Raw genomic sequence first — 71,642 nt, forward strand, 5'->3', positions numbered from 1 at the left:
CCATGTCATAGTATTCTTTAATAGACAAGTGAAAACCTTATATGTCATCATTTATTTTGGCCAATTTTTTTGTGATTGCTCGGACTTTGAAAAAAAAAGTTTAAGCTTTTAACTTTTTTCATGTATTCTTTTGATTTTCTTTAGCCTCTATTTTCTAAAATTAAAATTGAACTATAGTGCTTGGTGTTGTTACTGTATTTATATGGTTATTATGAAGTGTAGTTGATAATTGATTACTGTAGAAATGATTCGATGCAAGCGAATGCAACTCTTTCAGAGTGAAGTTTTTTATTATTGAAACTGAATTGGATTTACAATGATTACAAGATTTCAGAACATAATATATTTGTATCTGTATGTATTCATTTTTTGTGGATCTTGATCCTTATGGTTCACCTTCTGTGTTCTTGGACTCTGCAATGCAATCTGTTGCCGATGGAGGTATATTGATGTCCACAACCACTAATTTGTTGCTTACACTATGATTGCCTTGGAATAAACTAAATTGTTTGATTGCTTTAAAACCATACTTAGATACAAAGAAGTGCTTGTTAACTTGTTGCGAGTATTCCGTATAATATGATTGCTTATTGTGCTCATTGTTTTCTATCTTTTAGCCATACCGTTTAAATAAAATTGTTTTTTCCCTTATCTTATTTTTCTTATTGGAACTTGCTAATTTAGTTGGAGGAGATATATACGTTATCTAGTGCTGAATTAGAAAGTTTTAGACCAAAGGTCGGGATGATCCTTGCAAATACCACATCCATTGGTTTCTTCAAGTCATTGATTTGATTCCCAAGCAAGGGAACGAGGGAAGTCAAGGGATATAGATCATTTTATGGAAGAGTTGAAGCATAAGCAAAAGCTGAGGGAGAGACGCAATCATGAGCATGACCAATGGCGTGAGGGTAACCATGTTGAAAATTTTGTAGTAAGTATCTAATTTTAATCTAGTCTTACTAGGACAACTAGTTAACTTGGACAAATTTAACATTCTTATTGCTAGGCTTCAAGGATCCTCTACTATTTATATTTGCACTGTTATTATTGTTTCTTTATAATTTGAGAAACATTATATAATTCTATAATGTTTATCTATACAAATGCAAGGTTTGAGAAACTTCTACCCATAGATTGTGAAGAAGGCCTGTTTTCTTTGGTCAAGTTCTTTCTAATTTGAAAAAAATATATGGTTGCAGTTCTCTTTCATAGTCCATCTATGATACTTCTTATTGTGTAAGCAAGATATGTACATAGTATTGTAGCGTCTAATATATATTTCCATTACTTTAGTTGTCAGATATGCCGCCTCATTGTGATTTGTTAGGTTATGTGAATGAATATTTTCCCGAGCAAGTATTTTAGGAGAAAAAAATGTTTATGTTTCTGGTATTATTAGTAGTTGATCCATGACTATGTAGTTGATTAGACAGGAACAATCTTGTATTTCACTACATACAATTTTCTCAATACTTCATGTATAGTGTAGTGGATGCTCTAATAATAGAATTTTTATTAATTTTTTCTCAGGGGTTGTTGTTTATGAGTATGAGTTGAAGATAGGATGGGGTAGTAAGTCAGTCTCCCTTCCTGGGCAAGCTCTACCTGCTCCCCCACCTGGACAAATTGTCATCAGAAGTAAAGAGGTCTGTCTCAACATCTTTTCTCAAACCTTTCTTCTTTTATTGGTAGGTGTGAATATCCTTTGCTTGTCTAGATTGTGTTCTATATTATGAGGAATATTCTTATAGTAATATTCTAGTTAAGTATTGTGGCCTCCTTTTGTACTCTTTTCGTGAATAAGTTTAGATAGTTTTGCCTAAAGGAATTGGATGTTATGAATGACAGGGTGCGACTGTTATCTTGTCTGGTCCTATGTTGGTCCTCCAGTAACTTCTGTGACGAATCAGGGTTTTGATTGAACTGGTTGGTATTCTTAAATCTTATGTTTGTTGTTAGTGTCATATGGGTATGAACTATGAAGTAAAGTCTAGGGACTATGAATTGAAATGGATCTTGTCTTTGTTTATGGTTCAGTGTAAAATTCAGAAAGTTTCGAACAAGCTAACTTTTCATGACACTGCTAACTAAGGTTCGCACCCCTCGTCCCCTCACAATTCTTTGAAGTCATTAGTTAAACACTCAGGCTAGATGTTTGTTCTAACTTTTAGTGATGTTTAACATTACCATATATATATGTACGTCAAGTGTAAATAACTTATACATGGTTAAGGGATTTGTATGTCTTGGGTGTGTGACACTAGTTTAAGTATCCTCTATGTGCCTGAATTGTTCCATATCATGTTAGTCAAATAAACCTACAATGTTTCATTTCAGATCTAAGCAATACTCATGTGCTTTAGTACTTTGAGCAAGTAATAATACTTTCTTATCTCTTTTACTTTATGAGTTGTATTTTTTAACAAATTTCTATTATTTGCTTTGCTAAGTAGCTAGTTTTACCATCTTAGCATCATTATTTCGGATAAGTTTATTTATGCTCTCTTTAATTTGGTGTACTAGATTGATCGATTGTTGAATTGTTGGTAGATTAATGAAGAATACTTGAGTGGATGTTTTTCATATCGCAAACTGTGGACCTTTGTGACTTTTTCCAAATTTTTATTTTGAAGAACTTGTCTACAATTTAGTAGATTTTTCTTTGTCAAGGTTATGTCGATGTAGTGGAAAAAAGAGTTGTATGGATGCTTGAAATATTTTTTGTAATAGTAATATTGATTAATGAAATTTGTTTTTTCATGATTCATTGTCAATTTATTCTTATATGTATCGTTACCAATTGATATTGAATTGGGCAGAACTTTGTAAATTAAAAAGAATCAAAATAATTAACCAAATACAGATGCCATACCCTCAAACTCCATTATGTGTGATGCAAAAGGCGCTGCAAATAAGGGCAGTGGCTTGGAATGCAATCCAAGTTGTTAGTCAGCTAGAGGTGTAGCTAAAGATCAACCTTTTGCAATGCATTCAATGTTGGTAAAAGTGCTGCATTTGCAACGCCAATCGCTGCAAAAAATTTAAAATTCTTATTTTCCCTTTATTTGTTCAAAAAAAGAATAGCGACACTGAAAAAACAATAGCAACACAGATTGGAAATAGAACATATTGGCACTGCAGATTGGCAGATTTGCGACGCCCTGTTTGGTGATGCATTTGACCAGTTGTCATGCACTTTTTAGCACGCCTTTGCAACACCATAACGTGCGTCGCAAATGACCTTTTGCAACTTAACACACTTTGATATGTTTAGCGACGCCTTATGGCGTTGCCGCTGAACCCTTCTGTTGTAGTGGATTTATTTTCATGTTAATGTGATGTAATCTTTTTATTTAAACGAACTCATAATGAGTTGATCAATAAAACAAGAATTATGAAACATATTTTACTTCCTCTTGATCTTGTTCTTCTTCTTGATCATCATAACTAAATAGTCTATTCCATGTATCTCTATTTTCTAGTGTTACATACAAAAGGCCTTTTGTAACATTTCAAAAGTGTTACAATAGTTCATTTACGTTGTAGTAACATCAAACTTCCAAAATTATGTACATCAACTAAAATGAAAAATGGCTAGTCTATTAAGGACTCAAGGAGTTATTACATCTTAATATGTAGGGGTGGAATTTGAGCCAAATAGCTCAGGCTCAGTTCGGGCTTTTTGAATTGGCTCGTTTAAACTCAGCTCAAGCTCATTCATTTAACTAAATGAGCCAAGCTTGAGCCTATATTATAGCTCACTTAATAAACGAGCAGGATGAAGCTCAGCTCCATAGCTCAAATACCATTATCACAGTGTAAAAGAGCCAAGTTATTCGGGCTAGTTCATATAATATATAAGCCAAGCTTGAGCCCATATTAAAACTTGTTTAAATAAACGAGTTGAGCTGAGCTCGGTTTAATTAGCTCGAATTCCACCCCTATTAATATGCGCAATATGTTCAATGAAATTGATGACCTACCCTTACATCTCCCATTGCTCTTGATCAGTTGTTCCAGCTCTTACAAGTTATAACACCAAACTTTTCATGGCAGGATGCAAAGTAAGGAAGTCTTAAGCTACCTAATATAATTTGAAATTTGCATAAGGGGATTTTGGCATCTTATTAAACAAGTATGCAAACCGTGCTACGCATCGAGATTTTTTTTTTTTTCTTAAGTCTTGAAACCCGTCATTCAATAATTAGCATGGTTTTTTTGGATTTTAATTGTAATTACATAGGAAAGGCACATCTAATTTAATATAAGGGATAATTATGCTATTTAAATGATATTAGGGAGTTTTTTTCTAAATTATTAATAAAAGAGGGCTTGTTCTAAATTCAGAGAGAAAAATAGAGAATAATTATATAATTTAAGTTATATTAGGGGGATTCTTCTAAATTATTAATAAAAAAAAAAGGTCTAATTTTTGAGAAAAAAATATTTATAAATTGAGCAAATAGAGAGATTTCAATTTGCCAACTGGATAATGGAGAGTGGGTTCCTCAAAACCCGGCCTATTCTAGTGTAGAGATTGTTTAGAAGACTTTGATCTTCTGGCTCTATATCAATTTAATATTAGTGTTATGTATACAGTGTGATGCTCCGTATGACATAGAATATAGTTCCCAAAACTGTGAACTGATCTTTCTTAAAGCCTTAAAAGGTCACTAACGAGAAATCCCAATGATCAATGAACTTGTCAAAGATGAAATGATTGAATGAAGACAAAATTTTAATCACATGTATAAAGAAGTGGGGAACCACTTAGCAATGGATTACTTAAGTATTACTTAAGTAACGCAAGTCAAAAATCCCAGCTCGTTCGTTCTACTTTTCAATCCATCCATCAAGCTCGTAAAAGTGATAAATAGTACTAGGCCAAAAATCACAGTACACATTCATGATTATGAATTTGTCTTCCATCATCTCATAGTACACTTCGATGCAAACTAGAAAACTCCGTGAAATATTATATAAACTCAACTCGGTAGTTATAGACTTATAGCTCATTGATTCAACTTGTAAAATACTAAAATGTACACATGATTCAGTTCAACTGCTGATTTCACTTACAAACCATTATTTAGAAATTCAGTCACATACAGTAGTAGTCTCAATTTTATTTACAAGAGCATGTCTTGGACAAATATATATATGTATGTTTGAAAATGATGGATAACTTTGAATTTTCAAACCTTTCATCACATAGTTCAGTTCAAATTAACCGTGATTCTTGACTCCGTTGAGTCTATTTTCGCTGCAAAACTGCTACATCTGGTTCATTCCATTGTGAGATATTTTTAATGTTTTTGGTGTGTCTCCTGATAAATTCGAAGATACTGATTTGGAGATTCTTTCTTATTTTGTTAGGCTTAAATAGCCAAGAATACAATAATATGTTCCCTGATTTTAGGAGATTTTCTTTCTAACTTTGTTACATCCCATAATTACAAGAGTCCTAACATATCACCACTAACCGTATGACTCAAGCTATATTGCAACACTCCTCCTAAGTTGAGCATATATGTTACTCATGCCAACTTGTCAACACATTTATGGAATGTCTGACTAGAAACAGCTTTGGTAAGCACATATGCCAATTGATTTTGAGACCGAACATAAGAAAGTTCTATTACCTTAGCCTCGAGTTTCTCTTTGATAAAGTGTCTATCAATCTCAACGTGTTTTGTCCGATCATGTTGCACCGGATTGTGAGCAATGTCGCAAGCTGCCTTATTATCACAATATAACTTCATTGGATGCATATGTTTCACACGCAACTCATGCAATAATCTTCTAAGCCACAATACCTCACATATTCCATTTGCCATTCCCCGAAACTCAGCCTCGGCACTTGATCTTGCAACTACAGCTTGTTTCTTACTCCGCCATGTCACCAAGTTACCGGTTAAGTATCCTGATGTAGATTTTCGATCATCAACCGATCTCGCCCAATCTGCGACGATATATCCTTCAATATTAATTCCATTGCTCTGTCCAACTAGAATTCCCTTTTCGGGAGAGGACTTTAAGTAACGTAAGATACGAATAACAGCATCCATGTGTTCTTGACTTGGGGAATGCATGAATTGGCTTATAACACTCAGAGCAAATGCCAAATCTAACCGTGTATCGAGCAAGATACATTAACCGGCCCACTAACCTTTGGTACTGTTCTTTGTTCGTAGGGACTTGATTTGGATAGTTTCCCAACTTCACATTTTCAGCCATAGGAGCAGATACTGGACGACACGTTGACATACCCGTTTCTTTTAACAAATCCAAAGTGTATTTTCATTGAGTCAAGAGCATACCTTTCTTTGATCGCAACACCTCTATCCCTAAGAAATATTTTAATGGACCAAGGCTTTTCATATCGAACTCTCGAGCAAGATAGTTTTGTAGTTCCTTTTGTTCATCCATATCATCTCCAGTGACTACCACATCATCAACATAGATGATAAGTACAGTAATCTTTCCTTTCTTGTGCTTTAGGAAAAGCATATGGTCGGAGTTACATTGCCAATACCCGAATGCCTTCATTGAGCTTGTAAATCTGCCAAACCACGCCCTGGGCGACTGCTTTAGGCCATACAAGGATTTCCGCAATCTACAGACTTGTTTGCTTCCTGTAAGTGATATATTACATCTTGGGGGCAATGCCATGTATACCTCTTCTTTGAGAGTTCCGTGTAGGAATGCGTTTTTTACATCAAATTGATGTAACGGCCAATCAAAGGTCACAACCAAAGATAGCAATACCCGTACCGTATTCATCTTGGCGACAGGAGAAAAAGTTTATGTATAGTCAACACTGTAGGATTGACTGTGTCCTTTAGCAACAAGTCTCGCTTTGTACCATTCGATAGCTCCATCTGCCTTGTATTTAACTGTGAATACCCACTTGCATCCAACTGGTTTCTTTTCATAAGGTAAGTCAACCACATCCCATGTTTCATTCTTTTGGAGGGATCTCATCTCTTCATTCATTGCCTCCTTCCATTGTGTATCCCGTAAAGCGTCCTGCACACTATTAGGAATAAACACAACAGATAATTGATTCACAAATACCTCACATTCTTTTGACAAATTATGGTAAGATAGAAAGTTATTCATTGGGTATTTGGGTTTGGATTTAAGAATAGGTTCATAAGTCTGTTTAGGTATACCTCTAGTTACCCGATTGGGTAGAAGTTTTCTATTGTGGTCAGATATTACCTGAGGTTCTATGCTGGATGCAGACTCTTGAAACAATTGGTTATCTGATACTTTAGCCATGGGAGGTGTGGTTGGATTATCTTGAGTTCCAAGAGTTTCATCATTCATTTCAGGAGAGCCACCACTTGCATCTGTTTTGATTTCATCCCCTCGAGTTTCGTTCGACCCCTCCAGTGTCACAATTCCATGATTTTCCTCAACCACTGCATTATCTCTTGATTCCACCACTAATCCGTGTATCATTGAGCTCCGTAACATTTTCATGAGACAGCTAAATATTTTTCATAATCTCCTCATAAGGCCCTGTATCACCTAATTTCTCCTCCTGAAATGTAGACTCAAATCTAGAGTAATACATTTCCTCTTCATGAAATCGAACATCATGAGTAATATAGATTTTCTGAGATGGTGGATGGTAACAACGGTACCCCTTCTAATGTAAAGCATAACCAACAAATAGACATCAAGAGCACGGGGTTCCAATTTATATCTTAAATGTGTAGGTAGATGAACATAGGCTATGCATCCAAATATTTTAGGAGGTAAATTTGAAACAGTAGGTGAGTTTATGGCTTGTTGAAGGACCTGAAGTGGTGTCTAAAATTTAAGTGAGCTTGAGGGAACCCTATTAATAAGATAGGCTACTGATGTCAGTGCCTCACCCCAAAACCGGGTGGGCATATTTGCACCAAATAATGATGCACCAACCACCTCAAGGAGATGACGGTTCTTACGCTCGGTGACCCCATTTTGTTGAGGAGAATATCGACACGTTGTCTGATGAACAATTCCATGGGTACTCAAATAAGTAGCCACATCGTTGTTCACAAATTCCCACCATTGTCACTCCGAAGAACTTGTATATGAGAATGATATTGTGTCATGACCATCCTGTGGAATTGCTTGAATAAAGAACTTACTTCATGTTTATGTGTCATTAAACACACCCAAGTCATGCAGGTATGATCATCAATAAAAGATATGAACCATCGAGCATTACTGAGATAGGGGTGCTTCGGGACCCCACACATCGGAGTGAATGACCATAAAAGGTACTTGATTTTTATTCATACTTATTGGGAAAGGAATATGGTGGCTCTTAGCCAATTCACAAACATCACATTTAAAATCTGAGACAGATAACTGAGAAAACAAATGTAGAAACAATTTCTTCAAGTACCCAAAAGACGCATGACCTAAGCGTTTGTGCCACAACCAAATTTCTTATTTCGGGTGATTAGTAGAGCTTTCACTTGAAAATACTTGAGCCAACTTTGTTGAACTTGTCGGTGCCAACTCAAGATATATAATACAGCTTCCCTTGTCTAGTACCATAACCAATTGTCATCCGAGTCTTGATATCCTTAAAAACACAATGGTTAGGCCAAAAATCACAAGACATTGTAAGGTACGAGTAATTTGAGAAATGGATAATAAATTATGGTTAAGAAATGGGACGACAAGAACTGAATCCAAGTTTAAAGTCTTTGAAAGAGTTAGTGAACATTCTCCTACTACATGAGAGGAAGTACCAATAGCTGTAAACACAGTAGGACATGTAGATGGTATCATAGATCGAGTGAGGCAAGGTGTTGTCAAAAATCATGTGATCGGTACATCCTGAATCAATTATCCATGCGTCATTACTAATAGGTGAAGAAGCAATTAGTGCCTTACCTTCATTACCTGACTTGGCGATTAAAGGCGAGGCACAAGCTTCATCAACGGGTTATGTTCTGAGTTTGCCATGGCAATGAGAACCAAGATTATGTTTGCCATTCGCTTCACGTGGTGCTTTGTTCGGATCCCACCGGTCACGGGAACCCAATCGATTCAGAACATCGCGTCTCTTTGTATGTCCGGTTCCACCACGGTGAGTACAAGACCTCTCGGATCGATTACCTCCCGTTCATAGCTCAGATATTTTTTTTCGGCGGAAGGATTGGATGATTAAATTACACGGTCTATGGTTGAAATTAAACAAACTTCCCGTTACGTGGTTTAAATTGTCGAGCAACCATATAGCGAAAGGTTGATAAGATTAGAATCATCATTTTGAGTAGTGCGTTGATTTGCATCACGTCGTACATATGCATAAGTAGCCTCCAAGTCTAACAAATGATCTTTTTTCAAGAATTTCTCCACACAAATGTTCAAACTTCGGGATCAAGGCCACGTAAAATATATGTACACGCATAACCTTTCCAGCGATTTACGATCTTTGGATCACATCTTCGGGATCCTTCATGGTGATTTTGTCACGGTGATTGAGTTCTTGAAATATTTCGATAAGTTCACCATAATAAATTGAAAGTGAACGGCCCGAAATGTTTTGGTAGAGAACGCCGTTGGTTTAATGCAAATACACGTGATTCGGCAAACCCATCATAAAATGCTTTGGCAAGTCGTTCCAAATTTGACGTGCGGTCTGCGCAACCGTGAGGTAGCGTTTCATGATTCGAGAGACGTTGAAGTTAACCTTCGATTCTCGAACCATTTTGTGTAAGAGGGTTCGATTTACCGGGTGAGGTGTTTGGCCTAGAATATAATCAAGTTTTTCATGTCCAGCGATATGCATCTCCATAAGCTGAGACCACACATCATAATTTGTTTCATTCAGACTCACACCTGCATTGAAAACCGAATTTTCTGATTGTATATGTATGACTGGGGTTTGAGTGGTTTGAATAGAGATTTCAGGATTGGAAGCAGTGCCGGCTTGTCCTTTATGTAAAAAAAGCAACCGCCTAAGGCCTCACTTTGAAAAAGGCCTCGTAAATTGCCTGATTTGTTGGGAAATCCCAAAGTTTACCTTAAAAATAGGTTTTAATTTCGATTATATCATAAAACCCAAAATCTATATCTTAATATTAAAGCTCCCGCAAGGGGTATTTTTCGAGCTCTATTAAAATTCCACGTCATCTCCTATTAAAACGAGAATTTCTCTCCTATTTGAAAAACGGGAATTTCTCTTCTATTATAACGAGAATTCTTCTCATATTAAAACAAATTCTAACACTTTTAATTAAAGCGGGAATCCTTCTCTTATTAAAATGAGAATTCCTCCCCTATTGAAAATTAAGCGAAAATCTAGCGTATCTAATTAAAACGGGAATCATTCTCCTATTAAAACATAATCTCTCTCCCAATTGAAAAAACGGGTTTTTAAAACTTAATTTAAAACAATTTGTTATAAAATTAAAAATAGTTAGCACTAAAACAAGTCCCAATTTTTTAAAAAATATAAATGTTTTCAAAAAGATTCCACAAGCTCTATTAAAATTCCACGCCATCTCCTATTAAAACGAGAATTTCTCCTATTTGAAAACGAGAATCTTTTTTTTATAAACGGGAATTATTCTCCTATTATAACGAGAATTTCTTTCCTATTAAAACAAATTCTAGCACTTCTAATTAAACCTAATCATTCTCCTATTAAAATGGGAATTCCTCCACCATTGAAAAGGGAAAATCTAGCATATCTAATTAAAATTTGAATTATTTTTTTATTAAAACAAAGATCTCTCTCCCAATTGAAAAAAACGGTTTTTTAAAATTTAATTAAAACAATTTGTTGGAAAATTAAAACGAGTTAGCGACTAAAACCGTAGTCCCAATTTTCTAAAAAAAATCTAAATGTTTTCAAAAGAGCCCGTGCGTATGCACGGGCATACAAGCTAGTAAATTTCTAAAACTAAGACTCTAAACATGTAAATCCCTTCCTTAAAAATAGGCCTCCACACAGAATACGTGGGAAAGCAAACTTTCGAAAATAGGCCTCAATTCTTAGTTTCTTACTGCTTATATACTAATTTTTTTTATTAAATTTTTTAGAAGAAAGGCCTCCATATATGAAATCCGCCTTAGGCCACACTTTGGGTTGAGCCGGCCCTGATTGGAAGTCTTTTTTTTCTTTTCTTTTTTTAATTTTTTTTTTTTTTTTTTTTTTAATGACTTAGCTCCGATACCATGATAAATTCGAAGATACAAATTTGGAGATTCTTTCTTACTTTCTCATTTACAAACGTTATACTTAAATAACCAAGAATATAATAATATGTTCCCTGATTCCAGGAGATTTTCTTTCTAACTTTGTTACATCCCATAATTACAGGAATCCTAACATATCACCACTAACCGGAGGACTCAAGCTATATCGCAACATCCCGTGTCGAATGTGGTAATAGACCAGCATAGCAAGTGCGCAGCAAAACTGGACTCCCTTTGTTCAGAAATGCCAACACTATTGTCATCGTTGTGTATACAATTCAAAAGTTTGCAAATCCTCCGTCCTCCTCTACTCTCTGAGTTATAAGATCACATAAAGCTCGCATTCTGATGGGAAATCATTGATCAGATGGTCCCTCTGTACATTGTGACACAAGGAGCCCACTTCACGTGTGTCACTGATGTTTGACTTTGGACACTGTATCAGAAAAATGTACAATAATCGACTGTGTTTTTACGTTCAAGACAATAAATCACTTCTCGTAGTTTTTGGAAACATTCACTGCATGGCAAATTTTGCAGCAATTTAAATTTTAAACGCAGTCATTTTGGTCCCACCCTAACAGCACTCTCAACTTTTTCTATGATTTTCTGAATGTGTTGTCGTAATATATGTTGTTATTATTGAATATAAATTTCTTTGATTCAAACTCCAAAATGTCGGTGGCGACAAACTATGGCACTAAGGCCTAGCTTACATATACTCTTCAACATGCAAAAATTTATAACTAAATTGACACCAAGCTTATATATTTATTTGCTCTAAATTAGTACTAGTGAGGCATAAGACAAAATAATTAATATTGATACTCTTGTGGTGATGCTTGTACCATATTCTTGTCACCTTCATTCACATGCACGATTGGATCACTAAAACCTGCATCTTGTGGACATGCTCCGACACCTGTTTCCGGTGTTACAGTGCGGATTTCTGCCGAATGGGCTTGGTTTTCCGGTCCTTCTGATGGCATAGAGAGTCTTCCTTGATTGTACAATGTGTTTAGTTGATGAAAGTAAGGACATGTTTTGGAGTCTAATGATCTCTTCTTGTTTGCATCTTTGGTTTTCCTGAAGTACTTGTTTATGTTCTCCCATTTTTCTTTACACTTCTTAGCACTTCTCTTGTAGCCTAACTCCAGCATACCTTGTGAGATTCTTTCCCATAAGGGAGCCTTTGTACTTTCTTTGTCATCGACACTGGTTTGAAGGTTGCACCTTAGGTTTATCAATGAATTCACTTCATCTCTTGGCCATCTCTTACCATAATCTTCTCTGTCATTGGATGTAGAATTAGGGTTTTGAGGAGCTAGAAGTTGAGTAGAAGAAGTGGTGATGCTAGTGTTGTTTAGGGTGGTAAGAGCATTAGGGTTGTGAGGGGGATGTTCAAGAATACGTGAATTGGGCAATTTAGGATTGTGTTGGGATGGAGTAGGATTTTGGTTTTGTGATGCTTTAGCTAGGATTATAGCATTTGAAGTAGGTGCATTTGGGTTGATTGCTCTAGAGACAGAACAAGTCCTTTCAGCTAAAACATTGGATGGTGAAGTCGGTGAACTTACACTCTTTGGTGTCTTGAGAATTTCATCTTTCAATAGTAGACCTTGGGTTGGAGATGTACCTGTTGTAAATTGGTTCAAGAATTCAATGATTTTAGACTCTCTATCACATGCAAGAGCTTGCTCTTGTGCTCTAAACTCCATCTCTTTGTAAAAAATTTCCATTTCTTTCTTCTTCCATCCTTCTTCTCTGGCAACCCTTTCTTCCTCTCTTTTCTCCATATCTTCTAAAAGCTTCTTATGCAACTCTTCTTGTTGAACCATGATCTTGTTCACAAATTCAGAGAAACCCTTCAATAACTCAAGTTGATGATATATTTTCTTCTTCTTCTTCTTTGGCTTTTTCACCACATATTGGTTCTCCTCAACTGGATTCTCTAATGTCTCATTTGCGGAATTCTCTTCCATATTTACATCCATCTTTTCTTCTTCATTGCTTTTCAACATCTTATCATCTACAGACTTGTGAGTTTGATCTTCAAAGAGTGCTTCAAGCTCATTAAAAGACCTGTAATAATTACCATAATTATTGTTGTTGCAATATTTGCTTACCTCTTCGAATTTCTCCTTGCATTTCTCTGCACTCCTCTTGAATCCTAGTTCTGCAAGTTTCCTGATTTCACAATAAACACACATAAAAATCAGGACCACCATGTGTAAGAATAGCTGAATTCCCTACTATATAACATACAATAATTCAAGGTAGGTTTTGCTTCATTCTTTTTCACTTTTTCTAACTTTGTCATTTTTTGCTTTTTTAAGTACCAAACAGATTTTTTTCAGCAAAAGAAGAAACAGAAAGTAGAAAGGCTCTATAGAGTGTAAGCCTAGCTAAGTTCATCAAAACAACCACCTTATTCAGATGATGCAATTTTCAAACCAAAGACTTGACCATACTTACCAACTAAACAAAAACATATATGATCTTCTATATTTGAATGAATTGAAATAGCTTCAATTTTAGAGAGAAAATAAAGAAATAATGGTTTTGGCTTTTAAGTTTTAACAGTACCCTTTTGCAATCCAACAAAAAAAAAAGTATAAAAAAGATAAATTTGAACTTATGAATGTAGTACTACTATGTTTTTTTATTGTACTTGCCTTGAGACATGACCCCATATGAAGTCTGAGAACTCAATTCCCAAGCTAGATCTGATTGTTAATAGTGCTAGTACTTCTTCTTTCAGCCAAGGTTCCATTGGTTCAGATGCAGATCTCATCATTCCTTCAATATCTAAACTTCCAGCAACAGCTCTATCTTCTTCTTTCTCTTCATCTTCATGCGTCGAATGCTGTCGGTGCAAGGGGTGAAGAAGATGAGATTGAAAGACTTGGTTAGAAGGTTGGAGTTCATGGACAGAGAAAGTAGGAGGGAGAGTTAGAGGTAGAGGTAAAGGGAGTGCACTTCTTGAAGCTATGAATTGGTGAAATTGCTCTGGAACTCCATTAAACATGTTGAAGAGACTTTGTTTACTTAAGTCTACAACCAAGTGAAAATAAAAAAAACTGTTGTCGGTTTTGCAAAAAAACCAACAAGTAAGCTCGCTCTATTCATCAAAGGGTATTTGTCTGCTATCATGGAAAAATGATATAACTCGTTTCTTCATTCTTTTGCTCAATAGAAATTAGAATCCTATGCAACTAGATGATGCTGCTGATGATGTAATGTGGGTTTCTGATATCAAGACACGTGAAAACATGCAACTGGAATGGGGTCCACCCAAGACAGTGAGTTCTATTGGATGATAGCAACCATCCAATTTTGAATTTTTATTTCTACGGACCATTTTGTTAAAAGATAGGTAATGCAATTGTCCTACGAATGGGTTGGGATCTTATGTAAAGCTTATTCATGGGGACCCCTAGATAACCACCTCCTACCACGGCATGAAATGGGTTTGAATCTAATTCCATCACCAATCATGTTCAAATATATATATCATTTTTTTTTTGGTAACTATATATAATTGATCTGGAATTCTGGATCCTAAGAATATATATCTAGGGCTAGTTTTAAAAATTTTAAATTGAAATGCAAAATTCATTTTAATATCACCTTTTAGATGTAGATCCTCAAAGATTTCATTTCATCCCCCTCTTTACAAATTTTCTTTTTATTTTATTTGAATGTTTTCTGTTTGCAGAGAGCCAAATCCTATTTTGCTTTCTAAGAAAGTGGGGGAGTGAACTAGGTTTGGGTCGTTAATGGTATTTAACTTTTAATTCCCCTTGGACCGAAATAGGGGCTAAATAGGTTGTGACCACCAACTAGGGATGTGAAAATATACCGATAAGAACCGGGCTCCACAGAGATCAACCCAACCCTAACAGGATAGGTCTGGGGTGCTAAATGGGTTTGGGGATCCACTACTCTACGGAGTTATGTATTAGAAAATTGTGACATAACTAATTGAGTTCAAACCCGGCTAGTATAAGAAATACAGCTTAATTGATGTTGAATGTCACATCGGGTCAGTTAGACATAGGTGTGACAGTGAAAAACAAATTTCCAATTGTCTAATTGTGAATATAAGTGAGGTGGAGGGACTTAGATTTAAATAATGGTAAGGAATGACTTTTTTGATAATTTCATGGGCCTTATTGTGAATATAGATTTGTTAATGAACATTTTCCATATTAAAGAGATATATATTAAAAGTTGGGGGCGGGTATGTAAAATTCCCAAGTCGTCCCAAGCAAGTATGGGGTGGGGAAGGGCATGGGGTCTCATACCCGACCCGCCCCATTTACATTCCTACCACCAATCATGTCTCTCAGACATTAACCATCATGAGTCATGACTTGACCGGGCCATCATCAATTCCTCGAAGCGGTGAGTATGAGGAAATGACAATTTAGGGGTGTCAAGTAGGTTGCCAAGCCACAACCCAACTAAGAAAGCCCTCAAAATAATGCCTAACCAAGAATTGAAACTTTTTATCACTTACAAAGATTTTTTTTTATAGTTCATTTTTACAATTAAAAAGTTTAAAAATTGCAATGGGTCCTCCAGCCCAATCCTAAGTCCGCTCTAGAAGGTTGAGGGACAATAAGAGCTTGGCAAATTGAGCTTTTACCCGACCCTCATGGCATGGGTGGCATGAGGATTTGTTTGTTCAAGGAACCTAGCCCGCCCAGCCCATTTGATACCCCCAGTTGACATTATTGGTTCATCTAACATTTAGCGTTTAGGTGATATCATCATAATCAACTACAGCAGTCACAGTTTCCCAAAATGACATGGTCTGATCCGGTAGCATGGAACAAAGTTAAGAACAGGCTAAGTGGCTAACTGGATCAGACCAATGTCACACATAAATATATGAATGGAAGAATCAAACTTAATACAATTTTTTGTGCTAAGAAATGTGTGGTATGTCAAAAGATATAAATAATCATGAAGTGGCAAAACATACTTGTTTTATGAGCATAGAAAACCCAAATATAGCTTACTATATTTACTCATTGTAGGTGTTCAGGACTTCAGGATAGTCCTTCCAGGTTACCCTAAATCCCCTTTAATTTGTTAATTTATACACTTAACTTTAGCAAAAACAAATAAAAAATAATTAATGGCCAAGTTAAGGTTGTTGTCCCGAGTTTATTCTTTGGGGTTAGACCTATATATATCCCGAACATACATGTACTAAGTTGTGCTAATAGGATATTATGCTTAAGGAAAGGAAAAGAAAACTCATGAGTAGTCCACTCTGGAGTAGAAAATAAAAGATTGTAATGGAATGTGTCCATTTGGTAACTTTAGAAAAGGAAAAGAACCCCTAGGAATGGAATCAATCATATATGCATGTTTGTGAGGCCAAAACTTAAGAAATGAAACGAATAGAAAACTACATATTTTTTATTGAACTTTATTTCCCTACTTACAGTTTGTTATGCAAAATGCTGGGGGAAAGAAAGGAACCTTTCAAATCCGAGGAGCCACGAAATCAAAAAACCTTTCCTTTATGTAGTTTTGTTTCCATAGGGAATAGACCATTTTCCTTTCCATAGCAAACAAACACACCAAACTAATAGAAAAATTGGGCCACACTAGACTTTTCTTTTCCTTTACATCATAAAATGAGTAAACAAATGTGAGTCATAGGCTAAGACCGAGAATAATGGAATTGGTCAATATGTAAACAAGGATAAGTGCAAACTTTTCCTCGGCCTGATGACAAATGACAGAAGGAACTCTATTCAGAACTTACTGGGAATCAAAGCTGGCACTCTCCCTAAAATTTATTTAGGGGTGCCATTGGTCACAGGAAGAGTTACTAGAGCTACACTAGCACCGCTGGTGGACAAGATCATAACGAAGGCTTCTGGCTAGGCAGGCAACCTTCTCTCATTTCAAGGACGAGTTCTTCTTGCACAACATGTTCTTAACAGTATGCTAATATATAACATGGCCAATGTTAGTAATAAAATACTGTGAAAGAATCATAAGGAATTTTGTTTGGTCTGGAAACCCTTCGAGTAGAAAGATGGTAACTTCTTCATGGGAAAATACTTGCAGACCAAAGGAGGAACGGGGTATGGGCATCAGAAGAATCAAAGACATAAATTTCTCGATGTTGATGAAGATGGGCTGGGCTATGCTCAAGAAAAAAGATGACTGGTCTACTTTTATGCAAGGGAAATACAGGAAAAGATTAGGAGCATGGAATAAGAATAAGCACTCGGCCATTTGGAACGGTATAAGATGGGCACTAGAAGAAATGCAGCCACACACCATCTGGGTGATTGGTAATGGAAAACAAATTAATGTTTGGAAGGACAAGTGGCTTGGCAACAAATCAATTAAGGATATGTTATCCATTGATCATAGTTTCTGGGCAGGCTATAATGCCAAATTGAGTGACTGTATAGTCAACAATTAGTGGAACTCCCCCCTCCTCCCCTCTCTCAATGCTATTCTTGCAATGCTAGGGGTGGATGTAGCCTTACTGTCGCAGCCAAATGAAGATATAGAAGATGAAATGCTCTGTGAACACACCCTAATGGAGAACTCATTGTCGCATCAGCTAATGAAGTAATAAGAGCCAAAGGAACCATGAAATACTACATCCTAGAACTGCTGCAATTGGATGGAAAATCTTCAAAGGAACCATGAACACTGATGATAAATTGCAGTCCATGAAATTCAAGCTGGCCTCAAGATGCATCACTTATAAACAACAGTGCAAGACCCAACAACACTTGTTATATGAATGTGAGTTCGCTATGAAGTATTGGAACTATGTCACTACTACTTTTCAGCTGCAGCAATCCTCAGCTACTCATCTTGAAGTCGTCGAAGCCTGCAAGAATCATAGCCCATTAGCAAAAGAGTTATGGACAGCAACTTCCATCTCTTGTATGGTTGTCATATGGAAAAATCGAAATAAGATGTTTTATGATCAGAAACGAGCGAACTATGCTCTTGTTTGCAAGGGAATCAGAAACTCACTCACATTTGTGCGCAAAGGGTCTAAAAAGCACTCAAGTTCAACTAATCACCATATGCTTCAGCAACACAACTTGCAGCCCAAACTCATACACGCGCCTAAAGCCCTAGAATGCTATTGGTTGCTGCCTCCACCTGGTGTTATAAAGGCAAACACAGATGGGTCCTCAAGAGGCAACCCAAAACTTGCAGATTGGGGGGTAGTACTTAGGGATCATAATGGACTTGTGTGTGGTGTTGGGATTGGTGAAATGGGCATTGAAACATGTTATGTAGCGGAATGCCAATCCATTCTTGAAGGAGTGGAGAGAGCAGTTCAAATGGGTTAGAAAAACATCTGGGTGGAGTCTAACTCTCAAGCCGCAGTTCATACATTTTAATCAGGCAATGTTCATTGGAGGTTTAGAAGCCACTGGAACAAGCTGAAGAGTAAAGTCTCATGGTTGAACATCACCTCATCATGGAGAGAGGTAAACTTCTCCGCACACACATGTGCTCAATAAGGTTGTGCACTAGCTTTAGGAACTAAACAATGGTGGAACAGTAGACCGGAAGTTCTAACAAAGCTTGAGGACCCTGATGTAGGGGTGATAAAAGGGTCGGGCTGGGCTAGCCCGGCCCTCAAAACCATAAAAGCCCTCATGGTTGAAGGGAGGGTCAGCCCGCCCCTATTTTGTATTGAGAGCCAGGTCGAGTAAGATCAAACATGAAAACTCAATCCCTTAACCCGCCCCTTGACCCCAGCCTGACCCTCAAACCATAAAAGCCCTCATGATTGAAGGGCGGGTAAGCCCGCCCCTATTTTGTATTAAGGGCCAGGTCGAGTAGGTCAAGCATGAAAACTCAAGCCCTTAACCCGCCCCTCGACCCTCATTTTTTAGGGCCAAATGAGGGTCAGGTCTAATTATACTTACTAGTTTACTTCTTTTTTTTTGTGATTTTTTGTTTATTTTTATCATACTTTGATTATGTATATCAATTTTAACTAAATATATATATATATATATATATATATATATATATATATATATATATATATATATATATATATATATCAATTGTTTAACTAAATATATATATATACTTTGTTTATTTTTTTTGGTGATTTTTTGTTTATTTTTATCATACTTTGATTATGTATATCAATTTTTATCAATAGAGAGAGAGAGAGAGTATTCTTAAAACCTCTACATTTTTGGATTTGTTTTATGTATGACTTATATTCCTATCACTCAATCAATTACAAAAAACGCATATGTTATGTTATGTTATGTTCTAATCTATCTCTTATTAAAAATTAATTTAGTGATTTTTTTTTTATACAACTTAGATAATTATAGTATAATACATAAATATAACGTAAAATAACAATAAAACGTATAAGGGCCAAGTGAGGGCTGGTGAGAGCTCAATGAGGGCCGGGCTCATATTTCAGAACCTAGACCCTAGCCCGCCTCTTTATAAGCATGAGGGCCGGGCCGGAAATCTGTGAAGGCCAACTTTTGAAGGCTAATATGCAATTTTGAGGGCCGGGTCAGGGCGGGTTGAGGGCCTAAGGGCCAACATATTATAGATTTACTTCTTATTGAGCTCTTGGAGTTAAACACTCGAGGCCAACATATTATAGATTTACTTCTTATTGAGCTATTGAAGTTACACTCCAATTACCTGGGCTTTATGTATCTTCTTTCTTCTTTTTTTGTTTTTTTTTATTTCTATGTAATTTTCCCATTTCTAATTAAAATTACCCTTTAGCCAAAAAAAAAAGGAGATCAACTTGTGAGACAAGGGTTTAAGGCCAAAAGTGAAGGATTTGAAACTTAAGACCGAAAAATAATAGAGATAGGCTAAGTAATTGAATTTCACAATAAGTATAGTGAAGTCTTATCAAGTGCTCTCCGTGGACGTAGGCAAAGTTTTGTAGCAACTGAAATCTTTGTGTTACTTTATTTTGCATTTCGGAAACCTCGTTTCAAGTTGTCGTTGTATAATTTATTGATCTACATACACTATAAAGTACATTCTCATGTTCTTTGCATACCAGCATATGAGATGTTTGACAGAATATGAATATCTAAGTTGCATGTAAAAACATAGGTTGAATGTATCGAAAGCGTACCTCTACGGCTCTACTTGGTTCAGATGATAAGGTACTTACTGTATAACTCCACACTTTGAATTTCATCTCATGAACTGATGAAATTCCACATTAGTCAAGTGATCGACAAGTTAGCTATATATCCAGATCTTTTTCTTTTCTTTGATGAATAGACGACATATGCTGTAATTCATGCAAGTCCAAGCCCGGTCCATTCATACCGTTATTCTGATGGGTTTCATATACCAGTTTGATACGTAAACAAGACTCAAGAAGCATCTTTTTTCGCTGGCAAATGTCATAGCCAATGCAAAAATAGCTTATATACATAGGCAACTTGCATGTATATAAAACTTTGAATAAAACCATGCTCAAAATTCTAAAAGCTATGCAACTTTATATATTTAGCTTTACATGATTTCACATTGTAAACAAGTTACGGATAAACCTTTTTTTTTTCGATGAACTGTTAACAAGTTACCTAAAGTAAAGAGGAAGTAAGTATTCAAATGCAAATTATTTGTACTGTGTGTGAAGCCATGAAGGGATCCCAGAACTGAAGTATGAAGTATGAACATATATCGCCACTATTTTATTTTCTCCGTTGAATAATGATGTAAGTTAATCAAAGCCTGTCGCGTCAAATCTGGAATAGTCAATACAATCACAAATGGACCCCCAAGACAGCAACAAAGGATCAACATGTACGTCGGGTATAGCATCCAGCATTCTTCCCACGCAGATGCAGTGTAATCTGTCCACGATTCTGATTGTTGATCCAACAAAAAAAGAAAGTTCTTGCTCCCTAGCCAATATTTTCCACTTGGCAACGTGAGGGTGAACTACTTAAACAATGGTCCCATGGCAGGACTTGTTATTTTACTAACAGCTAGGATCACCCCATTAGTCTATTAGTCTGATCTCGGTCACTGAAGAATGAAGATACGTCTCTGGTAGACATGGAAAATGTATCAAAATCTTTGAAGTGTGTTGGTACGTTAACGAAAGATGGAGACCAGCTTTAACTAGGTTTCTATTTTGCATGACATATGTGATGCACTATTTGGGCCCTCAAGCCAAATAATACTTAGTACTTTAGTATATAGTAGAAACTAACTCATTATCTGGGTTATGTATTTTGAGTTCTGAGATGGATGATGGATCACAATTCACAAGGGAACAACAAGTTTTGTCTCCTGTTTTTACCTCTTTTGCAAAGTAGCAAATCAAAGATGATCACACAGCAGCATATTCACGTGCATAACACGTGATACTAACAGACAAAATAGCAAAGCGGGCCTAGTAATTTAAGAAGTGTCCAGAGCGGCTCACATGCCTGCAATTAAAATTTGGGACCCTTCCTCCGATCTGTTATCTGGCGCTAACTCTTAAGATGCTTGTACTGGTAGATGTGGATTTTGTCACCAAAGATTGAGACAAATCATAAGATTTTTAAACTAGTTGATTATTCTTTCAATTCCTAATTAAACAAAATGAACTTCCACTGCACGTGCTCCTCTTATTTGATTCCTTCATACTATGATAGAGATCGTGCATTGTTCAAATTCCTCGGTTACATCTTTCATGTTCAAAATTTGGTTCTGGTTCCAAATTATCAATATCAAATGATACAAAATTACAAACATACAACAACAAAACTCTGTCGAATGAATTTGACCCATCAGTATCAAGCTTTCAACCTCGAGTCCTTGGGGGCCGGGTTGGGCTTAAGGCCCAAGGCCTTTTATAAAATAGCTTCAAACCTCGTACAAAAACCTCGGATACTCTTTTTCGTTTTTTTCTCAAAAACATAAACAAATGGAAAAACGAGACCATGAACAAGTGGAAGCAGAGATACTAGAACCTTACGAACTTCATTACACAGATCTCATAAACTTATCTTCTTCTTCTTCTTCTTCTTCTTCTAAAAAAGAAGAGTTAGAAAGAGTTGATGACGTAATGCAAACTCTTGGCCCATTAGGACCTGGTCTATTAACTATTACTGGAGTTCCTAAAGCTGCTGAGCTACGTGGAATACTTCTTCCGCTAGCTCGAAAGCTCGCTTTGATTAATAACGATGATCGGAAAAGGATTCTCAAGGTAACTACTAGTTTTGATAGTTTACAAGTCATTTTAAGTTGAGTTTCATAAGTGTTCAAAGGTTCATAGTTTAGTGTTTGGTGTGTAAGAAAATTTATCAAATATTTGCTGTGCAAAATACAAGTTAAAAAGAAGTGGTTGGTTCATGGTTGTGCCTATCAACACGCACACTATATACTAATCTTTAATGAATTGATATTATCTTTACAGTTTGGTTTAGAGCAAAAGATTGTGTAGCATATTTTGATTGATTGGTATAAAGTGAATAAAATCTTGCTTCATATTAAGTAAAGTCCATTTCTCGACCTGTCACCAAGTCAGTTTAAATTGCAATGGCATAGGTTATCAAAAAGGGTATTTCCATGCTAATGGCACCAATTTCATCTTTCAAACTTATGTTATGCCACTTCTTAACTTTTATGGATTGAATAGATATGATCATGATTTTTTTTGTTTTTTTTATTTGTTTTGTATTATAGATCACGGTTATAAAGGGAAAGCACTAACTTGTACAAGCATTTTTCGACTAGGGTTTTTGACTGGAATATAGACTTTGTTGCTAAACTAGTAAACTTACTTCCCCTTCTCTGGAATATAATTTTACCCTATGAATTGTCAGAGGAAACAGAAACTGGGTTTATGATGAGCGATTTCTATAGGATTTTTACAGTAAAGGTGTTAGCATAGACCATTGAGTTTATTTTACTTAGTTGGCTATGCTCTTAAGCTTCTTCAATGAAATTCCAGGAACACGGCTTGGGCAGTGATGTTTCCTTGAAGAATCCAGAGAGAAGTGCTTCCTCTTTTGCGTTGCAATTAAAATATGTGCAGAGTACAAGTTCGGATAATGATGGAGACTCTTCAGGAGAGCATTCACATGTTCTTGATGCAGATAGTTGTCATGAGTTCACTGATTCTGAATTTATGAATCTTGGCAGTACTTTTAAGGAGCTTGGTATCTGTATGATGGAGCTAGGACTCCACCTTGCACGACTGTGCGATAGGGCCATTGGTGAGCAAACAATAGAGCAAAGTATACTAAACTCATCTACGGCAAAAGGGCGTTTGATACACTACCATTCAACTCTAGATAGGTTATTGTTAAAAGAGGCTGCGAAAAGAAATGGGTCTGGAAAGAAAGTGGCCCGTCATCCTTTGACATGTCATCATGGCCTTGGAAAATCAGATGTCAGTGAGGGAGTTGAGGGTACACCTCACAGAGACTCAAACCTGGAGCATGCAAATGAAGTTAGACCATGCAAAACTTCTCTTTCCAACTTGTGGCAGCAATGGCATTATGATTACGGAATTTTCACTATTTTGACAGCTCCAATGTTTACATCTCCATGTGATCAACCAAAAACAGAAGAAGAAGAAGAAGAAGAAGAAGATGGCTGTTGGAATTGTCCTGAACGACAACATCCTTCTCCGAGTGGGCACACATACTTACAAATATTTGACTCAAACAATAGTAAGATTTTCTTGGTGAGATATCCTCCAGATAGTTTCATAATTCAAGTAGGGGAATGGGCTGATATCATTTCACAGGGGAAACTTCATTCAACCCTTCACTCTGTCAGCAGACCGGTAAATCTAGCGAACTTGAGCAGAGAGACTTTTGTTGTGTTCTTGCAACCAGCCTGGAACGAGACTTTTGCTATCTCAAAGTACCATACAAAAACCACAAATACATATAGGGGAGTTGATTCTGTCTCGGAATTCTTTAGCCAACACCATCCTGGGAAACAACCACCTAAAATCTATCAAAAAGTTCAGGAAATAGTTCCACCGCTTTCCTCACGCCTGAAGGATGGGATGACATTTGCAGAATTCTCATGTGAAACAACCAAGCAGTACTATGGTAGTAGAGGCACGCAGAGATGAGAGAGGCTTTGGAATTTCATTAGGGAATCACTTGGACATAGGCATGAATTCTTGATGGTGGTGTAATTATGAATAAATTAAATTTCTTCTCTGATAAATACATTTACACATGATCAAACTTGGTTGCAGAAGACATCATATAAAAGCAGGCAAGAAATACAGAAAAACACTCGAAGCAAAAGCTTAAAACTATTAAAGGAAGCTTGTTTTCAAGGATTCCTTTGAATGACACTGATTTCCTGAAGTGAATGAAGTCAGCTCTTTTCCACTACCATCGTGCTGATGAAGCATGAATTAGTTGTCTACTATCTCTGTTATTCATTCTACATGCACTGGTTGATCAGAATTTCTAGTTCCAGTTGTCGGATGAGGAAGCTTTGACATTCAATACTTATTCGCAATTGGCTGCTGATACAAAGCAAAATTGAAAATGGGCATCAGAAATGGCATCAGAAATGTGCGACGGGCAAGTCTGAGTATCAGTAACTGAAATAATTTCATATGGGAAGAATCTCAGAACTTCGCAAGTTGTTTTATGTTACGTGCTCCAGATTGCTGATAACATGTTGCAAGTTTAGCGTTATTGTTCTAATGTAAGTTTTGCCATTTGGAATTAGTAAGTACTCACTTCATAGGTTGCCAAAGATCTGCAGTAGGTGGTATTTGTGAGGACTGTACTGGTTGAACCACACTCGCTGTCTTTGAGAGACACCACTGACCGGTCAAGCTTGACTGACCATGGATACTGGTATCCTTGAACAGCAGAACCTACGTGCGAAGATGAGCGCTGCATTCGTACAGCCCGAGGAACATTCCTTCCTTCTAGCGTTGCTCTACGCCTACTCGGTTGCCTCTCAAATGAATCTGGTCGTTGCTTTGGTGCACTCTGTGAGCGGACCTTTGCCTTAAATGATTCTGTATTGGCCATATAATTTGGAAAGAACGGGTAGTCTTGTGATGTTTCTGGTCGTGGAAAAGCAAAAGGGACTCTTGATGGATCTGGTTTGGACACTGCCGAGTAGTACTGCGGGCTGCTCTGCTCTGTGCCGAAGGAGTACTCCTCGAAGTGCCCACTGCAGGTTCTTGGGCTCATATCAGTCAGAGCGGATGGAACAGGTGAGATTTGGTGTTGGTCTTGTCTTGGATGCACATGTTCTCTGGGATAATATGTTGAGAATCTGTGATCGACAACTCTTTCAGTTTGTGGGTGATTTGAATAGCTATGTCTGCTTTTTAAACTTCCCCTTGATTCCCCTAGATCCATTTCGACAATTTTGATGTTTTCCTCCATGCCTCTATCCATTTCCTACATGCACAAGGAGCAAATTACACACTAGTGGTTGATGGTTGAAGAATGAAACAATTTCAGAATGCCAGTAAAAATTACCAGATGGGTAGAACGATGGATCAAAATTTCAAACATTATGGTTTTGGGGGGTGATCATTCAAACTTCCAATTATATTGAGAAATCCAAAGACAGATTTTCCTATACTAAGAGATCTATATACATCTCAGTGGTTGGCTGCAAGGAAGTGAAAACAAAGCAAGAAAACTCGGAATAAAAAATAATTGCAAAATTCTTACATCATATGTTTGTCTGAGGCGATTGCGCTGCGGAGATCTTCTGTGTGTGGATGGCCTCTGATTAGTCAGCTCTCCTTCATCGGACATTCTGATCCTTTGGGCACGAGCTCTAGCTTGGACAGTCACCAATGCCTGCATACAACGAAGAGTAGCAGTGGCTTGTTTCCTTACCAGGTGACCTCTTACTAGTGCCTGTAACTTAACCAATCCTTTCAATGCAGAAAGTGCCTTTCTTGCCTGTAACAACACCACAAATTAAATTGGTTATATGTATTTTCTGCTTTGTTCTGTAGTTTCTTCTATTATCTTTTTCTTGCAAGAGTTCGGGTTTTTTAAGTTTGTGTATACTACATGCAAATTAAGAGCAATTCTGTAGGTAGACAACTTTTACTACATAGTTTCTTACGTAAGGGCGTAAGGCATGGTTCAGAGGTAATTCACATGTTGCAATGAGGGGAAGGTGGAAAAACACTTACCAAATAAGAACGGAAGTAAGACTGTATCTTGATAGCAGCAGCTTCGTCAATTGCATTTTGTTTCTCATTCGCGGAGGCAGTTAATCTCATGACTGTAGCTGCAGCCTGTGCAGCTGCCACTGCCGCATCAGCAGCTGCCACTGTAGCTGCCACCATAGCCATATTATGCTTCTTCTGTTCATTCTCCGATTCCGACATGTTTAGAACCACTGGTTGAGGGGTGGTGGCCATTGAATCCACAGCATTCGAGTCCTTGGTTGGTGTTGTTGCTGGGGTTCTCCGAAAACTCCATCTTCTCTTCTCTTTTGGTGTACTAGGAGTAGTTGCAATGGGAGTAGTGGGATTTGCAGTAGGAGCTGAAGTTGGCTGATTGCTTCCATCCTTTTCCTTCTCTTTCACCTTGTCTTTCTTCCCACTTAGCAAATTTCTTATCCATTTGCTTGTTTTCCCCATCTTTGTCAAATCTTCTTAGGAACCATAAGAAAGAAACAAGAAATGAGAGCAGAAAGCAACAGCTGATACTTAGATCTCCCTCTCTTCCTTCCCCTCAAACACAGAGACAGAAACAGTCTGTGCTAGGTACATTAAGACAAACCTTCTTAATTCTTTTGACCAACTTCTTTTCCCTCATTATTTGTTACTTATCTCTTTTGATAGATGATCTGGTTTAGTTCTTTGTTTATTGTTTTGAGGTGGTGGCAAAAGAAGGCAAGAAGCACAGAAGAAACTTACCTCATTAAACCAGTTGCCAACCTCCTGGACATAAGTGGTTATTAAGATTCGTCACGTATGATTAACTTTTGCCAAGTACCCATCAAGTCCTTCCCTCGTACCTCATAGGCTCATATTTGATCAGTGAATAGTGATGGAACAAGTGGTATTTAGGTAATATAGATTGAGTTGATTGAAGGAATGGGGATTGGAGGGAGTCAGTGAGCATGTGAGATAGATTGTGAACACTCAGAATCCGTGTAAAATACTCTTGTCAGGGTGGACGCTGTTCAATTTGGGTCATGGGAGTGTGGGGGTCCACAAGTTGGTGAGGAGCTCATGGGGATGTCTGCACGTGCTTATCCTGTGCCAGCTTTAGTCTTTAAGAAGAGTTGGTTGATCCAAGGAGTCTCGATTCTTTGACCCTATTCCAAGTTAGCATCAATGCATCTATTGTTGGTTTTCAGAATCCCACTTGGACAGTTGCAACCCGGCAACCCACTTCTGAATCTTGATTGAGAGTTATTTCTGAGTTTCTGACCACCCAAGGCCCCAACTCTATTTAGGTTAACTAACTAAGTCTGTATTTGCCTTCTTTTACTTTTTTCTTTGATAGTTTGCAGTTTGCACTTCACAGTTGCACAATATCCTCATCACCAGTGAAAGTTGGACTAATTCATAAGCTTACATAGTACGTAGTTATATTGAACAAGGAAATGAAGTTAAATTGCCAAATGCAGGCAATCCAGGCATGCAGATTCAAATTTATGCTGGAGATTATAGAGGGAATAAACACATGGAGAAGAAAACTACTTTTGACATGGTGGATCCCATCAGGTTTTATTGCTCTTGGCAGGACCTTGTAGACTGTTTCGCATGAATGTAGCAGTTGGAAGAGAACACATGTTAATTAATGTCATTAATTCCTTGTTTTTGCCTATAGAAAATATTATCCTTTTGTCTGAGAGAAGGTAAACCCCTAATAATAAAGTTTGAAGCTTGCTGATGAGATGGAGGAGAATCTCAAAACCCATGTGTACAGATGGATCAGCAGAAGGATCACATACAATGGTTCGATCATAGGCTCCTATAAGATGAGGGGACTGATCATTTTTCTAATTACCATGAAAAATGGAACAGCCTGCAAACCATGTGCTAACAAAAAAAAAAATGTGCTAACAAAAGGTTTATGGGAAATGTAGAGCTTACTTTTTCTTCTCGACTTCTCTTCTGCTTTTTTTTTGATAGGAACTTCTCTTCTGCTAATACTGCTATTGTTCTATTGTTTAGGCCTTTAGGGACTGGGGGACTTATAGATCCATGCCATGCTGTAGCACCAACCAATGCTTCAAATCTTGGACAAAGAAAAATATGACAAATTTTAGGTGGTCCAGGCAGGGTTTGTACTTTGTAGTACAATACTAGCTAAGCACAGTAGTTCCATGCCTCCATGTGGAGACTTGTAGTTCTGGATAAGCACTCGTTGACCAAAATTTAGGTAGAAGTGTAGGAGTGTAGAACTGTAGAAGTCAATCATGTCCCGCCAATCCGCCATCAAAATACTATTTGTTTTTTTTTATATACTAATCTTCAGTTTCGATTCATCCACACACTTAGGAAATAAAAGTCTCCTCATAGAGGTTACAGTACTCTAATGGGCCATCTTGTTGCGCCCACTTAGCAAGTTTACATGGTTTACAGTTCACCTCCTTAGTAGTTTTCCTACTCCGACATGAATCAAAAAGATCACATAAATAGGTAATACTGTCATTAATTACTCTATAATGCCAGTCATTGTTCATAGTCTTCCTCTCCAGCATTTGGATCACCTCTCCAAAATGGCAATGCTTGAACATTCCTTTTCTCTTGCTGTTCTCAGTGCTATCAATCCAGCATGAGTCTTCGATTCTGTTCTCTCCATCTTAGTAGCTGCTGCAACTAATCTTCCCAGCCCAATCCCTGATGATCACAGCAATGTAAGATACTCTATTATGATGATCATAAGCAGGGAAAATTAGTTTTCACCCACCCAAGAGGGGTGAGCACCATTCTGTGTCAAGAGCCCTATTCTCTTGTGGAGTAGGGCTCATCTCAGACACCATGTTATTACTTATGTCCAGCCATTCCCTCCATGTAGCATAAGCCCTATTCAAGATCCATTCCTGCTTTGGCAATTTCTGCCTCATAACATAATCATTTCTGCTCCACCAAATACTATACATTAAGGAGCATATATGCATATGTTAAGGCATTGGCATTCTGTTCTAGGTCTTTTGCCTTGAAGAACTCTATATTTTGAGCATTCAAAAGTTGGACTCGTTTCTAGATTAATTGCAGTTACAGAAACAAACAAAATACTATTTCGTCGTCTGATATATGATATATCCTTCTTAGTATAAATCAATAAATGATAAAACCTATCACTTCTTAGTATAAATCAATAAATGATAAAACCTATCACTTCTCAATCAATTGTAATGCAATAAATGTCGGTGGCGACAAAGTAAAGGGGTTATTGAGGCAATTGAAATGCGGCTTCAGGGTCAAGTATGCTCTTGAGGGAGGATTATACCTCAAAAAATTTGTTTTGAGGTTATTCTGCACCCAATCATAGTAACATTAACATCTACACTAAAAAACAATCAACATTATTTTAAAAGAAACGTGATAGTAAAAATAACATTTGTGATCATTTGATCAAGCTGGATGAAGTGTGATTTCCAGTGAAAAAGGGAAAACTGCGCTGTTACCCCCCAAATGTGATTTCAGTCTGTAGATGCTTAGGGATTAACTTGTAAATTTAATGCTTATCCTTAGATATATATTATAGCTATACTCTATTAGCTCTATTTTTCAACACTTCACAGAGTCTCCAATTTTTTGTAAACTCTAATACTAATTACAAAAATAAACAATTCCAAATCCTTAGATATATATTATATAGTTATTTTCATTCCTCACCAATCTATTTTTTGGAACACTCACAAAGAGATTAATTCCAGTTTTTCCAAATCCATCTGATTACTATTTACTAATTACGCCTTGAAGAACTCTATAAAAGTATGATATAAATAAAGAATCAATCCCATCTAGAGTTTCACAAAGTCTCCAACTTTTCCTAAACAATATAGCTAATTGCGGGGGTCAAAAAATACAAAAACTAAATTGCTAAAAAATTTGTTTTGAGGTTATTCTGCACCCAATCATAGTAACATTAAAAAAAAAACAATCAACATTATTTTCCTAAAACCCTAAAAATAACATTTGTGATCATTTGAATAAGCTGTTTTTTCCAGTGAAACACTAAACTGCGCTGTTACCCCCAAATGTGATTTCAGTCTTCAACATAACAAAGTTTTAATGCTTTCCTTAGAAATATTATAGCTATACTCTACAATTAAACTATGAAAAAAACAAATTGAACAATTCCAAATCCTTAGAATATATTATTTACTTTAATCTATTTTTTAATCACAATAAAAACTGACTTTTCCAAAAACTCTAAAAAAGTAAACTAATCATAAAAAAGTATAATATAAATAAAGAATCAATCCCATCTAGTATACTCCCAAAAAACAAATAAAAATGTATTGTATCTACATATATGGGCAACCAAAAATGAAATAAAACCCTTGGATCAATTTGATGTGTCACATCCAAAACAAGGGATTTTAAACATTTAGTCACAATTAAACTATGAAAAATAAATTGAGTTGCTTGAACGGCCTAACAAATAAAGTTGGATCAAAAATGTGTCATCAATTTAGACATTTAGTCATAGTTAATTTTCAAAACTACATATTCCATATTCCAATTAAATTTCTAAATTTTATAATTTCCAATTTTAGCGTAATAACGAGATTCAATTAAAACGGGCGTTGACTTAAATAAATTATATAACTATTTATTTAGTTAAAGTGGACGTTGGGCTTAAATAAATTATATACCAAACCAAAAAAAATTACATGTAGAAAATTAAATTATACAAAAAATAACATCACAAAATATATAATAGAAAATGAAAAAAAAAATAACGGCAAACCAATAATGACAAATATTATAAAATATATATAATATTGTATGAAACTAACATCAAAGAACAATTAACGGGAAACATAAAACTATATGCAAATGCATCGAACTAATCTCAAATAATATTTAACGGAAAATCGAAAATTGGATACACATGCAAACATTAAACTAATTTTAAAAAGTAATTAATGAACAATCGGAATATGGATACAACTGTATTAAACTAACCTCACATAATAATTAATGGAAAATCAAAACTTCGATGCAAATACATCAAACTAACATAAAAAAAAATAAATAAATAAATAAAAAATTGTCGTGAAATCGGAAACTGGATGCAAATGCATTGAACTAACCCTCAAAGAGTAAATTAAAAGAAAATCGGAAACTGGATGCAACTGTATTGAACTAGCCTAAAAAAAATTAACTATAAATTGAAAACAGGATGCAAATGTGTGAAACTAATCTTAAAAAATAATTAACAGGAAATCGAAAATTGGATGCAACTACACTTAACTAATTCCAAAAAATAAATTAGATACAAAACATTGAACTAACCTCAAAAAATAATTAACGGAAAATTGAAAACTGGATGAAATTCATTGAACTAACCTCAAACAATAATTAATGGGAAATCGGAAACTAGATGCAAATATAACCTCATCGAATAATAAATGAGAAATCGAAAATTGGATGCAAATGTATTAAACTAATCTCAAAAAATGATTAACGGAAAATCGGAAACTGGATGCAAATGCATTGAACTGATCTTGAAGAACAATTAACAGGAAATTAGAAATTGGATGCAAATGCATTGAACTAACTACAAAGAATAATAAACAAGAAATCGGAAACTGGATGCAACTGTATTGAACTAACCTCAAAAAATAAATAACAGAAAATCATAAACTTGATGCAAATGCATTGAACTAATCTCAAAATATAGTTGTGTTATATGTCGTGGGAATGTCTCTATAAGTATAGTTTTGTATTTAAAACGGTGTTTATCTTATCTTTTTTATTATGATTGGGGACACCTTGCTATTTAAGTAGCTTCAATATGAACTTCTTCTTATTAGACAATCTCACATAACTTCAATCAAACTTCTATTATTAAATAATAAAATGAAGTTGAAGGGTTTTATCAATTGTGAGTTATTTTTTTTTAATAGAAAGTACATGGGGTTTTCATGTTATAAGAAATTTGGATGAGTGATCAATACAATATTTGTATATAATAGTTCTCAAGATATATAGTTGCATTTTATTTTTTTCAGAATAATTAATATGATAGGACCCGTTCATAGATAATCTTTGAAGATCCCACATAGTGAGTCAGGTATAATTTAAAGAATAATTAATATAAAATCGGGAACTAGATAATCTTTGATGATCCCATATATTAAATCAAGCATAATTTATTTTTATGTCATGTTTGCAATTAAGGACACTACATATAGATTAGTATAAAGTTGGTATTACAAACCATATTGGATAATTAAAAGGAAATCAAAAACCTGATTCAAATACATTTAACCGAGCTCAAAGAAAGAATTAATGAAAAATCGAAAACTTTATGCATATAATGATAAACTAAACTCAAAAAGTAATTAACTAGAAATCGAAATCACAAGAATCGCATTAAACTAACGTCAGATAATAACTAACGGAAAATTAGAAATTAGATGCAAATCCTTAAAAAAATATTTAACGTGAAATCGAAAACGGTATGCAAAAATACATCAAACAAACCTCAAATAATAATTAACGGAGAATTGGAAACTGGATGCAAATGCATTGAACTAATCTCAAAAAATAATTAACAGAATAAAAAACCGAATGCAACTTTATTGAACTAAACCCATAGAATAATTAGCAAGAAATCAGAAACTAAGTACAAATGCATTGAAATAACCTCAAAGAATAGTTAACAAGAAATCAGAAACCGGATGAAACTGCATTGAACTAACCTCAAAGCATAAATAATCAGAAATCATAAACTAGATGCAGATGTATCGAACTAACCTCAAAGAGTTATTAATGAGAAATCGAAAACTGGATGCAAATGCAATAAACTAATCTAAAGACTAATTAACAAAACATCGAAAAATGGATGCAACTGTATTGAATTAACCTCAATGAATAATTAACGAAAAATCAGAAACTTGTTGCAAATGAATTGAACTAACCTCAAAGAACAATTAACGGAAAATCAGAAATTAGATGCAACTACATTGAACTAACCTCAAACAATAATTAACGAAAAATCAGAAACTGGATGCAACTACATTGAAATAAAAAATTGGATGCAATATCCTTGATGAATATTTAACAGAAAATCGAAAACTTGATTTAAATGCATTAAAATAACCTCAAAGAATAGTTAACTAGAAATTGGAAACCAGATGTAACTGCATCGAACTACTCTCAAAACATAAATAACCAGAAATTGGAAGCTAGATGCGAACTAACCTTGAAAATTAATTAACGAAAAATCAGAAACTGGATGCAAATGTATTAAACTAACCTCAAAGAGTAATTAACGGAAAATTGGAACCTGGATGCAAATGCAATGAGCTAATCTCAAAGAGTAATTAACGAAACATTGAAAACTATATGCAATTGCATTGAATTAACCTTAATGAATAATTAAAGAAAAATCATAAACTTGATACAACTACATTAAATTAACCTCAAAGAATAATTAATAGGAAATCAGAAACTATATGCAACTACATTGAACTAACCTCAAATAATAATTAACGTAAAATCGAAAACTTGATGCAAATGCATTGAACTAACTCCAAAACATAGTTATATTATATAAAGGGAAAATATAATGTCTCAACAAATATAGTTTTGCATTTTAAGTAGTGTTTATTATAATTCTTTTATTATAATTGAAAATGTCTTGCTATTCAAGTAACTTCAATATCATCTTAGCCACATTGGGCATTCTCACAAAATTTTAATCAAACTTCTATTATTAAACCTAACAACAAAAATAAGTCGATGAGTTTTATCAAGGTTTAGTGCTTTCTTTTTATAGAAAATGGCGCAAGAAATTTGAATGAGTGATTAATATAATTTTTCTATCTCATAGCTCTGCATAGTTGCTAATATTTTTTAAAATAATTTAATATAACGACACCCATTCGTAGGACGGATTCGAAAGCTAGTTGAGACTTGATAGGTAGCTCAGCTGCTTTTCACTACGCGACGACTCCTCAGCTCACAAGTGTCAAATTCATTGCCTTTCAAGCGTGCCGCCCTACCCTTTTAATTATGGGCTAGTAATCTGGTTCCAGCACCCTAGAAATTCTGATATTTATCATCCAAGTACCATGTCGAATTCTCGATGTACTCATGTCCAAACTCCAAAGTCGAAGTAAAATGGGGTGATATATATCTGATTGGGTCTGATTTTGCAACATAAATAGCGACGGTTTTTATATATTGCGGCATTTTAGAACATGCCTTTGTTGGGGATTATACCAATACCAATCGATTCCCCCACTACACAGATAACTTGTATTTGAACACAATTCAACTCCGGACAAAATCTAAATATCAACTACATCCTATACTAACATGCCCAACTCGCTAAACAACTATCAACAACAAATAATAATGCAAAGTAGTAAAGGCAAACCACAACACAAAGATTTACCGTGGATTCGCCAATGATGATGTCTACTTCCACAAGAGCCGCTTCTTTATAAAGTGGGAAGAAAGATTACAATCTCTCCTTTCGGTCACCTTACTAGATCATTTTATCTCTTTACGATCAGTATCTCGTAAAGGTTATCTCAAATCTTGATAGCTTTCAAGATTGGGTTTCTCTCTCTTTGTTTTAGTCTGGATTCCAATCCTTCTGACTTAGTTAGATTTGGTTTTCCAAAACCTTGATTTTGGTTTTTATATCCAAAAACCAAATTTCGCGATTACTGTAGCAAGGCCCACGAACATTAGACACGCGCGATGTAGTGCTTCCTTTCTGGCGCTGGTCGCTTCTAAACATCGGAGCTATGATGCTTCGCTACCAAACACTGGAGCCATGAGCGCAGGTGCACCTCATCTGAGCGCGGGTCACGCCCAAACACTAGACTGATTCAAAGGCACAGTGCAGGTGTGCCTACTCTGAGCGCAGGCACGCTCTGACATATCCAACGCCGAATCAGCTCCGTTTCTTTCCAGCTCTGTTTCTCTCCTCATATGAGGGATAACTCCAACAGCCTTAAGGCTCAAGTGCACTGGCATACAAATTGCCGTGGTGGTCCGAATCTCCTTATAGAGCCAGACGACTCGTAGATACGTAGTAGGTGAGATGTGATGGTTGGGCGTAAAGCGTCATCGACCATTTGGAATTATGGACCCTATATCTTAACCAAGGACAAATAATTGGATAATAATCAAAAAGAAAACAAAAGTAATAGTTGGCACTTTGGCAGTCGGTAGTAGCAAGCACATGGTTTGCCGTTTGCCTTTAGAACCCCATCTGATCAAATGTTGCCATTGAAATTACAAGTTAGCCTGGCATAGATAATAAGATACTATTCATGGAACAAAATTGAGTAGGACTTGCTTTTTGTATTTTTTCTTTCTTTAGGCTTAGAAAGTTAATTTCACAACTGAGGTACAGATCAGTTTTTTCTTTCCGTCTATGTTCGGTGATAACAATTTTAGTTGTTTTAGTTTTAGTCCACAAAATTCCACTGAAGATTTGATTGCTAGTTATGTATGTAGGTCCGAGGTATAATTGTGTTACTATTGGTGATATTCAATTCGAAAAGGAAAGTTGTTGTTGATATGTCATTTTTGCAGTGCATAAGAAATCTTCCAACTTTTTATGCCCAATTGCCCACACATTAAAAGTTGATCCAGTACCTGATGAAAGCTAACATTTTCATCGTTTTTTTTCGGTAATTTCCATTTCATATATGTTAACTTTCAAAATACATTGGGTGACATGACAAAGGACTTGGTGGAGGCTCTACACCTGAAAGACTCAATCGTTTGTCTTTTGGAGTTTCAGAGGCTGAGTTTCCATGAAAAGATGCGATTGGATAAATGAATCTTAGAGTTTTAGAGTTTCAGAGGGCTGAGTTTCTATGAAAAAATGAGATTGCACTTAGACTTATGTCTGGAAGACTGGAACTGTGTCACAAAGTGCAGAAGCCGGGCTACTGATGGGCCGGGCTATTAAAATTGGGTTTCAAAATCGGGCTATGGATTTATTTTTCTCTTGGATAGTCTACGAGGGCTTTTGGTAATAATGGATCGATGAGCTTCTATGCTTCCAAATTTGATGGATACGAGTATGCGAACCGTGCTACGCATCGGTGTTTTTTCAAATCTTTAAATCTGTCGCTCTAATATCTATCTGATAGTATGATTTTTTGAATTCTAGTTATAATCTAAAAAATAATATAAAAACATTAGGAGGGGTTGAATATAATTTGAGTGACGTGAATGAGGTTTTCTAAATTATTTTAAATAATATGAAACTAATTCTAATTTCAATAAAGTGAGAGAGTTTTTGGTAAATTATTTAAAAAGGAGGGAGCTGATTAGAATAATTAAGGGAGGTGGTTCTAAAATCATAAAATAGAGATATTACAAATACACAGTTCGGTTGAGAAATTTTCCTCCTAAAGATCCGGCTATCATATAGTGTAGAGAAGAGCAAGTCCAATGGAGAGCTACTAAAATGTGTCACCTAAGCTTTTTTAGGCAGGTTTAGCTAGCAAGTCAAATTTGGCATGTGAAAACCGAAAAACAGTTCCAATGGGGTTTTAAAGTTTGAGTGCCAAATTAATACAGACGGCAAAAAGTCTGCTATCTGTCCAATATTTTCGTAACTTAAGTTGAAAGTTAAAGCATAGACGGCAGAAAGTGTACCATCCGTCAAAATTTAACATACAGACGGTAGAAACTCTGTCGTCCGTCTCCCAAAACATAATTATGGCAACTGCTAAACAAGGCTACAAATTTAAATAGGTTTACCACAGCCAGCTATATTTAGGACCCTTCTAGCAGCCCCATTAGAATGACATTTTAGTGTTTGGAGTGCTATATGGCCCTTTAGTAGCCCATATAACACCCTATTGGACTTGTTGTAAAGATTTTTCTTATTTTCAAGCTATTTTGGTGTGTGTTCTTCAAACTTTCAAAGTATTAACCAATGTTTACGATTCCGAACGAAACGTTGGAATTCCGATGGATATTTCGGTTTTTCAAAAAAACGAAACGGCATCGAAACGAATTACTCCGGAATGTATCGCTGGTGGCATTTTCGGTAAATAACTTATTATTCAACGGCAAATAACAAAAACTATCCGAATACATCTCAAATTCGACAATACCGAACAGTTCACTCAAAAAAAAATTCTCTCTCCCAAAAAACTATTCACCGGAGTAATCGGAGCATGGATGATGTGGATATTTTCTACTTTCCAATTTCTAAATCTAAAAGGTAAGAATTTATTTTTTTCCATTTAAATTTTGAAAAATCTAAATACTTTGAAAAATATACAAAGAATTATCCACCATTCTTTATAAAGCTTTTATCTTTCACATTATTTCCCACTGTTATGTGATTCACTTTATTTTTAATTTGTTCAGTAATTCATAATTCTACTTTTGATTCTACTTTTTGTAATGAATCTAGATATAGAGGTAAAGTAATTTTTTTGCGCTCTGCTAAGCTGTCGAGAAAGATATATCGTTATTGTAAACACTTGGAAATTGTACGATCCATGAATTTCTAAAATTAACTGATTAATATTCTAAATTAACAAACACAGATGGCTATATATGATTAATAGTGCCATTATGCTATTGCCTACTCTTGAGAATCCATTCTAACTCTGATCTACCTATGCTTTAAAATGAATCAATGATTAGAGCAGTTGTTAATCTTTGGATTTAAATGTTATGGTGTATACCATGGATCATTTATTGATTGATTGAATAGCATGGAAGCTACTGTAACCTGTGAGGTGTTAAAGATGCATGAAACCATATGCATAATTTATTAAGGAAAGAGCTGGCCATGAGAAAGGGAAAGCTTAAGATCCTAAGCAGCAAAATTAAGCATTTTTTAATGGACATTGGATGAAAGAGCAAGTCCAACACTCCATGCCTCCAAGGTTTTGCAACTTGTGATAAATATATTAAAGTGGTGGTTGCTTAGAATGTAAGATTAAATGGGATATAATGTTACTTGTGAGTATTACTCAGTGACTAATAATATTTTGTTTGTGATTCTCTGCTCTCTAAGTAATGACTAGCAATTAAGTAAGTTTTATATACCTACAGAATCCAAGATTAATATGCCCAAATTCTTTTAGTTAGCACTCACGAAGTTTCTTTGGTACTCCTCTAGCATGGAATGGATGGAAAGACGAGAGAAGAGTCCGATACCACAGAAGCGGTTGACTGCCGAGATCGGTAGCTTTCTCTCATTCGTTCTTTTCCAGAGACGAAATGTGCTTGGGAACTAGCTGTCACACCCCGAATTTCAACAGAATTCGGAAAAATATTATTTGTTCCCGACTCTTCAATCTCCGAGGTGTGACGCACTCTCAACTCCCAAAAACCCATAAACAGTTTAAATATGCGGATAAATAAAAACCAATAAAAATTTCAAATTAACAAAAGTCCTCTTCATTACAAAAATTAACAAATGAAAATGCAAATAACCTTATCTCAACTGAAAATCTATATCACTTCAAAGGAAAACAAAGCATATCTTGAAATGCGACGCTAACGCAAACCACGAGCAGCAACCAACCTTCTTCAACATGAAACCTGTCAAGACTTATCAACTATGTTTATTTAATGAACACACCCGATAAGCAGACATGCAAATCGGGTCAGCATTATAAAAATGCTTTGGTGTGAGTAAAATAAAATACAACATATTCTTATACAAATATATACACAATCCAGAAGGCAGTTAGTTCCTCCACCGAGGCGCCTTAACTTTCAACGACTAATACAACATCCTTAGGTACATTAATCTAGGCAGGTAGTTCCTCCACTGAGGCGCCTTAACTTCCCACTAACCACACAACAAACTATACGCATAATAAATAAGGCATGTAGTTCTTCCATCGAGGCGCCTTAGGTTCTAACTAAACAAATAATCAACATATTACCATAATTATATTATTTAAGGTTTTCTTTGCGTGTCCTTAAAATCACGTCGTATCTATGTCTTACCTAGTTTCCATGGCTACCACAATCGCTTCCCAACGCCGAACATGTACATCCACATGCCTCCCTTACATAATGAACCACTCCGCGGCGTAACTACCACCCGAAATGGGATGCCGCGACACCGTAACCCTCACACGTAAGCCATTATGCAAGTATCGCCACTATTCGGCATAAAATATCGCGGCCTCGCTCTATTTTGCGAACGGAATAATCAAGCCACTATTATTCGCTACCCGTAAGGGCCATTCAGATTCAATCAAACGCCGTAAGAGCCAATCACATTACTTACGCCCGAGGCCATTCAGATTCACTCAAAACGCCCGGAAGGGCCAATCATATTACTTACGCCGGCCATTCAGATTCACTGAAACGCCAGAAGGGCCAATCATATCACATACGCCCACACAGGGCAAATTACATGAGTTGTGGTAGTCAGGTTCTAGGATTTTCGTTACGTAATTTATTCAGGTGTCATACATTTATGACTCATAAAAAAATTCCACTATATCACGTGCAGGTCAAATACCTTATTGCACTAAGCCACAATATTTAGAAATATCTCAATATATCTCATAACCATTTTCATTCTTTCACGTGCTAATATATTATTGCACTAAGTCATAATCCCGTGGGCAAATATTCACCAATACTATACTACTTCATAGTAGCATCTCATATATATAATAATGGAGCGTTTATATAAAGTTCTCAAAGATATTGCATTTAATATATATATTCCAACATATTATATAAGGTCACAATATCAACGTCAAATCTTAATTAGATAATGACAACCAAATTTATACAAGCTTCCACAGCATTTTAGCATTTGATTTGTCCATACAATTTACAACATAAAACGTAGCACAATTAAACAGTCCACAGTCCACAATCAAATCCCCAAAAAATCTAAAGTCCATGAATCTAAGAGCATCTCTAGGTGGACGCATTCGTGGTCGCATTCTTCAAATTTGAAGAAATGCGTCGGAATTTCCCGGAATTCCAACTCTAGGTGGACGCATTTGTGGTCGCATCACCTGCTTGTTCGCATTCTTGTTCACAAATTTGGCAATTTGGATGCGGATGCGGCGCGACATTGGTAATGTCGCGCCATTGCAAATGTTGCCCCACAACTTTTTTGACTTTGACCAGCACCACACGCGCCAGTTGCACTGTCGCGCGCCACTCCTAATGTCGCGTAGGGGTTTTTTTTTTCACTTGCGCGCCACTCCTAATGTCGCGTGGGTTATTTTCAAATTATACATGGGCGCCATTCCTAATTGTCACGCGCCAGTACTAATGTCGTGCAGGGTGGGTCTATAATGAATTTTGCGACCACGAATTTGCGACAACCTAGAGTTGGTCGAAATTTGCTACCAGATTCTATGGCAAATTTGAAGAGTATGCTACCACCACCTAGAGATGCTCTAAGTCCGTATATAATTTAATACTCATAAAAACATATATATCAAATTATTATTATCAGAATTCTCCTCTAGTTACGTGCCAATATTATATTGCACTACTCACGTCAAAACTTAATTAGATAATGATAAATAAAGTTATACAATTTCAATAATATTTTATTACTATATTTGTCCATATTCTTAAATATGTGAAAAACTGGAAAAAGTCAACATTCCACAGTCAACGGTCAAAGTCAAAGTCAACACGTCATGGTCAAAGTCAAACTGTCGTTTCCATGTCCAACAGGTTCATGGTCATAGCCATGGTTCATGGCTAAGGTCAAGGTAATGGTTCGGACCCAACTGGCCAAGCCCAAACCTTAGAATCCGGAAGTCTAAACATTTAAAGACTCCAATTAGATCTATTTTAAATTATATGGACCGGCCCCAAAACTAATTTGAAACTGGTCCAAAGAAAAGCAATTAGTTTTAGCCCAAACAACTTAACCTAAACTGGGCCCAAACTAAACCAAAACTGGTCCACAACTTAATCTGGAACTGGCCCAACACACTACTAGATTTCGGCCCAAAACAACTGTCAAAACCGGCCCAAAACTAAAATAGATTATTGGGCCCCAAACAAAACCGACCCATTTAGTTTCGACCCAACTAACTAACTTAGTTTTCGGCCCAACCAACTAAGCAAGCTAAGCCCAACCAACTAAGGTTTAGGCCCAAGGCCCACGAACTAAACAGATTTCATGAAAGTAAAATACATCCGGGAGCACCGGATCGCACTCTATTTCTTCTTCCTCCAGCAGATCCCTCCACCACCGGATCGACCACCACAGGTTCCACCCACCGGCACTCCTAATCTATCCGAAATTGCTCAGGGGAAAAAACCCCAACGACTTTAACAAAAAGAAAAACTCGATTAGTTAAAACCATCCCCTTCCTCCAAACTAGATTTGGACCGTTCGCCATTAATGTTATTGGAGCTTTCAACCCCCCACAAACTCCCCACTACCACCATTCATCAAACCAACAACCCACAACATAAACCAAACAGTTCACAACAATTAAAAACACATAAAAACCAACCCTCAGTATCACAGTAATGTCGTTTTTACTGGAGAGGAGGTTTGGGGCTCGTGCCTCCCTCACCAACTTCTGCGAGGCTTCCAACAGTACCCAAATGGTTGGGTTCCGATCCCCCTCACAACCAAATCTTTGGAGTGTAATCAACACCCACTCAAAACCTCCAGGCTCACCACTGTCGACGCCATTAACGTTTGTCGAAGCTTCGACAGCACCCGACCAATCTTCAATACCCGATATCAACCACCCAATACAAAATAAAAACAGTTCCACCAGAATACAGAGACGACTTCTCTGTCTCGCGCCGCCATTGGCGACTTCTTCCGAGTTTCCAGTGATTCAGACAGTTTCAATAATAACTAAAACAATATACTAATAATTATCCAGTTTAATAAATAACGCGACATGACGAATAATGATGAACAGTAAAACTGTTACTGTATACCGGTGAAGTAGAAAACTAACTACTCACCTTAGTTAGCAGCTCAACGAATTCCTCCGAGTCCGAGTCATCGCGCTCCACCCTCCAGCAATCCAGCTTTTATCTCTGCCTCCATTTTTATTATTTTTTTATTCTCTCAAAACCCTATTTTCCATAACAATACGAATATATACTTGGGTTTGAAACCCAAGCCCAATACAGACTCGGGCCCATAAACCAAGCCCACGTATCCCAAATCCAATCCAATAGATTTTTAAATAAATAATTTAATTAATTAATAAATAGAAAAATATGTATTTTAAATACGGGCGTTACACTAGCTCTTGGCCACCCAGAGTGGTTCCTCAAACCCAATCCTTGGACTCCCTCAGCTTGCACTCATTGCAATCGATTTGGTCATCTTTCCTCCCCGAGTTGTTGGTGGATCAACTTGTCCTAGGCGGATTCGTCAGCTAGGTATAGTGTAGGCAGTGCCTCCTTCCCAGTGAAAGGAAGGCCTTTCTCATAGCGAGTAACCTGTGCTTTTTAGTTCCTAAGTAAAAATGGGTCCATTGAGTTGAAATGTCGATGCTTCGCTTCGGCTTCTTCTTCCGGTAGAGGGTAGATAAAGAGGAAAGCGGGAATCCTTTTGACCAAAATCAGGATGAGTAGCCCAGGACTACTTAACCAATCTTGAAGTGGGCAGGCTCATGAACCACTTACTCCTGGCTTGTGATCGACTCGATTCGATTCGTTTTTGTTTCATTCGTTTTTGTTTCATTCGTTTCTGTTTCATTGAAAAATATACTTGTAAACTAATTTTCAAAAAAATTGGAAGTCACTTGGAAAAAAAATGGACCTAAGACATGAAAAAAATTGACTTGACTACTTGGTAATTTGTATTTTTAATTTTTATTTGTTGATTAAAATTTAACCAACAAATTGATTTGCAATTTAATTAAAATTTCATTGAATATTTATTTGTTTAAAATTAATTGCTCATGTATTTTTATTTTATTTTTATTTTTATTTAATGTTTAAATGAACATAAATGATAAAATATGAATAAAAAACATTTTAATTCATGTATAATTTTCCGGTGAATATGAGAACCTTGCAAATTTCGATAAATCACTCAGAATTCCGATTTTTCGAATTGTCAGAATTCCAACAATTTCGGAATCGTGAACTATGGTATTAACCAACTTATTTGTGTGGCAAAAAAAAATAGATGGACAAAAAAGAAATCAAAATCAAAAGAGTAGCATTTAGGTGCAAGCATTTGTGCGTTGCTTCTAAGCATCTGATTAATTATATAGCACAAGAATCAGTCGATATCAATCGCATTCTCTTGGAACGTTACTGGTAGAGACACAAACAATGAGTCATTAAGCACAAAAAAGACGTTAGGTAAGCTACTAGATTAGTAGATTGGTCAATAAGCTTCCTGGTCACTAGTATCATCGGATCTAATACTCAAACTATGTTGCACAACTACAAAGTTGCCACTAAACTCTATATGGTTGTAAGTGTGAATTTGGACCTGATACAAGGCAATGGTTTATCTTGAATTTATACACTTCAGAGCACTTACGGGTTTATCATGTTTTCCTTCAAGGCTTCAAGGTTGAGACTTGAGACGTATCCGTAAATGAAATGTTCTCATAGTGAGTAATTGAGTATAGACGAATAGACTATACAGAGGAATGCTAAGAGGCAACCCATATTGTTAGTTGCATACGTGCCATGGGTAAACTAAAAGAAAGTCTCCAAATCCTGTTTATGCGCGCTTTCATTTAGAATACACACTCTTTACCTTCGGACATATTAAAGGTTTAGAGTCTCAGTAAAAAAAAAACGTATGTATCTTAGTGCAGAGCATGTAATGTGCTCAAGTACGAGCATGAAATGTGCTTTGCCGGCCCACTGCCTCTTGATAAAGCACCCTTAGGGTAGATTTGAAAATTGTTTCGACAGACATGGGCAATATCCAGTCATGCATTAGTCCAAAGAAAAAAATGATGCATGATAGGAGAGAGAGAGAGACAAGTGACTCCTCCATTTGAATTGAGCTGAAAATGGGTGTCGGTTCGTATTCTTCTCTAGGACACCAACTTCCATTGCTATTAACGTAGAAACATCTTCATAAACCAAGGATTCGCGTTAGCAATGGCTGGTATGCTCTCTGGAGTAGAATTAGCTAGAAGGAGAAGGACTAATCAGCATCGGCATAATCATAACCATCGTCATCAATATGAATCTTCTTATTCCCGCGAACTATCTGTTCATCAAAAGATCGAACCATCAACAAATATGGATGAAACTGCTCTCTTGGCAAGAAAAAGGCTTGAAGAGAAACTCCGAAGCTTCTCTGCTCCATCCAGGTTCATAATAGCATCTGAACTCATTTTTCTGCAGTTAAGTAACTAAATATAGATCTAAGTAACTATAAAAGTATATGTTCATGCTAAAAAATTGGTTTAAAATATTTGAGGACACATTCAAAAGTGTGTATAGATACTTGCAACAAAATTTCCAATTTTAAAGGGATATGCTGGGATGGAAGACTTTCACTAGAGATGTTTCTGGAAAAGAGTCGCAAACTAGAAAATGGTGTATTTATACCTGGATGATATTTTTAAGATAAACTCAATAATTAACAAGTGTGATGCCTCTCTAATTACAGATTCAGTAAACGGCTCCCTAGCAAAGGAGAAAAAAGCTTCAGTCATCTAACTCATGTTAAGGAAACTCACACAAGTACAAGAAGACAGGGAAAGCAATCTTTCCAGCTCGACCGGAAGAATTCACAAAGAGAAGTCTGTTCTATTTGCTTAGAAGATTTTCAAGCAGAGCAACAAATTATGAACCTACCATGTTGTCACAAATACCACTCTGATTGCCTTCTTCCATGGCTCACTACTAATTCACATTGTCCATACTGTAGAACAAATGTTAATTACTCACCTTGATTAATGTATCTTTCCTCTGTGTGTGTGTGTATGTTCGTGGTTAAGTTCCCCTAACGCTTTGGTTTTGTTTTCGGTTTCATGTTTACTTTGATTTTGTTTAAATACTTCATTTCCTCATTTTGTGCTTATTGGACGAGTATCTGTTGATCGTAAACCAGATGGATGCACCCAAGTATATTTTTTTTCTGTTAGGAAAGAATATAAAAGAGGAAAGCTAAAGTCTGAACGAAAATGAGAAGTGGGATATACAACGAGTTGGAATGGAAAGAAATTGCAGCAAAGAGAAACAGGAAAAGCTATTCGAAAAAGAGACTAAAAGTGAAAGTAAAACCAGGAAACAGAACCCGGGCACTGAATCTAACCATTTTGTTAGACAAAAAAAAAACAGGTGCACTTTTTTAAACTTGACAACAGTAATGTGAAAAGAGTAAATTACTTGATTGATAAACGAGCCCGCTGTACAACTCCACCACCATTTTTTTTTTTTTTTTTTTAAAGGGTAATTATATTAGATAGCAAAGAAAAAACAGTATACATTTATGAGGGCCCTGGGTAGACTACTCCAACATACATTTCCTAAATTTTTAAGAAATATATCTGAAATAGGTAGAATGTTGATTCTCTAACCTATAAACAAAATTAGGTCTATGCTCCCACCATTGTTTCTGGCCTTTTGCTAGGGTCGCTCCTTTCTTTGCACACAAGTCTGCTCCGAAATTTGCCTCCCTCCAATGTGCTTGTTAGAACTATATTTGCCTTCCCTTTAGTCCTTTCCCAATCTGCTCTAACTTTCCAGTGCACTGAGTTGGTTTGGAATGTTTTGATTGCTGCTGTGGAGTCCGACTCCACCCATAGTTTCGTGAATTGAAGTGGATTTGTAAAATGAATTGAAGACTGATTTTCGGTGAAAATAGTTTTTTTTTCATAATGGAGAATCTCTCTATAAAAAATCAGCTCAAACGAAAATGTTTAACTTTATTAAAAGTTGTTTTGAAATTGTTGGGTAATTTTATAACATTGTAAGCGAATTTTGATACGTTTACACATCTTTAAATGTGCTGATTTTTTTTTAAAAGATGATCTATATTGTGGGGGAGAACATCTCCACCACAAATTTATTTCTAATTCATTGTTTTTCACGGTGGAGGTTTTTTGGAATTTGTATAAATGGAGTTTATATAAGTATCATAGATAAATAAATAAAACATTCCTACAATATCTGAAGCATATTAAAAAAAGTAAGTCAGCTATAACAGTCTTCTTCTACCATTTTCCCTGCAACGGCTTTACAATCAAAGACTTAACGAAATATTTAGAAGACCTCAATACCTCAATCTTCCTGACAAGTGACAAGGATGACTACAGCACATATGTAGAGAAAAGTTAGGAGGGGAGCCAAGAATTTCAGTGTAGAAGAAAAAGGAAAAACGCCTAGCCATGAGTACATGAGAGAGGACATAATCCATTTCGCACCAAAAGAAAAGGACACAAAAAGTTACTCATTCTTCTTTTTTCCAAGATTATAAAGTCTCCTCTTGGAAATTTGAAAGTTCTTTAGTTCTGTAAAATATTTGTTAGTTTATACTAGTTTGTTGGTATTCCAGACTAGAAGTCTCATATAATTATATTGTCTAATATGCGTTGAAATCAAATAAGTATCATGACAAATCTTTGAATGAACCTTTAAGTCCTGGAAATAAGCAATTGAATTAGTCTTCTCTTTTCTGAAAATCATCACTTAAAATATGAGTAATCTTCTAGAGTGAAAGAAGGTTTCTCATGCTGATTCTACGCATGTTTTGACAAACGAAATGTGGATAACAAGAGAATTAAATGAGACAAAATGAAGAACCTTCTAAAAAATATATTACCAGGAATGAGTGATAGAGGGTGCTTGCTTGCTTGGCTTCCGGAGTAAGTCCATTCCGAATTTCTGTAAGATCCACATTAACACTCTTGTGCGCATTCTGACAAGTGAAGTGGTCGTACCTACAAAAATGTTGCACTTCTTTCGTACAAGTAACAGTGATTTTTAAGTTGTTACTGTATCAATGCATCCCAATGTAGGGAATAGCTTTATTAGGGATGCAAAAACTTTACCCGTCGACATAATTTACGTTCTGAGGCAGCGGATGGTGCAGTGTGAGCTCTACGAATTTATAATTTTGTTGAACTGCATCGAAGAAATTGTTTAGGTCAAACTGACTAAATTAGCCAGTGTTTGTAGAGTTGCTTACAAAATGCTCTTGCTCTTGGCCTGTTTTTCAGTAACTTGAGGATTTTGGTAGCAAAGTTACGTACCAACATCACACGCCCATTAAAAAATTTGACTTCAAATTTCAAAAGGATAGCTAAGCACGATGTTAATATTTTTTGAGCGACGAGTCAGTCTCGCGGAATATAAATAGGTTATGAAACACTCAAGCTACTCAAGTCTTGATGACCAAAAAATATACTGCAAACCATATAAAATTTCAATTTACAAGTCAAACTCTTGAAATCACCATTAAGTACCCCACACAACTAGACCTTCTCTTCAATGCCATTTGTCTATTTTTTTCCTATTTGGGGTTTCAGTGATGGCTTTCTCATACCTTATTGTGTTTGTTGCACTACTTCACATTTTAAAACCAATCACAGCTACATATAATTCCTCTATCGATTCTTACTTGGGTAATTCACCTCTATTATTTTGTTTGTGTTCTTCAGGATTGTTACCGCTTTCTTCTTAACTTCTTTCACTTGGTCTAAGGCTCTAAGCTTGAAATGCATTTACTGTCTTTAATAGTTTTCTCTTCTTATTTTTTTTCCCTAGCTAACTTATGCCGAGAAGTAGAGTGTGGAAAGGGGACCTGCAAGGCTTCTCTTGATTACACTTTCAACTTCATCTGTGAGTGTGACTCTGGATGGACGCAGGTCAGTAAAGGTGAAGAAGATGATGGTCACAGTTTTCTCCCTTGCATTTATCCAAACTGTAAGTTTTTATTTCTTTTATCTTTTTTTCCTTGTGGGAGGAATTTTCACTTACAACAATATTCAGAAAAATAAATAACACACAAAGCAGCCATCAGCCCATCACACAACCAAAAGCTAATTAACGTTGGAAATTAAAATAAGTCACAACATCACTGTGTCTTAATTTCATTTAGCTGTAGGAAAACGATTCGCAAATCAACTTTCTGACATTAATCATTTGCCTTGGACAGAGACACTAACAATCTGCACAAATTTTCAAATGTTTCAAGGTACCATGAACTACTCATGTGGAGAAGCACCTGCTCCTACTCCAAATGTCGAAGAACCTCCAACGAATAAATCTTTCTATGATCGTAATTACCTTTTTCACCACCACCGTATTACCTTGGGTAATCATTTAAATAGATCTAGTTATTCATAGTTTTTGTAACTTTCCAGCATGCTATTGGACCTACTGTGGAGATGGCTCCTGCTCCCCAACTTCCGGGCACGGGTATAAGTGTGACTGCAAACAGGGTTACACCAATCTTATGAACAGCACTGCATTCCCATGCTTCGGTGAATGTAAGAACACTACTGCCTACATTAGAATTTAATATACAAAGTAACAAAAATGTGATAATGGTATACTGTCCATCAGGTGTAATCGGATCGGATTGCACAGGACTCGGAGTAACAGTACCAGTGTCAATCCCTAGTTCCGTCAATAATGGTATGTGTTCTATGTTGATGATGCATACAACTGGTGAACAAACAAACAGCTTGACAATTAGTCTAACTCTCTTTGTGGTTTGTTTTTCTTTGTAGCGTATTCAATAATCCCAAGGAGCTTCCCATGGGCAATGGTCTTCACATTTTTGCCAGCCATAGCTCCTCAGTGGTATTAGAATGATAGAGTCAGCAACAGATCTTCCCTTCCCAGCTTTAGACACATTATAGGACATTGTCATTTGTAGTAGAAATAAGGATTACAGAATTCCAATTCATACTAGATTCTTGTGTAGAATACCAGTTTTAACTGGTAACATATCTTATATCTATTATAACACATTCCTACAAAAAAGGTTGGCATCCCATGGATTAAATTTCACATTTCTTTTAGTGAAAGATATTACCATAAGAGTACGTTCTTAAAATTAAATTTCCTAACCTCTTTAGCCAAAATACAAACCACAATGTCCTCTCAGAATCTGAATTTGAAGAGTTTGAACTTTACGTTAGATCACAGAATGGTCAAGAAACCCTGTAAATGAAACATCTTGGACAATCCATAAGTCAAAACCTATGTTCTTGACACTCAAGTATTCTTCAAAGTTCCAACGTCAAATTTGCACTCTTTTTCACTTTCACATAAGCTCCTAAAAAAGTTCACCCCCAACCCCCTGTTTTCTCCCACATGTAATGAACCTTTCCAGAAGGGTTGACACTCCAAGATACATTTGCAACACTTTTATTTGTAGATTTTCTCATTGAAAGATACGGACGAGAATTAAGTTATATCATACGTTCTCCCCTCTCTATGGCAGACATACAGTTTTACCTTTCCCTGGAAAACATACTCATATGATCCACAGCCTCCGCATAATATCCAAAGAACCAAACAAGATGGAAGCATACTCACTTAAAGAGTTACCCACGTTATCTCAAGGCAAAACTATGAACAGAAGGGAGGTTTGGATCATCTTATACCTGAAAGTGTGAAACAGGACCTATTCTGTACACAGCTCTTTCACGATGCATCCGAAATATTTATCCAGACCCACTTAGTGCCCCTTCTCTCTCTCTCTCTCCAAGGTTTGACAACTGGGAATCTACTTATGTGCATAGCTAAGGTACTTTACTAAGATGCAAAGAGTGTCAAACAATCTCAAGGTACTATGCCGGGCTGTAGTGGATTGGGATGCAGCTGTACAACCTTACTATAATTGTACCACCAAGATGTAATGTACTGATTTGTACACTGCTTTATAGTGTGAACACCTCACTCTTTGTTAAATCAATAAATTCTTGTTTTATCAATCAAATGAAATGACAGACAAATGATATCGATATTGCAGCACCCAACCAGGAAATACAATAGAAAATATTTATCCCAACTCATTGTAGATTACGAATGGTAGAGAGGACTTTAACCGCCCAGAAGCCAGAAACTAGGAATGATAGATGCTGCAAATTAGAGGCTAGTATCTTGGTTATTCACTCTCTCCAAAAATTACTGCAGTACCGTCTTTTAAAAACAAACTTTAGAGCACAAAGTTTTACCTAAAATAGCCTTAAAAGCCTCTATGAGACCAGAACTCCAACACCCTTACTTTCTTCCCAGGCTGACTAAGTGATCAAGTTATTGTTCAATATTTGTTTCTAGATTGCAGCAAATAGGTTCTGAGCTTGGTTTCAAGGCATCTGCAATCTTTCTTTCGCTGTTCTAAAACGGAAGTAGAATTGAAGAAGCATATTGAATCTCCAATAAGAACTCTATCACTGTTTTCTTATTAAAAGGTTACGGAATGAAATCATCCAATATGTCTACTATGTTTTGCCCAAGGAAAAAAGGAAAATGAAATATAGCATTAAAAGCTAAAACACCACTATCCATTATCTATCTTATTTCATATACATTTCCAGCACTATATAATCTACATGTCTAATCATTCACCAAAAAAAAAGGGGTGGGGGGGAGGAGAATGGGAATGAAGTATACCATGAAGCTAGACTTCCATTGCCTAATAGCAAAGTCGTGTAGAAAACAATCTCAAATGGAATATCTCCATTTCCTTAGATTTCCTTATTATTCAATTCCAATAACATCAATGAAGTTCAACTTCCAACTTAACAAAAAGCACAACAAAAATACAGACTTCTCAATAAGTTTCATATAATTAAACAACAAACTACACTATAACAGCTCAAAAAAAAAAAAATTCAAGAAGCATAGAATGTCTTACTTCAACAGTTCAACTCCAACTTCATTTAGTTTGCACAGTCACTCCTTCCTTTCCAGCAACAATAACAGCAGTAGCCATATCGAGAAACAACCCATGTTCCACTACTCCTTCCAAGGACGAAATCTCCTTCCCAGCTGACCCCGCATCCTTAATCGGCGTCTTGAAATACAAATCAACAATGTAGTTCGAATTATCCGTAACATAAGGCTTCCCATCACCATCAACTCTAAGTTTAGCTTCACAACCTTCACCCTTAAAAATCTCTTGCAATCTAACCAAATTATATTTCCAACAAAACTGCACAACCTCAACTGGCATTGCAAGTCCACTACCACCCAAACCACTAACCAGCTTAGTATCATCAACAACCACGACAAACTTGGCGGACGCGGCCTCGACCATTTTTTCCCTCAAAAGTGCCCCACCTCTTCCTTTAACCAAGTTAAGAAAAGGGTCCACTTCATCTGCACCATCAATAGCTAAATCAATATTTGGGTGGTCATCTAATATCGAAAGAGGTATACCTAATGAAGCAGCTTGTTCTTGAGTCCTTTTCGAAGTAGGCACTCCAACAATATTTTTCAATTCACCAGACTTAAGTAGTTCACCAATCCTCGAAACAACAAAAGCAGCAGTTGAACCAGTTCCAAGACCAAGTACCATTCCACTAGAAACATAATCCACTGCTTTGTATGCAGCTAGTTTCTTTAAATCATCTTGGGTTAAAAGGGGTGTTGGAGTTGGTGCTGAGAAGCATTTTACCGACATAGTTGTACGAAATTTGATGGCATTTTGATGGTGGTATAGAGAAGAAGAAGGGGTGGTTTTTAGACAAGGGGAAGAAAGGAAAGATAAGGTGGTGGCCATTTTGGAAGGTGGGTCTTTTTTGAGGATTTCAAGTGTTATTTTTCAATTTTTATATATATAATAAGGTTGCTGATGTTTGGTTGGTTGGTTTTGGATTTTGAGTTGACTCGGATTGGTTAGTTTGCGGACAGTGGGAGAGAAGATGATGACTGAAAGCTATCACGATATTTATCGAGATTTAACTGTGCAGTTTAAGCACTAATCCAGAGCAAGTTGCTCCAATATCTTATAGCGATTAATCGTCTTAGTTAACCTATAATACATATGTCACATATAAGTGATATCTACTATCTATATACTAAAGCAGAGACCTCTAATAAAATATTAATATAAAATAGGTGATTTATAGAAGCTAACCTCAAATAATATTTAACGGGAAATTGGAAACTGGATGCAAATGCAAGCATTAAACTAATTTTAAAATGTAATTAATAGAAAATCGGAATATGGATAGAATTGTATTAAACTAACCTCAAAGAATAATTAACGAAAAATTAAAACTTGGATGCAAATATATCAAACTAACATCAAAAAATAATTGTTGGAAAATCGAAAACTGGATGCAAATGCATTAAACAAACCTTTAAAGATTAAATTAACGGAAAATCAGAAACTAGATGCAACTGCATTGAACTAACTTCAAAGAAAAATTAATTATAAATTGGAAACATGATGCAAATGCGTGGAACTAATTTTAAAAAATAATTATCGAAAAATCGAAAACCGCATGCAACTGCACTGAACAAATCTCAAAAAATAAACTGGATGCAAAACCTCAATAAATAATTAACGGGAAATCGAAAACTGAATGCAAACTCATTGAACTAACCTCAAACAATAATTAACGGGAAATTGGAAACTAGGTGAAAATGCAACTTTATCAAATAATAAATGAGAAATCGAAAACTTGATGCAAATGCATTAAACTAATCTCACAAAATAATTAATGGGAAATCAGAAACTGGATGCAAATGTATTGAACTGACCTCAAATAAAATAACAATTAACAACAAGAAATTGAAAATTGGATGCAAATGTATTGAACTAACCGCAAAGAATAATTAACAAGAAATAAGAAATTGGATGCAATTGCATTGAACTGATCTCAAAAAATAAATAACGGGAATTGGAAATTGGATACAACTGCATTGAATTAACCTCAAAATATAAATAACGGAAAATCAGAAACTGAATGCAAATGCATTGAACTAACCTCAAAACATAGTTGGGTTATATGTTGTGGGAATATCTCGATAAGTATAGTTTTGTATTTAAAATTGTATTTATTTTATCTCTTTCCGTATGATTGGGAACTCCTTGCTATTCAAGTAGCTTCAATATATATGAACTTCGCCTTATTAAGGCAATCTCATAAAACTTCAATCAAACTTCTATTATTAAACAACAAAATGAAGTTGAAAGATTTTATCAAAGCTGAGTTCTTTTTTTTTAATGGAGAGTGAGGCTTTCACGTTATAAGAATTTTGGTTGAGTGATCAATATAATATTAATATATAATAGTTATGCATATTTGCAAATATTTTTCAGAATAATTAATATAACAACACCCGTTCATAGATAATCTTTGAAGATTTCACATAGTGAGTCATGCATAATTTAAATAATAATTAACGGAAATTGGAAACTGGATAATCTTCGATGATCCCATGCACATAGTAAATTAAGCATAATTTACTTTTTATATCATGTTTGCAAAGACACTACAGATGGATCAGTAGAAGTTGGTATTATACACCACATTGGATAATTATAAGGAAATCGGAAATTGGATTCAAATACATAACTGAGCTCAAAGAGTAATGTAACGCCCGTATTTAAAATATGTATTTTTCTATTTATTAATTAATTAAATTATTTATTTAAAAATCGGCTGGATTGGATTTGGGATATGTGGGCCTGGTTTCTGGGCCCGAGTCTGTGTTGGGCTTGGGTTTCGAACCCAAGTATATATTCATATTGTTATGGAGAATAGGGTTCTTAGAAAACATAAAATAATTAAAATGGAGGCAAAAAAAAAAAAAAGCTAGATTGCTGGAGGGTAGAACGTAACGATTCGGACTAGGAGGATTCGTAGAGCTTGGGATTAAGGTGAGTAGATTAGTTTTATATTTCACGGTCTAATTCTACTGTCCAATGTTTTCTGTGTATTCTTTGGTCGTTATTGTTATTGTTAATGCCGTTGTTAAACTGGTTACTTACATATTGCTTGTTGGTCTTTGGATGTCGTGTCCTTGTGATTTGGGTTACTTTTAGTTGTCAGCAAAACTTGCTACACGCCTACACGGCTATCTACAACAAACCGTCAATTGTTCCAAACCGCGAAGTTTCTATCTCTTACTCCTTAGCCATTCTAGTGTTACGTCATTTATCTGCTCGATGTCAGTCAGACCGCCTGTGTGGCTGTGTTACTTGCTGAAAACTAACTCTGTAATGTGGTGTGAGCTCGAGATTTAAGGTTTTCACTTACAAATTGATTTAGGAATCAATGCGTACTCAAGTCAGGCTTTGGTAAAACTGAATTGGTGGCTGGTGGCTGGACTTGAGCAACTGGAGGTAGCTGTGGAGGAAGGGTCGATACAATTTAAATTGGAGAGTTGGGTGGGCAGTTGAAGCTTGGTGAAAGCTTGAACAGCTATTAATGGCGGCGAGATCGCCCGGCCAGGATTAGTAATCTATATATTTTAAATCATGATGTGTGAATTAAGTTTTGATTTTTGATGGGATGATGTTTGGTGGTAGTGGGGAGGATTGGGTGCTTGATAGTAGGGCGGATTGAAGCTTCGAATCCGACGTTAATGGCGGTGCGATTTTAGATCTAGTTTGAAGAAAAATATAGATTGAATGATTTGAGGATTTTGTGTTTATGAAAGTTGGTTGGTTTTTTATTTGGGTCAAAACCGATATGATGAAGAGGAGAGATGGTGGAGATTGTGGTGGCCGGCGCGATTTGGTGGCTGGTGGTGGAGGAAAAGAAGCCTGGAGAAGATAAACAGTAGCCGATTTGGGCTTGGGCCTTAGGTGATTGTTGGGCCATATTCATTTCTATTTTCTATTTTGGCCCGATTTTAAATCTTTTGAGTTTGGGCCGATTCAAATCTTTTAAGTTGGGCCGGTTCTATTTTTGGATGGGGCAGTTCTAGTTTTTGGTATACATGGGCCGGTTTTCTTTTATTTTGTGGGTTGGGTCATTTTGGTTTTAAGTGGATATGTTCCCTTTAGACATTTCTAGTTGGGCTAAATCTATTGTTGGGTCGGTCTCTGGTTTGGCTTTGATGTTGGATCAGGCTAACTTTATTTAAATCTTTGGTTGAGTCATAGGCTTGGCCAGTTGGGTCTGAACCATTACCTTAGCCATGACATGAACTTTGACCTTAGATATGAACCATGGCTATGACCATGAACCTGTTGAACATAGAAACGACAGTTTGACTTTGACAATGATAGTTTGACTTCCACCATGATGTGTTGACTTTGACCGTTGACCGTTGATTGTGGAATGTTGACTTTTTTCCAGTTTTTCTCATATTTAAGAATATGGACAAATATAGTAATAAAATATTGTCGGAAATTATATAACGTTGTTTGTCATTATCTAATTAAGATTTGACGTGAGTAGTGTGTAAAGCATATATATATTGGGCTTTGATTGTGGACTGTTGACTGTTTAATTGTGTTACGTTTTTATATATTAAATTGTATGGACAAATCAAATGCTAAAATGCTGTGGAAGATTGTATAATTTTGGTTGTCATTATCTAATTAAGATTTGACGTTGATATTGTGACATTATATAATAGGGGATGGTTATATGAACTCCACCTTATAGCAACTCCAAAGTTACTCCACTCATAAAAATGAACTTACAAAATGAATTGAGGACTAATTTTTTGTGGATGTGTACATCTCATGATGGAGAACACCCCCACCAAAAATCAGCTCAATTGAATATGTCTAACCTTGTCAAAAATTGTATCGAAATTAAAAAAATCTGGCCCGTTGGATAATTTCATAACTTTCTAAATGATTTTTGATGAGGTTGTACATCTTCAAATGAGCTGATTTTTTGTAAGGATGATCTCTATTGTGTGGAAAACATCTCCATCAAAAATCAGCTTCTAGTTCAATGAGTTAAGTGGTGGAGTTCATTTGGAGTTCGTTTTAGTGGAGTTCATATAACCATCCCCTATATAATATGTTGGGATATATATAGTAAATGCAATAGTTTTGGAGAAATAAATGTATAAACACTCCATTATTTTATATGTGAGATGCTACTATGAGGTAGTATAATATTTGTGGATATTTCCCACGGGATGGTGGCGTAGTGCAATAATATATTGGCACGTGAAAGAATAAAAGTGGTTATGAGATATAATTAAGATATTTCTAAATATTGTGGCTTAGTGCAATAAGGTATTTGACCTGCACGTGATATAATGGAATGTTTATGAGTCATAAATGTATGACACCTGAATAAATTACGTAACGAAAATCCTAGAACCTGACTACCACAACTCATGTGATTTGTCCTGTGTGGGCGTATGTGATGTGATTGGCCCTTCTGGCGTTTCAGTGAATCTGAATGGCCTTCAGGTGTAAGTAATGTGATTGGCCCTTCTGGCATTTCAGTGAATCTGAATGGCCCTTCTAGCGTAGCCAAATAGTGGCTTGATTATTCCGTTCGCAAAATAGAACAAGACGCACAATATTTTATGCCGAATAGTGGCAGTACTTACATAATGGCTTCCATGTGAGGGTTACGGTGTGCGCATCCCGGCCGAGGAGTAGTTACGCACGGAGTGGTTCATTATGTAAGGAGAGGCATGTGGATGTACATGTTCGGCGTTAGGAAGCGATTGTGGTAGCCAGGGAAACTAGGCAAGACATAGATACGACGTGATTTTAGTGACACACAAAGAAAGCCTTAAATAATATAATTATGGTAATATGTTGGTTAATTATATACCTTTAAATATATGATTGTATATGGCTTTGCAGAAGGGTGGGTCAAACTAATTACTTGGGCGAGACGACCCCTCAGATTTGAGCATGAAATGCGACGGATATAATATGCTTGGTTGGTTTTGTTTAGTTAGAACCTAAAGCCTCGATGGAGGAACTACACCTTATTTATTTATTATGCGTATAGTTTGTTGTGTGGTTAGTGGGAAGTTAAAGAAGCCTCGTGGAGGAACTACCTGCCTTTAATTATTGTACTTAAGGATGTTGTATTAGTTGTTGAAAGTTAAGGCTTCGGTGGAGGAACTAACTCGCCTTATGGATTGTATATGTATATGTATAAATATATGTTGTATTTTAGAGCTACTCACACCAAAGCATTTTTATAATGTCAATCCCGATTTGCATGTTTGGTTATCGGTGTGTTCATTAAATGAACATAGTTGATAAGTCTTGACAGGTTTAGTGTTGAAGAAGATTGGTTCTTTGCTTGTGGTTTGCGTTAGCGTCGCATTTCAAGATAACCTTTGTTTTCCTTTTGAGGTGATATAGATTTTCAACAGATAAGGTTATTTGCATTTTCATTTGTAAATTTTTGTAATGAAGAGGACTTTTGTTTAAGTTAAAATTTTTATTGGTTTTTAATTATCCGCATATTTAAACTGTTTATGGGTTTTTGGAAGTGGAGAGTGCGTCACACCTCGGAGATCGAAAAGTCGGGAACAAATAATGTTTTTCCGAATTCTGTCAAAATTCGGGGTGTGACAAGTAATTAACGGGAAATCAGAAACTTTATGCAAATTGCATTAAACTAACGACAGAGAGTAACTAACGGGAAATTATAAATTGGATGCTGATAAGCACCCAAAAGTGTATTATGAAACCTCATTGAGACATATAAATTTGGTTCATTATGTGTTTAATAATCATGAAATAAATATGTTTTCATACTTTTTAGGTATTTGCGATAAACATGGAAATATTGGTTAAACTGCAATAAAGCACGAGGAACAGTATATATGAATTCTCCCAAATCCACGTAGAAGCATCAAACTTCCAAAGCTCCTACCTCTCGAACCCGGGACTTGAATCACGACAAGAGAGTGCTTTCGGACAATCGTAGGCGATGAATTCTACGCATAGGCGGGAAGTTGTAAAACTGCCCAAAATACCGGACTGCCACTGGACTGCACATGGACCCACTATGCGGGGCCACAAGATTGGATGAGTCATCAATCATGGAGCATGTCAAGACAAAGATAACAAATTATTGGTGCAAAGTTGACACCTTGCATGTAATAAATTAGATTAGGTGTTAATAGTGAAAAAAAGGCAAGGTGTCACTTTGTTTTAATGTGGTAGATAAAAATGAATCAATGTGGTTTGATAATTCACGTGGGAGGAAATGAGATTTCTCTCAAATGGAGAAGAAATTAGACAAATGTGGGGACACTCCAATTACTCCCTTGACTTATTTTCCTCACATGACATTATTTTAGTTCCTTAGTGAAAAGGAGTTTTTAGTTTTTGATTTTATTGAAAAAAAACTTGTAATAGTTTTAATGGAGGAACACTTGTTCTTCTAAGAAATAATATAAGTGAGTTGGTTGTGGATTTTCTTCTCTCTCTCTCTCTCTTTCTCTTTTGAGTTTTTATTAGTTCATAAGTCCTTGTCCCCGAGGATCATGAGCTAACTTCCCTTTGGGGAGTTAATCCAACTCATGTGAGGGAAAAACATTGGTTGTGAGTTTGGTAGGTTTTAGGATGAACAACTAACACTACATCCTATCCCAAAATGATAGTTGGTGTAATGTCTAGTTAGGAATCAAACAATGAGCTTAGAGATAAGTCATTGTTTGGTTTCACTTGCTAGCATTTATGAGCTCTTAAGTGAGCCATGCATGCTAGGGATCAATTCTATTTTTCCATTAGGGACTTGTCTATGAGTCTAGGAAGAATCAAAACCTTTTTCAAATAAACAACTAATGATAGTTTCACATGAGGAGGATTAACTCTCCACCTTTCTTTTTAGTAAATTGTATTTTGTTTAAGTGCATGATTTCAAACTTAAATGTTTTGCTTTAATGTTGTTAGGAAGAAACCTAGTATTATAACCTTACTCCTTAGTTCCCTTATTGTAACATCCAATTTGTAGTTGTTCTATACTTTAGGTAGTTCGAATCCTTATTCTAACTCTACTCAACGAAGATCGTGAGTAAGGTACTTTGAGTGCTTTTACATCAAACTTAGAGAGTTCAAATCTCTAAGTAGTGTTCTCCAAGCATATATCAAATGGCCCTGCTTTTGTCTAAAGCCATAGAACTTGTGCTAAAGATCGGAAGTTGCATCAAGGGGAACCCCCATTCTCTTTCTTCCTTTCGTTTTCATTTGTTTTCGTTTTTTTTTTTTTTAGTATTTTTTGCCTCGTAAAAACAACACATTAAGCTAAAAAAATTCGTTCCAATCGCCGGAGTTCCAAAAGTTAGGACTGGGAAACATCATTGCAGCAAATTATAAGACTTACGAAAAATTGAAAGTCATTCGAAAAAAAGACCATGTCAGGGTGGAGTCAGCGTGCGCGAGTGGGACCAGCGTCAGCGTGAATTTCGTCGATTTTTGCTCTGTTCAACCACCCAATCTACAGATCTACATTGATCCATTTCCAGGCCTAAATATCATACCTTGTACCTGAAAATATCGATAATCCTTTGGGATTAATCAGCGTCGACAAATTGAAGCGTTTGTTTGGTTTGCGGGAACGCTTCTGAGGTTCCAATTTTCAGTATTATTGTAATTTATTTTTATTATTATTATTATGTTGTTCTGCATGTATGCCATGTATATAGTATTAGGAAAAATTTATGGATTATTATTTAAGTTTTAGCCTCGAATTATGCATGAATCAAGTTAGTATCTGGTAAATATTTATATCACGATTACACGGACATGAATTGCATATGAATATATATTTACATATTAATGGTATTGTATTGCATGGGTATATGTCTTTCTCACGTTATAAATGTTGCTTGTTAAATGTTTGATATTTCTCTCATTATCATTACCGCGGTATTGTCTAATATGTCGATTTTGTCAAGAAAGGAGGAGAACATTCAACGAGGGTTAAAATCTTAGTTGGGTAAGTTGTTTCTAAACCCTACGGGGTAAAGCTGCTCTCTATAGGACATTAAATCTCAATGAGTATTGTCGAAATCGATTTATTATGCAATACAAAGAGTCGTATTTTAGTTTAGGTATAATACTTTGCATGTTTAGTTTTATCATCTATTCTGCATTATGTATCTTTGTATTAGGTATGCTAAAAGGTATTTAGATATCGTTATGAGTGATTCAAATTCCCTTCTCTTTGTTGATATACGTTTACGTAATATCGATTTACAAATTAAGCGTACATATCATTATTCTTGATGTTTATTTGCCCGTGCATTATGGAAATAATTATCGATGACACAAGCTTGCCTATTAGGTATAGCTATCATTATGAGTAGAGTACATTCACATGCTCTTTTTAGTATTGTATGAGTAGATCGTATTTGTATGTTTGTATTTTAAACCTTGCATAAATCTTTAAAAAAAATAATAATAATAAAATAAATTAAATTAAATTAAATTAAATAAATTAAATTAAATTAAATTAAATTAAATTAAAATTAAATTAATACCACCTTTGCATAAATTTTAATTCCATAAATCTTAATCATATTCCAATGGTGTCTAGGAAACTTGAAAGATTGAGGTTACTTAATTAGAACCGTGCTTGCGAAATCCTCCCTCATATCTATCTTGTGACACCGGCCGTTGGTTTATGCACCGCGTATTCCTAGCTTCCCTTTCTTCGTTAGCGGCGGCTTAGGCATATGTTGTTCACCCCTCAATGCTTAAGATAATAATAAAATTGAGTCCTCATATTTCCTTACGAAAAGTTAGATCTAATTTTATGCTTGCATGAGATTAAAGATCTGGTTCCACTAAAGAAATTGAACAAACCTATCGTCGAAAAAATCGATAAGCAATTCGTAAGTTCTCACCTAAAAATTGTTCTTCTTACGCTAATTACCTTCATCACAATCCCGTGCATTAAGCCATCAACTTCTGTCATTATGGCCGACGATCCTCCACCAGCCGAGAAGCCCCTCTCGGACTTCTATCTTTGCATTCTGGGGAAGGACCTTCTTCTGCATCAAACTTGAGGACATTGTCGGTGATTTTAAATTATCCCACCAAAGCGTCTTCAGTTTGTTACCAATATATCATGGTTTGGAGCACGAAAAACCGTCTACAATCATCTTCGTAGACTTCAACAAGTGGCAACAACATTTCATCATCCAGCCGATCTCTAAGGAACAACTCTTTGCTTCGTTTGTTTCCATTCACTTTAAGCGGAAAAAGCATCAATCGGCTAGCGGGACAACAATCACAATCCATAGACACATGGAATAAACTAGTTCAAGCTTTTTATGCTTCGGTTTTACACTTTCGAGAAGAAAACAAGCGAAAATGCTTGAAAAATTCAATTCTTCGTCAAAATCCTCATGAATCCTTTCACGGAAGCATGGAGTCGTTTTCTTGATCTTACGTTAGAATGTCCTCACCACCAACTAGAAAAAGGCTGTCCTTGTTAGTTCATTCTTTAATGGTGCAATGCGATCATCAAAAGAAACTCTTGATATAATGAGCGGAGGTTGCTTCATGGACAAAGGACTCTTGAAGCTTATACTTTTCTTGAAAAACAAAGCGAAAAAAAGGTACACCTTGGGGTAACAACGAGCCGTCTAGATCATCAAAGGATCTTTGTTACAAAAGCCACATCTATTTTTGAGGTAAAACCCGATCCTGAAATAAAAATTTGATAGAATCCCTAACTAAAAAGTAGATGCCCTTGCGGTTCAAGTAAGCGATCAACTACCAAAACCGGTCATGAGCGTTGACACCACTCCTTGTGTCCTTTGTCTTAGTCACGATCATCACGATGCATATTGTCCTTTGTTATATGCTTCCCCTACTCGACAAGCGGAGGAGGCATGTGCATTCAACATTCCCGATGCACCGTGGAGACAACATCCGAATTTAAACTTGGCGTCAAAATAACCAACAAATGGGGGCTCCTCACGGTTTTAAGCTAATCAACTGTTCGACCTACCAATAATTTTATTCCATACCGCCAAGGAAATAATCAACAATACCAACAAGGTCAATTTCAAAATAATTCTAATGCTAATTATCGGACCAACCGCGGCCTTGTTCCGGCTAATCCAAATCCCACTATAATCAACAACTTCTAAGCAATAATCGAGAACTACTACATTTGCACAACTGCGCCAACCATTACGGATAGGACAAATGAGACTTTCTGGCTTACATGAACCAGCCGGTCTCAAATTTTAACGTCTATCCAACAATCAATTCAAGCAATTGGCGCAAAAAAAGAAAGTCGAGAAAGTTTCTGCCTGGCGGTTCAAAACCCTAAACCGGCAAAACACGACCTTTGGCCCGACCAATGCCCCCACAGTACAAGCACCACCAACCAAGGTGAGGTGCATGCAATCACTACTCTCACGATCTGGGAAAAGCTGCCGACAATCGGATCGTTATGCGGATAATCAACCAAAAGCGGGGAGGGTTCAAAGGAATCTATTTCTAATAATGAACCTACGGAAGATTCCCCGTTCAACAAAGTCAACACCTCGAATGTAGGAACCAAGCAAGTAGACCCTTTTGCCAAATTCAGCCCTAAGGCACCGTTTCGGCCGCGCAGCAAAGAATAAACGATGACAATTTTTTTGAAATTCGAGACTTTTCAAAATTTAACAATAAACTTACCTTTTCGATGCCTTAAAATTATTACCAAAACATGCAAAATTTCTGAAGATATGTGCACCACAAAAGAAGAACTAATGTTCCTCGACAAAGCGTTCCTCATTTGAGCGGTTTCCACTCCATTCTGAACACCATGATGGTATAGTAAAATACAAGGACCACGGTAGACCCGGCGGTTCCATGCACCTTAGGTGACAAATACCGACTCTTGCTCTACTAGACCTAGGAGCTAGTGTGAACTTACTTCCATATTATTTATTTAAACAACTAGGTCTTCATGAACTTAAACCTACCACCATGACTCTACAATTAGCGGATCGTTCCATAAAGTATCCAAAGGAATTGTGGAAGCGTCCTTGTAAAAGTCAAGATTTCTTCTATCCAGTAGACTTTGTTATTTTGGATCTGAAGTTGCATGTGATTCCATTCCAATCATCTTAGGGCGTCCGTTCCTTGCCCTTTGCTAATGCTCTTATTAATTGTCGAGATGGTTCCATGACCATGTCGCCCGAAATCTTTGGTCGAGGTGAATGTGTTCAAGTTGATGAAACAACTTCGAGCGACATTGATGGTGAGGTTAACGGGGGTTGGCCGACATTCCGCAAAGAGTATTTTACAAACTCTTTTCGAAGATGAAGTGTACCAATTTCTTTCCTTTAGCGACTCGAGTTTGAGGGCGATGATTATACACAAGAAGTAAATGAGTTATTAGAGTCGGTACCATTATTTGACCCTACAACGGTGATGTCAAGTAACTTGGATGATCATCAATCTGTTTACTACATGGATGATGACCTTCCTCAAGAATCTTTAATACCCACTCCATCCCACCCTGAATTAAAACCACTTCCTTCGAATTAAAATCGTCTGACTTGATCTTTGATGGTGCGTCACCGGTTATTATTTCTTCACAATTAAGCGGCGATCGGGAAGCTCGTTTAATTAATGTCATTCAACAACATCGTTACGCTATTGGATGGTCCCTCGATGACATTAAAGGCATTGAACCTAATGTGTGCACCCATCGCATACACGGAAGAAAATGCAAAGGCGTCGCGTGAACCACGCGTCGCCTAAACCCTACCATGAAAGATGTGGTCGAGAGGAAGTGTTAAAATTACTAGATCGCGGGTATTATTTACCCTATCTCGATAGTGTTTGGGTGAGTCCTGTACCGTAGTTCCAAAGAAATCGGCATTACGGTTGTGCGAAATGATAAAGATGAATGCATTTCATTTCGTATCGATAAAATGGCGAATATGCATTGACTATCGCAAACTTAATGCCGTCACTCGTAAAGATCACTTTCCACTTCCATTCATCGATCGGATGCTTTCGAGCGTTTAGCCGGTCATGCCTATTACTTGCTTTCTTGATGGTTATTCGGTTATTTTCAGATAGTCATAGACCTGGCGATCAAGAAAAAGACAAGCGTTCACTGTCCATTTGGTACATTTGCATATAGGCGAATGCCTTTTGGCCTTTGCAATGCACACAGTACTTTCAATGATGCATGCTTCATATTTTTCGATTGATATGGTTGAGCGGTTTATGGAGGTATTCATGGGCGACTTCTCAATTTATGGAGATTCTTTTCGATAGGCTGTTTATCAAATCTTGAAAAAGTATTTACGTTGTGAAGAAAAAACCTTGTTCTTAATTGGGAAAAATGTCATTTCATGGTTACTAAAGGAATAGTTTTAGGACATATCGTTTCAAAGGGCCGGAATCGAAGTCGACAAAGCTAAGATAGAAAAAATTGCTTCACTTCCTATACCAAAACAGTTCGAGACATTCGGCATTCTTAGGACCGCGAGGTTTCTATAGGAGATTTATTCAAGATTTCTCAAAGTTGCTAGACCTTTAACCAATCTCTGCTTAAAGATGCGCTTTTGATTTCAGTTTCAGTTGCAAACAAGCCTTTGAGGTATTAAAAACCGCATTAACTACGCTCCCATAATTCAACCACCTGATTGGTCTAAACCTTTTGAATTAATGTGTGGCGGCGACTATGCTATTGGGTATGTACTAGGGAACAACGCCGAGAAGATAAACCGGTTGTCATTTACTATCGCGAGTAAAACCCTTAATGAAGCTCAACGAAACTATACCACCACCGAGAAAGAGTTTCGCCCGTTGTATATCGTTAGATAAGTTTAGATCCTTACCTAGTGGGTTCTCCACTATTGTCTACACTTGACCATCGCGGCGCCGTTATCTATTAGCGAAAAAGATGCAAAACAAAGGTTGATCCGATGGATTCTCCTTTTGCAAGAGTTTACTCTCGAAATTAGAGATAAAAAGGTAAGCGAAAATGTGGTTGCAGACCATTTATCAAGACTTGTCGATGATGTTGATCGCGATATTGAACCTATCGTGATTCCTTTCGGATGAACACTTGTACTCTATTTTTTTAGTCCCCTTGATACGGTGACATAGTAAATTACTTAGTTACCGAGGAAGTTCCTTTATCTTGGTCTCGTAATGACCGGAAAAAGTTTTTATCCAACTGTGAAATTCTATTTACGGGATGATCCCTACCTCTTCAAGTATTGTTCGGACCAACTAATCCGCCCGTTGCATTCCGGGAACATAGCGATGTGTTATCCTTACGCCATGAACAATCTTGTGGTGGTCATTTTAGTGGTAAAAAACTGCGGCCAAAGGTTCTACAATGTGGTTTTATTGGCCAACACTTGTTTAGAGATGCACATGAGCATTGCAAAGCATCTGTCGCTGCCCGCAATTAGGTCGCATTACTCAGCGTAATATGATGCCCTTAAATCCCATTCTAATTGTGGAAATCTTTGATGTATGGGGCATCGACTTCATGGGTCCATTTCAAATTCTCATGGCTTCCTATACATACTTGTAGCAGTTGACTATGTGTCAAAATGGATTGAGGCATTGGCATGTCGTGCTAGCGATCATAAAAGCGGTGGTTTTGTTTGTAAAAGAAAATATTTTCTCGATTTGGTGTTCCAAAAGCTATAATTAGTGGCCGGGGAAAACATTTTACGCAATAAAATTTTTGAATCATTAGTAAAGAAATATGGAGTCACGCACAAAGTGGCAACTCCATTATCATCCTCAAACCGATGGTCAAGTAGAAGTCTCTAATCGAGAAATAAAATCCATTTTGGAAAAAGCTGTCAATCCATCTAGGAAAGACTGGTCTCTACGATTATCGATGCCTTGTGGGCATCTGAGCGACTTTTAAGACACCTATAGGGATGTCTCCGTATCGCCTCGTTTTTGGAAAACCTTGTCATCTGCGGTTGAACTTGAGCACCGTGCTCATGGGCCATCAAAAGCCTCGAATTATAACACTAACATGGCGGTGAAAAAAGAAAATTGCGGTTAAATGAGCTTGAGGAAATTGAGATGATGCCTATGATCTCGAAATCCTATAAAGCCAACATGAAAAGAGTGCATGACAAGCACATATTGCGAAAAAGAGTTCAAAGTCGGTCAAAAAAGTTTTGATGTACAACTCAAGATTACACATTTTTCGGGGAAAATTAAAAACTTCGATGGTGCGGTCCTTTCCTTTGTCTCTGCTGTCACCCCATGGGGCTATCTCGTGAAAAACGAAAATGATGGTAGCGAATTCCAAGTAAATGGCCAGCGCCTTAAACATTATCATGAGTTAAGCTCTCCGGATGTCGAAGAGACTCTTCTCGATGATCCATTCTACCGCGGACTAATAGATTATTTGGTGTACTTCTTTCCATGTATTTAAGCGGGAAAAGTATGCCATTAGGGTAGCCGGCCCCTCTTCTATTTTCTTTTCTAAAATTCCTTAGAGTGTGTGGTTGCAAGCGCGGAACCTTAGTCCACGAAAACTCTACTTGGCCCGAGTATAAATGTCTTACGATAATCGAACAAAGCGTGCCTCGGAAAACAATGGGTACCAAAATTTCAACTCCTTCTTTCTCCTCCCTTTTCTATTCTCTTCCTCGCGAACTCCAACTCATCATTTGGTCCAAATCTCACCCATCTCGAATTGGTAATGGTGGTAGTACTTTTGCTTTCGAAGGCGACGGCGAAAAGGATGGGGTGGTGTATGGTATCAAACTCCTTTACGTCGAGTCTTGATCTTTTATCGAGATGAGCGGTATAAGGTATATTATTATCGACACCAGCTCAGCGGGATAAACTTCGTCGTCGTCCGTTGCTCCCCGGGTTGGGATTAAGTCTTGAGGATCGGCGTTAAAAGACTCACATTAGTCTTGAGGATCGGCGTTAAAAGACTCACATTAAATCTTGAGGATCGGCGTTAAAAGACTCACTCGGCGTCTCACATCTTGAGGATCGGCGTTAAAAGACTCAACATGTATATACCGCGTTTTGTTTTATTAGCACCCGGCATGGTGCCCAAAGAGAGTCGTGATATGCACCATCGGACATTTCATGGAGTTAAATGCGGGCAATGGATTCCCCGGGGCCAACCCGTTCAGTTTTCTATGTGATTTGTTTGAGGCGGTTTGAGGCTATACCATATGTACTAAGGGTAATATTATTATTAGACCATTGCACATTGGTCAAGGATGATGCCGTCCTAAACCACAGGCCCCCAAAACATAAAGGATAAGCCCGCGGTCTGGCTGGATTGGGTTCACCAGGCCGACATGAAAGTTACTGAGTTAAAGCTGTTTGTGATGTGTTGTTTTATTTGGATTTCGGTGTTGTTGACCGTTCTTCTCGACTTGTACATTTGTATATAAAGGATAAATAAATAAAAACCAAAGATTGTTAAAAAAAAAAAAAAAAAAAAAAAAAAATATGTTTGAATGTGATTTTTCATATTCTAGTGGATGGCATTTTAATCTTGATCGTTTTGATATCTCATCCGTTAAATTCGGTTGAAGCGAATCAAATTTCCACGTTTGAAATTTGAAACTTTTAGGGACATAAGAGGAATTTCTGTAATTCATTTTGTACTTGGGCCAAAATTTTGACCCGACCAAAAACCAAGATCCGGTTTTTCAAAGCCCAGCGGGGGGGCACCCAGCGTCCACCCCCTCACTTCTTCTTCCACAAAAAGCGGATCTTGGTCCCCTCACCATCCACTTTCGGCTGGCGGCATACCCGGCGAGAGAATTAGACCCAGCGCCGCCGCGAACAAACTCCACCAACCTCACCCCTTCCTCCGGCACCACCTCCTCCACCTCCTCTTGCTATTTTGCACCATCAAAATTTAAATTATACTGCGCTATGGCGTACGAAGGCGAATTACGGTCGAGAGAAATTTCACAAAATCTCTATAATTCGGGATGTTTCACCCATTTTTGATGAGGAAATTGAAAGTAGAAAGTGGGAATATCTATTACATCGAATCCCAGCTCAATATTCGAAGAATTGGTGTTGAAATTTTATAATAATGGAGGTTTCGGGGTGGCGAATTTTGGATTCTGGCGGATGGGATGGAGCGTGAACTCATGGAGTTGATTTGAATACTGCAGCGATTCGATTAACTCGATAGCCCGACCACGTTATTGTCGAGTATCCGACCACGAGGGATTTGATGTTTGACCGCGCTTCTCGAGGGGAGTACAACACTGGCTCGAACTGCGTGTACCGGCGTTAAGCTTTCGAGGGCGTAACCAATTAGCCGTCACTTTCGATGGTTGGCGCCTGGCGTCATTGGAACTTCAAAGGCGTCGGCGTGAACAAGACTTTCTTGCACCTGCTGTGGATCCTACGGGAGGAAGCACACTTTCGTATGGTCCACTTCACGGGCCATATTCTTCCGACCCGCGTCAAATAGGTCGACTCCTCTTCTTTGTACTTGTTACTCGGCTTATGCTTAACTTAGGGTTCGATCTGCTACTCCTTTCATTGAAACAAGGTCTTTCGAGAATTTTGGAATTTTTGAGACTTGTGTTTTAGACCATTGGGACCCGGTAGCTAGAGATGACATTGAGCATGATAGCGTACCTCCTCCTCGCCTTCACCACGGTTTGTTTTAATGAAGATACCATCGCCCGAATCAATACTCCTATGGATGCCTTGAGGAACATGAATTCTAGTATCGCGGGGATGTTTCTTCGCCCGGGAAGAGATGATTACTTCCGGAATGAATTCCGGCAAAGAAATGAGAAATCGCCAAGGCCAATTCGAGGAGAATGATGATGGCTAATCGGCGACAATTCAAAGATCGGTTACTTTCTGATCTATAGGCCACATTCACCTTGATCGGCTTCGGCTGAAGTTAAATGCGTGGCGAAGGCGTAGAAACCGGGTTCATCTTACGCTAACCGGAGGATTCGATAGATGTTTATTTTCTTTGGTTTAGAAATGACTATGTCATTTATTTCCCTAATGCATTGCATTTTTATTTTTAGTGCTAAATTATTATATATCGGTTGATTTCTCATAATTTTGTATCTCGAACGGTTTAAATGAAAATTATTTATGTTATCACGAATATAGTACTTTCAAAATATGAGTTTGCTCATTGATTCATTGGGCCTACTCTCAAAGCCCAATGGTCGAGAACCAATGGTGATCAAAGCGGTCACATGCCAATGATCGAAAACCAAGTTATAAATACAACTCTCCTTTCCTCTTTCACTCATTCCCTTCTCTCAATCTTCACAACTTCTTCTTCACAAATTTTCAATTTCTTGACAATAATGAATAAACTAGGCGATGGGAAAAGAACAGCGAGAATGGGCTATCACATTAATGTCGTGATAGCGGTGTTTATCATTATTCTCTTGTCACTCATGCATAACTTGATCGAACATCTAGATCTATGTAACCCTCCCTTTTTCTGTTTTTCATTTTGTATATTAGTATGGTGTGTTAAATAATTCTCACACATTTATGCGGGTTCACGTATTAAATGGAGAAGTTCAAAGTATTAATTAGTTGTGTATATTAGTTGTCTTTTCCTCTCTAATAAAATATATATATAATATAAATATAAATAAAATAAATAAAAATAAAAAAATAAATAAATAATAATAATAATAATAAATAAATAAACAAACCATAAAAAAAACCAGGCCATCATCGAAACTCACGAAATAATTAATGGATACACATAGTGTTCGAGAAAAATCGTAGCATGCTACAAGGTACACATAACACTTGTCACACATGCATTTCGATTATTCTATCCATATTCTATTCTTGAGTTATGATCATCATTTCTGAAATTACGTGTAAGTCTAACTACCTGTGAAACTTTCCTCCGTATTTTCTAAACATTAAACCATCTCATTAATTGTATTTGGATATCGACATGACAAAGACTTCTTGTGGATCCCCTATGATCTTTGTTCATAATCACATGGGTCATTAAATACACTTGGACTCAGTTGGTATAGCCTCATAGATTGCCTATAAATCTCTTCTTTTTAAGCCATTCTTATTCATACAATTTTCACTATCCTTCCCTCGGCAATGGCTCAACCAAGAAAAATAGCGGCGGAGAAAAGACTACCTAAAACTTTCGAAGAAGGCGGTTTTCTCCTTATTTTGACACTGAAATCATCGTCGAGGATGGGCCTCTTCTATATCATTCAAAGACTAGTTATTCCCCGAATTGGTTTTGATGTTCTACCAATTTAAGCGGTTATGAAGATGGAAATTCTACTTCAATGCCTATGGACAACGATTGGAATTGAATAAGGAAATGATCTCCGACATACTTCAAATCCCAATAAAACCCGGGGAGTCCCTTGTTCAAGAGTCATCATTCGATTCCATAAAAACTTTCTTTGCGAGCTACATTATCTCATGGCGGCGTCGAACATACACATCACATGGTTCTTCAACTCTCTTTGAAGCGAATCAGCGTGTTGTGCTCCACTTTGTTGGGACATAATGTGGTAGGTACATCACACCAAACTGAAGTCCACAAAGCCCGACTTCACCTACTTTGGATTTTGCAAACTCAAAGAGATGATTTTTGTCGATCCAACACCTCGGAGCGTAATCACCAAGAAAACAAGAAGGTCGGCAGTTCTACCCACTTTGGTTCTGTGATTATGATTAGTTGGGGTTATCAATAATATCTCGGAGACACCCCTTCAAAGAGCATATATAAAGGTACTTCAAACGGACTACTCCGTTGGTTTTGGACCCACGATGCTCGATAGATGAAGCGAGAACACCTCAAGCTCAAATTAAGACCAATTTATTTGATGAAAATGCCATCTTTGAATATTATTAATCCCATGGAAGGCATTAAACTTCTTCATCGGGGTTTGAGGGAACTACTGCGCTTCGTCGAGAATATCATCATCCACAACTCTTGAGGATTTCCAAGATCGTCAAACAGCGCATGATGTTGAGCGAGGAGGAGATCTTGGAAAATCATTCTCAATTCTTGCAAAAATCATGCTCTCTAATGGAAAATCAAAGCTGTACTCTCGCCCGACCAAGGGGACATTCGGATCTTTCGGCCAACAAATAGATGACCTAAGCGATGCGGTGCAAAATATCGCATCTCCTAGATCAATATCGAGAATCCATGATATTACTAAGTCAATAAGTATATAATCATATATATGTTATTCGTTTTCCGTCGTTACTATGTATTTTATCTTATCTTTTTGTTTTATTTTGTATGAAATGCTTAGTAGGATTGTCATCATTTCCATTGTGACTAATATAATTTTAACATGTGCTTCTGGGAGGGTCTATTTTCTTACATACTCATTTTTCCATCCGGTTGCGTTACCCTAGTTTATTACTTCATCCACTATGGCATCTTCATCAAACATTGCATCTTCATCATCCATGGTCCCTCCCAAAATCATTCTGAGCAATCCTTTC

At 36.6% G+C, this 71,642-nt stretch overlaps 7 protein-coding genes and 1 long non-coding RNA gene across 11 annotated transcripts in view; 5 read left to right on the forward strand and 3 right to left on the reverse strand.

Moving 5' to 3' along the window:
• LOC147499808 (uncharacterized) overlaps nt 1–2,517 on the forward strand; it is a 3,199-nt gene extending 682 nt beyond the window's left edge. Inside the window, exons 3-5 of the long non-coding RNA XR_015194548.1 lie at nt 685–934; nt 1,534–1,649; nt 1,852–2,517. This is a non-coding gene — a long non-coding RNA (uncharacterized LOC147499808). The remainder of the gene's footprint in view (nt 1–684; nt 935–1,533; nt 1,650–1,851) is intronic.
• Nucleotides 2,518–11,835: 9,318 nt separating this feature from the next.
• LOC147499809 (Duplicated homeodomain-like superfamily protein) lies at nt 11,836–14,411 on the reverse strand. Its single transcript, XM_086561575.1, has 2 exons — nt 13,893–14,411; nt 11,836–13,404 (listed from the first exon to the last, which is right to left on the reverse strand). The coding sequence occupies exons 1-2, from the start codon at nt 14,243–14,245 to the stop codon at nt 12,033–12,035; spliced, it is 1,725 nt and encodes a 574-aa protein (XP_086417701.1). The 5' UTR covers nt 14,246–14,411; the 3' UTR covers nt 11,836–12,032.
• Nucleotides 14,412–17,903: 3,492 nt separating this feature from the next.
• LOC147499810 (uncharacterized) lies at nt 17,904–18,569 on the forward strand. The gene has a single exon (XM_086563540.1). The coding sequence runs from the start codon at nt 17,904–17,906 to the stop codon at nt 18,567–18,569; it is 666 nt and encodes a 221-aa protein (XP_086419666.1).
• A 3,554-nt stretch (nt 18,570–22,123) lies between these two features.
• On the forward strand, nt 22,124–26,197 carry LOC147499811 (2-oxoglutarate (2OG) and Fe(II)-dependent oxygenase superfamily protein). Its single transcript, XM_086561576.1, has 2 exons — nt 22,124–22,438; nt 23,186–26,197. The coding sequence occupies exons 1-2, from the start codon at nt 22,157–22,159 to the stop codon at nt 24,320–24,322; spliced, it is 1,419 nt and encodes a 472-aa protein (XP_086417702.1). The 5' UTR covers nt 22,124–22,156; the 3' UTR covers nt 24,323–26,197.
• LOC147499812 (protein IQ-DOMAIN 19-like) lies at nt 24,381–28,259 on the reverse strand. 4 transcript variants are annotated; one of them, XM_086561578.1, is made up of 5 exons: nt 27,116–27,255; nt 26,384–26,850; nt 25,908–26,144; nt 24,951–25,628; nt 24,381–24,730 (listed from the first exon to the last, which is right to left on the reverse strand). In XM_086561578.1, the coding sequence occupies exons 2-5, from the start codon at nt 26,834–26,836 to the stop codon at nt 24,707–24,709; spliced, it is 1,392 nt and encodes a 463-aa protein (XP_086417704.1). In that variant the 5' UTR covers nt 26,837–26,850; nt 27,116–27,255; the 3' UTR covers nt 24,381–24,706. The 4 variants fall into 4 exon arrangements, with proteins under 4 accessions (XP_086417704.1, XP_086417705.1, XP_086417703.1 ...); XM_086561579.1 differs by having other exon boundaries at nt 24,381–24,727; nt 26,384–28,259; XM_086561577.1 differs by having other exon boundaries at nt 26,384–28,259.
• Nucleotides 28,260–44,175: 15,916 nt separating this feature from the next.
• On the forward strand, nt 44,176–45,363 carry LOC147499813 (uncharacterized). Its single transcript, XM_086561584.1, has 2 exons — nt 44,176–44,691; nt 44,961–45,363. The coding sequence occupies exons 1-2, from the start codon at nt 44,444–44,446 to the stop codon at nt 45,244–45,246; spliced, it is 534 nt and encodes a 177-aa protein (XP_086417710.1). The 5' UTR covers nt 44,176–44,443; the 3' UTR covers nt 45,247–45,363.
• A 2,288-nt stretch (nt 45,364–47,651) lies between these two features.
• Nucleotides 47,652–51,967, forward strand: LOC147499814 (uncharacterized). Its single transcript, XM_086561583.1, has 6 exons — nt 47,652–47,919; nt 48,062–48,220; nt 48,492–48,575; nt 48,661–48,786; nt 48,863–48,934; nt 49,030–51,967. Exons 1-6 carry the CDS (start codon nt 47,826–47,828, stop codon nt 49,107–49,109), a joined length of 615 nt encoding a protein of 204 aa, XP_086417709.1. The 5' UTR covers nt 47,652–47,825; the 3' UTR covers nt 49,110–51,967.
• EMB3119 (Ribose 5-phosphate isomerase, type A protein) lies at nt 50,963–52,249 on the reverse strand. The gene has a single exon (XM_086561582.1). It carries the CDS (start codon nt 52,032–52,034, stop codon nt 51,189–51,191), a length of 846 nt encoding a protein of 281 aa, XP_086417708.1. The 5' UTR covers nt 52,035–52,249; the 3' UTR covers nt 50,963–51,188.
• Between the last annotated feature and the right edge of the window lie 19,393 nt (nt 52,250–71,642).

The sequence above is a fragment of the Coptis chinensis genome, chromosome 5 (assembly GCF_015680905.1).
Source record: "Coptis chinensis isolate HL-2020 chromosome 5, ASM1568090v1, whole genome shotgun sequence".
NCBI lineage: Eukaryota > Viridiplantae > Streptophyta > Magnoliopsida > Ranunculales > Ranunculaceae > Coptis > Coptis chinensis.

What these genes read in the sequence shown, in the direction of transcription:
- EMB3119 (XM_086561582.1), bottom strand. Translation starts at nt 52,034, where the DNA reads ATGGCCACCACCTTATCTTTCCTTTCTTCCCCTTGTCTAAAAACCACC.
- LOC147499812 (XM_086561577.1), bottom strand. Translation starts at nt 26,836, where the DNA reads ATGGGGAAAACAAGCAAATGGATAAGAAATTTGCTAAGTGGGAAGAAA. An exon ending in CTTACTTCCGTTCTTATTTG is followed by an intron (nt 26,145 to 26,383) that starts GTAAGTGTTTTT and finishes GTGTTGTTACAG; the next exon opens with GCAAGAAAGGCACTTTCTGC. An exon ending in GATCTTTGGCAACCTATGAA is followed by an intron (nt 24,731 to 24,950) that starts GTGAGTACTTAC and finishes GCTTTGTATCAG; the next exon opens with CAGCCAATTGCGAATAAGTA.
- LOC147499813 (XM_086561584.1), top strand. Translation starts at nt 44,444, where the DNA reads ATGGCTGGTATGCTCTCTGGAGTAGAATTAGCTAGAAGGAGAAGGACT. An exon ending in TCTGAACTCATTTTTCTGCA is followed by an intron (nt 44,692 to 44,960) that starts GTTAAGTAACTA and finishes CTCTAATTACAG; the next exon opens with ATTCAGTAAACGGCTCCCTA.
- LOC147499814 (XM_086561583.1), top strand. Translation starts at nt 47,826, where the DNA reads ATGGCTTTCTCATACCTTATTGTGTTTGTTGCACTACTTCACATTTTA. An exon ending in CCCTTGCATTTATCCAAACT is followed by an intron (nt 48,221 to 48,491) that starts GTAAGTTTTTAT and finishes AAATGTTTCAAG; the next exon opens with GTACCATGAACTACTCATGT. An exon ending in CCCTAGTTCCGTCAATAATG is followed by an intron (nt 48,935 to 49,029) that starts GTATGTGTTCTA and finishes TTTTCTTTGTAG; the next exon opens with CGTATTCAATAATCCCAAGG.
- LOC147499809 (XM_086561575.1), bottom strand. Translation starts at nt 14,245, where the DNA reads ATGTTTAATGGAGTTCCAGAGCAATTTCACCAATTCATAGCTTCAAGA. An exon ending in ATATGGGGTCATGTCTCAAG is followed by an intron (nt 13,405 to 13,892) that starts GCAAGTACAATA and finishes TTGTGAAATCAG; the next exon opens with GAAACTTGCAGAACTAGGAT.
- LOC147499810 (XM_086563540.1), top strand. Translation starts at nt 17,904, where the DNA reads ATGAACACTGATGATAAATTGCAGTCCATGAAATTCAAGCTGGCCTCA.
- LOC147499811 (XM_086561576.1), top strand. Translation starts at nt 22,157, where the DNA reads ATGGAAAAACGAGACCATGAACAAGTGGAAGCAGAGATACTAGAACCT. An exon ending in ATCGGAAAAGGATTCTCAAG is followed by an intron (nt 22,439 to 23,185) that starts GTAACTACTAGT and finishes ATGAAATTCCAG; the next exon opens with GAACACGGCTTGGGCAGTGA.